General features: G+C 46.4%; 2 protein-coding genes across 2 annotated transcripts in view; both read right to left on the bottom strand.

Annotated features, from left to right (window-relative positions):
- The window catches only part of LOC119396451 (zinc metalloproteinase nas-37), a 13,414-nt gene extending 7,651 nt beyond the window's left edge, over positions 1–5,763 (bottom strand). The window contains exons 1-2 of the mRNA XM_037663667.2: positions 5,523–5,763; positions 1,804–1,895 (exon numbers count right to left, since the gene is read on the bottom strand). Of these exons, the coding sequence (XP_037519595.1) occupies positions 1,804–1,875 (72 nt within the window). The 5' untranslated portion in view covers positions 1,876–1,895; positions 5,523–5,763. The remainder of the gene's footprint in view (positions 1–1,803; positions 1,896–5,522) is intronic.
- Positions 5,764–13,900: 8,137 nt separating this feature from the next.
- Positions 13,901–57,979, bottom strand: LOC119396450 (lens fiber major intrinsic protein-like). The gene is given in 9 exon segments (XM_037663666.2): positions 13,901–15,820; positions 16,929–17,071; positions 18,044–18,130; positions 19,300–19,620; positions 25,451–25,571; positions 36,492–36,572; positions 37,059–37,180; positions 37,183–37,271; positions 57,472–57,979. Coding segments are annotated over 7 exon segments (1,263 nt in total). The 5' UTR covers positions 57,915–57,979; the 3' UTR covers positions 13,901–15,820; positions 16,929–17,071; position 18,044.
- Positions 57,980–72,089: the final 14,110 nt, after the last annotated feature.

Raw genomic sequence — 72,089 nt, 5'->3', positions numbered from 1 at the left:
CATTCGCGCGCAACTGGTCGTTCTTCGAACCGGACTTCTCCCGTGAGCTGTCGAAAGGAGAATTTCACCCCGACGCACACGAGGTTTGCGGACGTTCCTGACAGCGCACTCGAGATAACGATACAGCGAGCTGATGGCTGAGCACTAAAAGGTTCTGAGGAACTGTAAATAAAGGGCACCGTCTCTTTGACAGTTTCCTCGACGTGCATAGTCGTACGAGCCGTACGGTACGTGCTAAGTGTAAGATATGATAGGATTAGGGTTGAAAAACCATGCACAGGAAAACGTGCTGGAGTGTTCGGTGACGAGTTTATATATAGCCGAAGTTATTTTCGTGGATAGAAAGGACACTCTTAAAATAAAAAAGGGGGGGGGGGCGCTGGTAGACGCGCTATAGTTTCAAAAATAGCTTGTTCTTGTTATCTAAGCGGCACTGGTTTACTAGGCACTCATATTCCTTGTAATAAACAAGATGGCGAACGGGACAATATGGCCACAGTATGAAGGCACTATCACTGTGTTCAAGTAACCCATCTCTCGTTTGGGCTACACAGACACTACACAAAGCACGTTTTATATATATATATATATATATATATATATATATATATATATATATAATATATATATATATATATATATATATATAATATATATATATATATATCTATATATATATATATATATATATATATCCGATGAACTCTTTTGCTTCGCAAGAGTCACAAAATGGCAATGCTCAAGCACCACTTACTCAAACACAATACAACGTGATTGAATTCAGATTTGTTATTCAGCGCTCGCGATGCGCTTCTTGTCCTCGCCTTGACCGTGCTGTGTTTTAACTAAGTAGGAATAAATTCGCCCAAAGTGAAGTTTTACAAAAGCAGGAATTGACTACGACAACAACACAGCTGCTTTTTTTCATGCGCATCAATATGAAATTCATTACCGCATAAACTTCACTGACTCGCAGGGCGCGCCAAACAATATTTCGTTAAGAGATTGAGCGGCTCATCTTAGTTCTGTAATTTCTGGACATTGAACTCAGTTGTCAGGCTTGCTGCTGTCCGCCGCGGTGGAGCAGTGGTTACGGTGCTCAGCTGCGGACCCGAAGGTCGCGGGTTCGATCCCGGCCGCGGCGGTCGCATTTCGATGGAGGCGAAATGCTAGAGGCCCGTGTACTGTGTGATGTCAGTGCATGTTAAGGAACACCAGATGGTCAAAATTTCCGGAGCCCTTCACTACGGCGTCTCTCACAATCATATCATATTGGGTCGTAAAAACCCAGATATCATTATCAGGTTTGTTGCTACTCTTTGTGATTATTGCTTTTAAACTGGTTCACGCACTCGTCTATTTGTTGCTGTTTAGTATTAACTAAGGTATGTAATCTAGTTATTATTAGTCCATCTAATCTACTTCTCATGCTGTTATTTATATTACTATGTTGACACATACCGATAAGTCAATATGGCACGTCCGCCTATTTTAATGCTTGCTCTCTTTTTTTATGATAATCTAATTATGTATTTATTGGAGGTCTTCCTGTCAGTTCTGTCTGAACTCTGTGACCTCCTATCGTAATGCGCGTTTAGCATGTACTGTCACGTAATTACTTGATACATACTGAAATGAACTTGAATCTGTAGCAAACACCAAATTAATTCGAGTCAATTCCCGTAATTCGAACCGGCCAATAAACCACTGAAAAAGAAAGCACTATGGGTTCTCAGCGCACACGCACTCATGTGCGCATGAATCTGTAGAAGCAATTAACAGTTTCTAATATTAAGGACTTACATTGTTTTCGACAGGTGCACTCGATACAAGGCTGACAACCACGACAGAAGTGAACGCGATCAGGAACGCCATCTTCGAACGGTGAGGACTATCTTGAAAAAAGAACGAAGCACAAAACAGTTGATACGCGCACACCTGGAGAGTCGTTACACTTTTTTTTAAAGAGATAAAAATGCACATTCAACACAGAAGCACAGGCCGCGGCGCGTAGCTCAGCAGCGCTGCGTGTCCATTGTTGCGGCATAAATGCGGTGAACGCCAAAGTCAGGCTGGGAATGACATATCAACAGGGACACTCTAAGTGGGGTGATAAGGAGGTTCCTTCGTGTCGTAGTCGCAGGGCTTGCTGCTGTCGCATTGAGACGCACGTAACTTTTAACTGTCAAGACGTTTTCTATATCGGTTGTTGCACAATGCGCGAGGGAGGGAATAAGATATGGCACGACTTCGGGTTTTGTCGCCCAACACTGCTCTTTGCGTCGAGTTTCTCAAAGACCATTTATTGTTATTTTTTTTGTCGCTTTCGTAGTCAACCTATCATCACAAGTGAGTCATCCCAGAGGATTGCAATGTAGTATCAGTTATCACTTCTTTTTGTCGCTCAAAGCATCTTTTGAAAACTTTGTGTAATGATGGACAGTGACAATAGTATACGTGATGTGCATGCTACGCTGTTTATTTTTGGCAATGTACTGGACTACCTCTTTGAAGGCATGGTGACTAGCTGTAATGCCTGACACATTATTTATCGTGGCTGGAGATACATTGAGGGGGTTGGCTGGAGTGGCTTCAACTGACATCGTAGTTTCTAGGCATTGTAGACGCTTGCGCACATCGGCTCGGCTAGTAAATTTGCTGACAGCTACTAAATTTCTGGACAGATATACCGGACCTGTGCTGTCCTTTGGCCGGGTATTTTACGTCAATCAGCTCAATAGATGGAACGATGTTGTTGATTATTCGCGCTTATATAGTTTCTTGCCGAAAATATTATTTCAGCTAAATATCAGAACATTTCTTCAGAAGCCCATCTAGATGCTGTTTCTGTAGCAAAAACAGCATGCCCCGCACGGAGCTCGTGTCTTTACAAATGGACGAAGCTGACGTTACAGTTAAACAGCGACGCAGAGTATATACGCCTTAGTAGACGCCCTGCCTGACATCAAGGCCGCTCGTCTTTTAACGCAGAACTAACGTCATTGTCATGCCAGAGGCCGTAACGCCATCCATCGGACGTATCGGTGTAGAGTGTCTTCGTTCACCTTGCTTCGTCATTCGCATCCTAAAGAAGCGGTCATGTGGGTTTTCGGTCACTGCCTAGAGAACAAACGGCACTATTGTAATCGTGCTTTCATCAAACAAAGTGACAAATGGAAAGAGTGTTCCAGGCTGTTGCATGTCACTAGCTACTTATTGTGACACGCTAGATCCGATGACGACGCTACGCGGGCGACCGATTTCCTTTCAAGTGAGCAACAGCCGCCGCGATATCGCGTTCAGCTGCGCATGCGGACGTCGGCCGCTCAATTTCGTGTGGAAAGACAGATAACGTCTTTCGAGTTCTAGCGTTCCGCTTTCTGTCGCCCTACACGCATTTACGCTCACACGCGCAGACAACGCACTTTTGTAAACGGCATCTGTCGGGGCGACTAAAGGGGATCCAATTCGACGCTAGTTTACAGCTCACGTGCATTTGCTGGAACGAAATGTTTAGTTGTAGTTGTCAGAGCGGTGTATATAATTCATCAACTTTGACCGCGTGAGGTGTATTACTTGCGACAATTTACAAATAATATCGTTTTTCATCGCATAGTTGCAGAGTTGTAAACTGCATAGTTTCGTTTTTGAAATTCTCTAATTTATCGCAATTTTTATTTTTTATAAGAATGATGGTATAAGTATAGAAAATCGGCATTCTACGGTAATCGTTATTTAGCATCTTATTTAAAACGCGACAGACCTTGTCAAAATCGGCGCTGTGGTTGCCGATGAATACGATATCCTCGTTTCCACTCCGTAAAGTGGGCTCGCCGCCCGGGCTAATGTTCCCTCAGTACTGCATACCATTTACGCGGAGTACAAAGCTCAAGCAGGAAACTGCTGTACTTCCAGCAGGATGCAAACTTGTTCGTGCATTTTTGGCACTATTAAGGCGAAAGCCCTACATGCCTCATCAAACGCGACATTTGACCGTCGGCGTCTCGCGTCCTGCGGCGTCGGGGACGAAGTGATGAAAAAAATCATCATGTGATGACGTCACAATGTCGTCACAGATCACCAAAATTTGTGACGTCATCACGACGTTACAAATTTTGGAGTGACGTCACGTCACGTGACGCAATGTCACATGATGCCGCCATCTCATGACATCGTAGCTTGGTCAAAGGTGGGCCGATCACGGAGGCAGTGCAAAACCACGCTAGGTGCACCAAGCTTTCGGAGGGTGATGGGGCAGGATCAATGCATCGACCGAGAAGAAAAAGACGATTGCTTTCGCCCTCGAGTCGTCTTAGGTGAATGCATAAGGGACCCCGTGAGTTTTTTATTATTTTGCCTGAGAAGCTTTCGAAATTAAATAATAGAGCATCACTTACGCGAGGTTACTGACACTGATGTAACACTCGCACGGCAAAGACGATAGAGAAGAGAGAGACAGCGAAAATGTGGAATAATATACGTGTCATACTGGTATAGGGTAGCACTTTCGATGACACGCCCAATGTTATACCGGTGTTACACGGAACTAATGAAAACAAACAGACAATTAAGCGAAGGAAATCACACGGGAAATTATTCGTTGTTTGTTTGAACTGTAGTTCAATGATTTTGACCTAAATTGAAAGGAATTAAAGTGGACGAAATGTGTCATACGGTCACTTTTGATCGCGATCGGGCGTGATCAGCACCTAATTTCTACATCCTGGTTGGTTCCTTTCCGCAAGGTGCAGAATGGAACCAATCACTGTTGAGAATTTTGATCCCAATCGGGCTGTATTTTTATCCCAATCAGTAGTGCACCGTGTGACACCAGTATAAGGCAACGCGGAACAACCGTGTATTTTAATGCGCAACCTTACCATATGCAATTCCAGTTCGCCCAAGAGGTAGTGTGAGAAGAAAAGCATGCATATAAATGGGTTTCTTCACGCGATAATTCGAAATCTGCCGCTACGTGCGTATAAAGCCAGCGAGCGAAGCAACATGTTTTAAACAAGGGCTTGATTGAACTACCGATCTTCGGCAAACACGCCCAAACGAGACCTTCTCGCTGCCCGAGCTCTCAACACGGCTGACGAAAATAGATCCATGTTTACGATTTTGGCTGTTTGACAATAAATCGCGCATAGTTTCCCTCTCCACCAGTGCCTGTATCTTTTGATAGACTCCAGACATCTGTTAGAATTAATGTAGCCTACTGTTGCGTCTTCTAAGGCCAGCACCTCGGTTTGTCAAGAATAGAGTAACAGGGTTTGACAAGACTTTACAGTAACAACACTGATTCTTGGGTTAGTTGGTTTCAATGCATATCAATAGGAACAGCGGCGTGAACCATACGCAGAACTCGTGCAGAGCAAGAAAAGACCACGGGGCGGCCGTGCCTTCGTAGTCATTCTTCTCTATGTTGTGAGTGTGGTTTGCGCGAGGCCTTTAGAATACGCAAGAATAGAGCGAGCACAATGTTTCATGCCAAAGGAGAGGTTTGAGATTCACCGACTTACCTTTCGCGCCTTCTGTAGACGATCGTGCACACGAATCGAGAGTCTTGTCAAGTCGCACGCACGTTTGCCGCGCGTGTTCGTTGAGGAGGGCGTCACCGTTTTGAAAGGGCGCTCATTGATGTCGGCCACGCTGCCTCACTGGCTCTTGAACGGATGTATGCAACGCTTGCTGCTTCCTTTGCCGCACGAGGAAGTAGCGCTGTCTCGCCCGGATGCCGCTGTATTATATAGGCGTTTGCGTCTTATTGCACGCGGGTGACGCTAGCTTGGAGTTCGTTTACAGTTTCGAGCTGACGTCACGTTGGATCGTATCCAAGTCGCCTTCGATATCGTACGGCAGTTCGAAGGAGCCACACCGCCGCTTAACGCCTCGTCAGCGAGAAATGTTGTGTCTGGCACGCCAGTGCGCGAACCGGCTGGGTTTTCTTGCGAAGGGGGATACATAAGCAAACCCTGGCTTTGAACTACAGGCCAACTTTCCTTGCGTTTGGATACGGGTGTCTGTAATAGCAACTTCGGGTGAGGCGAACGAATGCATCAGCGGGATTCTGTAATGATACTACTTGCTGAACGCTGGCTGTCGTTCAAGTAAGGGACTCATTGCTGGCGCCGCTCTCGGAAGTATAGCTTGTTGTTAGTGGAGGTCACTGCGGTAGCATTCGATTGGTTTAAAACACACTGTTTTGCAAGAGCGCTCAGCGCAATTCTAAACACACAATGCTAAAGACTAAGGAGAAAAGTGATGACGCAGAAGGCACAGCGTACTATAAGGCCACCTTTCTGTGAGTATAGAGTTTCACTTCGTACGCTTCCCCCTTATATAGTCGTCCTAGAAAGTGTCGAAGGCCTGCCCCGTTATCTCTGAACATTGTGATGCCGATCACGAGGTGCCCGGTTCGATTACTTAACGCGTTGCTGCATTCAAACAGGCGCGGAGTGCAAAAACGCACGCGTGCACACACAAAACGCAAACAAGAAAGCGCACACAATTATACCTGGCATGCATACTCCGAAGTAGGCCTGGATTGAGGGCCCGCCCCTACCGCAAGCCAAGAACCTCGGACAACCAGGGGTTTCTCCAGATCAATTTTACTGCTAATAAATAAGTTTTCCACAGCCACCTTGCACCGAGGAACAAACGCCACCTATGCTGGAGGAACGCACTGGAGGCGAATGCCTTCCTCCATAAATAGCTCGACAGCAGGCTGTTGACTTTAGTAGAGCACAGTAAACGGAGATGCCTCTTCTAGTCCTAGATTTCAGTCTTCGGTAAAAGGAAAGTCTCTCTTCCTGCTTTTACCTCGCATAAAAAATAAGGGATGAAAGTGGAGGAGAGGTGGGACGGAAGAGGAGGCAGTACTCCCGCGCCACGAGAAGTAAATGTCGAGAGCGGAACTTTCGTCGCAAAGGAAAAAAAAATTAACTTGCATTCAATGTAAGAACCTTAATTTATCTTATATAAAGCAGATGTGGGAGTTATATATGGTTCAGTGCTCAGCGTGACGCATCGAGTGGTTCAGAGCGGTTGGTTTATGCTCGCTTGCCCGCAGCTTTTGAACGTCGACTACAGAGTAGGGCGAGGGCTAAGCGAGGTCGTAAATTCTGCCTTCTTTTAAGCAGGAAAGCCGGCTTAGGTCCACCGTATCAACCTCAGGATCCAGACAACCTCGTGGCTGAAGCCGCAGTCCCGTAGGATGTTCATAAATAGTCCGCACAAACGAAAGCTGGATAAGTATTTTAGAAACATTTCTTTTTTCCGCGCTGGCTGAAAAATTTAGGGCATCCAGCTCCTTCTACCCATTACAAATTAAAGAAGAAAGAATAAAATAGAGTGCCCGGTGAGTCAACAAGAAGTTACGAAATGTCAGATTTTCTTTTCTTTTAGAGCTGGGCTTAATGTGCTTTACTGCTCTCGATTTATCTTTAAACAAAAATTGCGCGAAGTTTGCCCTTGGCCGTGCAAATACTCGAGCTTATTTGGAAGGTGAGATGGTTCTATACTGATGTGTTATTATGGTTCCTTGCCGGAACCATTACGTATGATGTATGTACTACGAAACCAAGACGCAAGAAGATAAGTGGCATAGTTAACGAATTCGGCTCTCTGGTTTCCGAGTCCCCGTGAGCGATAGCATGTGATGACAACGGATTCGCTATGTAAAACAGTGTTTGGTATCTTCTTACTAGTGGACATTATATCGTGCTCCGATTCAAGTTCTTTAAGCATACATGGACTGAATGTCACTATGGCGTATATTAGGGGACCGGTACTTTTCCACTGCATGGGTATATAGATCCAGACTGCTTCAATTATAAAACTATAGCTGATGCTTCCGTATTAACAATCACACGTGACCAATCACACGTGACCAATCACACGCGTAACAATTGCACGTGTATCGACCGCATGCGTAACAATCACACGTGGAGACACAGGCACATGCATATACACGCGGGCTCATCGTGGTCCCTTCACTCACTCCAGGAACTCAATTCGTTCAACGTAAACATTGTGACACAGTGTTGGCAAATAATACACGGCGTCCCTTGCAAACATCTAGACGGTGTTCGGATAGTGTGGTCTTATGCGGGCGTACAAAAGACCGGTCTTGATTAATTTTGTTTGCACGACTTCGTCTCGCCAGCTATACACTTCCGTCGGCGCTGATTTACGCATCTCAGCAGAGAGGAGAGGGGTGGTTATGGGTGGCACCGCGAAAGGGGGCCTTACCGAAGGATCTCAAAGCAAACCGCCAACAACGTTTTTTTCCCGTAAAGCCGAGTTTCTTCGCGAAAGAGAAAGGAAGCTTTGCGAGCGTCGCATTCATTTTCGTCTTAACCCCTTCGCGCGAGGATGAGAAATGAGTGAGAACGAAAAAAAGGCGGTGGCAAGTCCGTATCTTCCGAGTCGTTTCAGATGTACGTGCAACCCGGTATGCAAATTAGGCGTATAGCTCACTTTCTCTCTCGCGAAAAAAAAAAGAAGAACGAGAGTGAGAGTCCGACGGCACCCATTGTGTGCGTCTCAGGTCGGCTTTAACCGGCTGTGCTCCCACCGCACCCTGTTTTCAGGATCCCCGCCTTGCCATCTTAAAGTTTTTTTTGTTTCTTTTTTTCGCGGGCTTTCCGACAGGAGATCACTTTGGCTCTTTGCTTCCGTTCGCCTTGCAGTTCCTGCTCTTTTGGGGCACGCTTATTCTCGTTCTTGGTTCTCGTTTTTCAACTATTACATTCCTGCGCCCACGACACTGCGTGGCCCAGCTCGACGGTGTTCCCTTTGTCACGTTTCGCGATGCCGCTTGGATAGGAAGAGCGAAATCGCGATTAGGATTCCTCCGGAGAAGCAAGACGCGTCGCTTAGGGCTTATCGGCCGGCCCCTTACAAATGGAAGCGCGGGCACAAATACGACGACGAGGAGGAATGTCAAAAGCGATAAGCCTCGCGGAGAAAACGATAAAAAAAAAGAAGGAAATCGAGGGGTTGGATACGGTGGGTGGTGTGCGAGTGGAACAACTATCTATTATTCGCCCGGCCAGTCGTGGGAGAGTCCGATGTTCCTGGGTGACCCCCCCCCCCCCCACTATTATACCAGATCTGCGATGCGATCCGTTCTTTCTTTCTTTCCTTCTCCTCTCCGGATTTTCTGTCTTCCGAGTCGCTTTCATTAAAGCGAGATGTAAGGAACAAAAAACGTAATGCGCTCATGCTATCCCCCTTTATCTCTCGATGGCGACGCTGGCCGTAACACCATCCCCTACATACTGCGCATATTCTTTCTTTCTTTCTTTCTTTCTTTCTTTCTTTCTTTCTTTCTTTCTTTCTTTCTTTCTTTCTTTCTTTCTTTCTTTCTTTCTTTCTTTCTTTCTTTCTTTCTTTCTTTCTTTCTTTCTTTCTTTCTTTCTTTCTTTCTTTCTTTCTTTCTTTCTTTCTGTTGCGCTGCGATGAACGATGAAGAGATTGTAATGCCAAAGAGGGAATAATCCAGGACCCGTCGCTGAATATTGGATTTTTTTTTGTTGCCACCCTTTTATCTGCCGCAGCAGTTGCCACACCCTGCGAAGGGCGCTAACCTCATACAGCGTGGGCCACACAGTCAACGCTGGTTCTTCTTCTTTTCTACACGCTTAATATAAATGCTCGCTGCTGCCACAAAGTCGAGGCTACTGCCTGCTTGTTCCCTACGTTTAATATGAACGCTCGCCGATTCTTTTCCATTCTTCCGCAGCAAATTTTTTTATTTCGCTTCGCGCAAGTTCCGGCAGTTACATGACTGACTCGGGAAGATATTGAATGGCGGCTATTCTCCCGAAGCGATAAGGGCTCCCGTTCAACCCTCGCCTGGTTTCGATAGCGTTCCGTTCAATCTCTGCGGCGAGCCCGACGAAATTTATGCGCAGAGCGCGCGCGCGCGTCTCGTTACAATTGAGAAGCGCAAATTTGCTTCGCCCGCATTTGCATCGTTCGAATTCCGCGCGCGAGCCCGAGGCGGGGAGATGTGTTGGTTTGATCGAGCGCTTGACGTGATTGCATCCCTTTGCGACTCGCATTATTATCGACTATCTATAAGCACGTGAAATTTACATAATTTGAAGCCAAGGACGAGACCAAATTTAAAGCAAGTGCAAGAGTTAGAACAAATTCTCGTGTATCTTACAGCAGTTAATTGCTTTTACAACGTACGTAACTGTATAATTATTGTACAGTTAGTCACGCTATATTTCTTGATAATCTGAATTCAGCGATCCATTCAAACGATAGTTATCTGCTGGCGGCGAGCCTTCCCAGAAAGGCAAAACAATATTTTGAAATTCCTGCCGAAACACCCCACGTCCAACGTCTCGTTAACACGATGCTGCGTTCACCAAAGCGATCGTGTGTAGCAAAATATTTCACCCGGAAGCGACGTAAAGGAACTTTAGGCAGCAAGAATGCTTAATTTACTAATAGCTCAGTGTGTGTGTTCTCTTCCTTGCTAATAGTGCGCAGAAATAGCAAAACTAAGTCGCGTCTCCAATTGAGGACGCCGTGTCGCAAAGGTATATACGCATGGGCGCAGCGCCGACGAGCTTTCGCTGTACGCTGAGTCGTGTGGTTTGGGGGGAGACGCGTATTCAGTTTGCAAGCAATCTCGGAGATTAATTAAGACCTGCATGAGCGAATATAGGTACGGGAGTAGAATTAGTTAAGATTCGTGCGCGCTGGCCGGAAAGGCAAGCTCCAATACAGGCAAGCTCTAATAGGATTCTCCATTGAGGCAATGAGCAATTAATTCGGGCTTCAAAAGGACGCGAATGTTGATCACGGCCTTGAACGAAGCACGACACTCCGAGGCGTTTCGAGAAATGTGCCCGGAAATGCTCCAATATTAAGGAAGTGCGACGTCTGCTCGCTACCTTCGTAATTACTTTTTTCTACGGTGGTAGGCGTCTTACGATCACTAGAGACGTTAATTAAGGTATTCATTATAAAAATTAAAATAATGAACATGTTTAATTAAATGAGATGGCAAACGCGTGAGGGGGAGACAAAAAATTAGGTGGGTAGATGAGATTAAGAAGTTTGTAGGTAGGTATAACGTGGCAGCAGAAAGCACAGGACCGGGTTGATTGGCGGAACATGGGAGAGGCCTTTGCCCTGCAGTGGGCGTAGACAGGCTGCTGCTGCTGCTGCTGCTGCTGCTGATGATGATGATGATGATGAATTGAAGGATACAGGCGGTCGCGACAAGCGGGAGGATTCAAGTCCTTCCTGCGAAGAGACAGTTGCCGATTTGCGATTTCCAAAAAGCGATGGCTCGTAATTCTTGCGGAGTTGCGAAATTCGGCCAAATTTTACCGGCGAAACCAAAACCGAAGGACGCATAGAGCGCATATTATCTGCCCTTGCAGACAACCTCTGATGCCGAAGTAACCGCGTACTTTGTAATGCCGAAGGAGCTGCCCACGTTGGCCACCGGCCGGGCGTCGTCGCACGCGCTCGCGCGCGCCGTATCTTTACAGGGATTAGTATAGACGGCTCATACCTTTGTACATGTTGTGTTCTCATCGCAAAGTTTGCGTTGGGCACATAGACGGCAAGAAGGTGGCTTCGCTCGATGCTGCAGCCACGTTTCCCTACGCCAGTGTTTTGTTGAGTTACGCCAGGTTGCGTGCTAAAAGAGCGAGCTGTTTCGACACCCAAAGAGCAGCCCTCTCAGCCGCACTATACGCCAGATGGGCAATCACCCTGACACCCTCTGGCAGAAAACAAAATTCTAGGGCATTGGCCTACCCGGACTTACTTCAACGCGAGCCGCAATGAGGGCTTTGCTGCGGTTTCTTAGCGAAACCGGAACAACATGTTGTGACAGTTCACTGACTACGTTGATGCGTTGTTTTTTAGACAGGGCCATTGGCATGACATTGTGTTGTCGTTACTGACGTTCTGCTCTTCTTTCATTGTTTCGCCCCCCTTTTCCCTTTCCTAAGTAGAGGGTAGCCAACCGGAGATTTCCCCTTGTTAACCTCCCTGATTTTTTTTAGCTTTCTCTCTCTCTTCCTGCGTCATAGCATTACCTCGCATAATATTCAAATTTGTTGCTATTGCATTCATTGCTTCACCCTTGCGGCAAAACTGTGACTTTCTTCCCCTCTGTTCTTACCTTTTCTATTCTTTCTACAATTACAGAGTAGTCAGCCGGATGGTTAACCTAACTGATCCGTCATCCTTTAATTTGTTATTTTCTCTTCATCACAGCATTATTATCAAGGCACCGTTAAGCTATGGCATTATGTGCGACTTTTTTGCAAAGCGAAGATTTTTGCAAAACCTTATTCTAAGCTCGATAGTCATCCGAACACTTTCGAGCCTGGCGCCAAGTGAAGCAAAAGTTCGTAGCAGAGACAAGCTGTCAGTAGATATAACGTCCTGTGTTATAACTCACTTGTGTTACGCAGCTGCTGTATTTCGTTTCGATTCCGTCTCACAACTGTTTCGAGAAGAACGTCAGACGATGAACGATGACTCCGACATTACGCTGTTTCCCATAGCTACAAAGATACACAAGTGTACCCCCCTACATTCTATCGAGCGCCGGCTCCAGAGGTACTTTTTTTTCCCGCAGCTTTCGAACCTAATTCTCGAAGTGAGAACAGCTTTACGGTGTCGTAAACTGCTCCCCACGATGACGCTGTTCGTGTTCTTTTTTTTTTTTTACAAACACGGGAAGTAGCAGTCGAGAAACTAAACAGATGCTTCCCTCATCCTCCTCCAGGCTCTCTCGTCTAACTTTGGGCGCACACTTATTGCCCAAAGAATCGATATCACATTTTCAAAGTCTCGCACTCTGGCGCAGTTGTACCTTATCTTTTCGACGGTAAATGTCGAGTCGCACAAAAAAACAACGAAAAAATCGGCGCGTTATATTTGTTTGTGGGGTAATTTGTTGACTTGGAGACGAACCGGAATGCGTCGGTCTGCAGAAGCTGCCTGCGCCTTTTTATTGCTGTAGAACTTGCTGTAGAACGACTCCTTCTTTTCAAACCCACAAAATTGTTCCTTCTGAATGTGGCTCCCATCTTCTTCTTTAGCTGCTCATATCTGTGGGATTCCTCGAGGCTCTCAAGGATATCGGACTAGAACGAATTTTTCGTCAAAAGAGAAGCTTTAACTTCGAGAAATCCGCGTGAATTTCCTTTGCAGTTTTGTGCTGCAAAACGATTGAATTTTATGTTTCCCTTTCAGTCTTCTCTTTTACAGTCGAACCATGCATGTATATAGCGTTCTGATTCCATGTTTTTGTCCTTATAACTTACGCGGTAACAAACAAAAAAAAAGGGACCATGAAAGGATACATACAGAGTGCGGTTGATCGTATTGAGAGTGGTACGGGAAAAACAGCTGGGCATATATCTCAGCTACATGCTTTGCCGCAATACTGAGTCCGTGTATAGATCCCGAAAGTTTTAGCAAGATCAGGATTTCTAGCAACTGTTCAAGAGCCAAGTAGTAGCCTACACCACTGCGTACGTCTCCTTTTATCATGTCCGGTAATTAAATATAAAAACGAAAACGTAATTCGTAGTTCTAGTTTGCAAAACATTGACGTTTACTGAAAGTCATAAAGATTGTGTGTGTTTCTTTACTTACGTGTACTTTTCCTAGCCTCTATGGTCCGGTAATACCTGTGCTGAAACGCCCGTATCCCTTAAGTCATAGCAGGTATCGAAGAGCATAAGTTGTGAGTGTGGGCGTGCTTCAATTGATTTTGTTCGGCGCATAGGCGTGCCGAATGTTGCATTGTATGGCTTTCGTTCAGGCCATTCGTAGTGACCTATTACTCTAGAATAATTAAACGAAGGGGCGCCGAACAATGTGTTTTTAGACAAAACCAGCCGTTCGGAACTAGAGTCTATTTATTGTTGAAAAAAAGAAAGAAGTTGTTCTTCAGCGTCAGCAGCGCTGCGGTTTTCTACTGTTTTATTCGTGCATTGAGTAGTATCTCCACGAATTAACAGATATAAAAAAAAAGAGAAAGCAACAACTCCTAACACACCTCTTTATACAGTGCCAGGCTGAAATATGTCACAAGCTGTGGTAGTAGCAGTGAATTCGTTTATAAGATTTAGCGAGGTACGTGAAAATAACATATAACAATAATTAAAAGAAGAAGGAATGAGAGTCACAAAGATCAGACTGCTGGGCATCTTCAACCAGATCGCAACGCAAAACAGCGCTGCTGCTATAGGTATAGTACAGCAGTTTGATGATGATAAAAACCAAGGTTGAATGCTGCAGGTGGTTATGAACGCCTAAAGCACAGGTGAGTCCGTAGGCAAGTCTCTGTATTGCACTGAATTGAGGTTCACGGTGGTGAGTATAGGACTTGGAGTCGTTTCGCTGCAGTTCGTGCAGTCCCACAAAAGTTTCATGCGTAGTCTGGATTACGGTCGGGGCACGGCGGGCGTTGAGCTTAAAGTTCACGGGGTGGGGTCACCAGAGATCAGTGAGCATCGTTTGCAGTTCGTCGTTTGGAATGCATACAGTGTGTGTCACCAAAAAACAAAAACAAAAAAAACGACGACTTCGAAGTTTGATGAGCGGGAGTTGAGGAACACTCACCGGTGAACGCTGTAAAATATAAAATTGCACTTCCCAACACATCTCTATCTGCCCTTAACGTGACCACATTGGCCGCAAAACACCAAATGATATGTACGTCCGTGGCCTCTCTGCACTTACATCTTGCAGATAGAAATTAGTTCCAAATAAAATGTAATTGTAACGCTTGTAAAGAAAAAGAAAATAAAAGGAATGCTCGCCCGTTCAGGTGGGATTTAAAACTTCAGATATTACATGATTTCTGTTTGATAATATGGGCACATTGCTTTCGCGATTGCATGATGTAGTGAACTCATATTCGACAACGATATAAAGATGTAGTGGCGGACGCACAGCTGTCTAACCACGAAAAATCGTGCGGACGTACCAACCAATCAAGTTCACTCATTTCAATTACGCCAGATGACAGGGAGTTGAAATGTCTTTCTGTGGTGGAGTTTTTCGAGAACTGCTCTTTAGTGTCACGGGCCAGGCGCTCTTTGGCCGTACGCGGCCTTAGCGCCAATAAAATGTGTTAATCAATCAGAATGTGCTCTGAAGAGCTTTGGAACACATTGCCGTGTGGTTTTGTGGATCAATATTGAATACCGAATTTTTCGGCCGTCACCGAGCTTGACCGGAGATGACGTCACATCGCTAGTCAGTCTTCCAACTCGGAACAAGCTTACGAACGCAGCGTTAACGTTGCAAGTCACGTGAGCAGACTGTGTCTTTGAATCTGCCTTCGCGCTCAGTCACGTGATACATTGTTCTTGATACCAACACGCCGGTGAAACGAAACGGTATGCAGCACAGCGATGTCAAAGGCGAGGCGTAGAGTCACTTTTCACTGAGCTTCTATGCACTGCAGTCACGATAATCTTCCATCTATACACAATGTCGAACACTGCACACAATTCTTCGAGGAACCGAGGAACCGGAAACGATGCGATGAGCGCTGAGGACGTCAACTTCTGGGTCTTCTCGCAAATGACAACAGTGAAGAGCTTGGGCTTTGCGTCGGTAGCGTGCGCTCACGTGATCCATATGGCGATCCCTTCATCGGTCTATAGCACACCAATACCAACTTTTCTAAACTTCTCCTTGGAACCACATAGTGTTTCGAGTGAAGAACAACTCCCTTGGCTGACGAAGGCCTTTGATGAGGCCAGTTCTCTCGGTGATGGCCTCGCCCCACGCCGCAGCCGTTTGGAAATACCTGTAATCAGAGAGATTGCGCCAAGACCAATCATAAAAGCCCTTACGCTCTGCGTTTTCGTGTGAATGAATGATAGATAGATAGATAGATAGATAGATAGATAGATAGATAGATAGATAGATAGATAGATAGATAGATAGATAGATAGATAGATAGATAGATAGATAGATAGATAGATAGATAGATAGATAGATAGATAGATAGATAGATAGATAGATAGATAGATAGATAGATAGATAGATAGATGACAGAAGTATTCGCAGAGGAGGTACTGACTGACTGCACATAGTGTAGCATCCTTGAAGCGTTCGTTACAATTTCTATGGTTAGAGATCAGAAGACAGTGCGTCCTTAACGAAGTGCCTTCACTGTTTTACTTCATACTGTTCGTTCGCCCCCAATCTGCTAATTTCGCGATTTATTCCAGACAAGTTAAAACGAACGATTTCAATTAACGAGGACGCTAAAAGGAATGCAGTGAAGTACGGTGAAATGGGCGAAGTAACTAAACGTTATCGTGAAAAAAAAATCGTGAGTAGGAGATCGAAATACACAGCCGAGGATATGCACAGGGCATGCAGTGTATTTTCTATGCGTACGGTAAATTTCGCGGCAGCGGGAAGCTGTTCCCTGTTCGTGTACAGTACGAATGGTTTTGAGTTGTGTAAGATAAAGCTTCATTTTAGTCACTGACTAATAAAAAATGGGGAACTAATTTTTGAAATGATATTTTGCACGGGCACGATTTAGTCGTCATATAGCATAACAAGATTCTGACAGTTAATTTGTCGGCAGCGCATATCTTAGCAGTGTTTGTTTACTCGTTCCATTAACGTGTTTCACAATGTTTAAACGTCTTAATAAAAAGAACAGTGAAGCAATATATAATGCCTATTTTATGACTTCTTAACTTCTAAGGCACCACTGAAATGTTGTCGATTAAGTTTGTATACCTGGGATCAGAGCATCGTCATTTAAAATGTTTAGACAACACTTGAAAGTAACTCCTGGCAGCGTGTCAGTACGATGCGCAGCTAGGTGTGCATGCACCCGTTAATAAGAATGGGCAGGACACCGTGAGTGTATAAATGTTCAAAACGAGCCTTACCCCGACGAAAAAAAAGCAAATGATTCGTTGTCCATGAGGGAAAAGTAGCGGATCGTGCATTTCCTATACATCATCGTCGGCTTCTTCCTTGGAACAACCGGCACCTTACCCGCTCCAATAAGTCGTGCGCATTGGCGCTGTACCTGAAATAAGAAAGAAAAGTAACACACATTCGTTAAGGTCTCTTTCTACAGCAAGCACGTTTACCGGAAAGCTTCAGCAATTGCACGTCATGGTGTAACAATTATACTTTTTTTTTTATTGAAATGATGAATAGGAGAGGTGTGTGCCTTTACGGCGACACCGGCTACTCCTTCCCGCTTAGCCCTGCTTAGCTTGCCACTGATGCCATTACGCGGATTTTCGTTCTTGATTGCATTGAAAAGATGAGGTGTAAACGGCACAACCTTTTAAATGGAGAACGAGATCCTGTGCCTACCTTCCTGTCCTATCAAGCGTTTACGCGGTATTCACTTAGCTGGAATGAACTAGCCCAGCAACAGATTTTGTTTAGGATTGTTTAGGTGTTTATGATAACATATTTAAGGATTGTGGAAGCATGTACTTCAGGCAACGTGTTCTTGTAGAACACTCGAAATTTTCAGCGATATTTTAGGGCTTACATCCTATTGTACTAGAAAAAAATATCAATAATGATTAGCGTCACATTGTGCAGTTTATTGTTTCAAAAACGGTGAAGCCGTTAGTATTCGTTTTGCACAATTTTGCACAGTACAGCCTGAAAAAAAAATCTTTATGCAGGCGTCCTAACAAAAAATAAAGAAATTACGTCTTTGTTTTAGCCATTTTATTGATAATGCTAATCATGTTCACCAGAAGGACATAATATATCAATATGGGTCTTTTCCGCTGACCCGAATCCGAGCTGCGATGAATATCTAAATCGATAATGTCTTGACACCCGGTATGCTGTTCTTCAAGCCATTGACACTTCTCACTTACAAGCGTTTGCCCGCTAAAGTGTAGCCGTAGCTACCAACTCGCGTAATTTCAAAAACCTAGACGTCAAAACAGTGTACATGTACGGAGGGAGGCGTGAGTCGAACACGAAATGCGAAACAAAAAGGAGGAAGGTGCTGGTCATGGGTGCTCACATTATATATACAGCTTGGAGTCTTGGAGGTCAAGATCCTTGTCCGTACTCCAGGCGCGCCGGAAGTGACCAGAAGGCATCTCCAGGTCTGCAGAAAAAGGGCAGAATAGGGCAACTCTGACGATGACAAAAAAAATCACAGTTTCGCCACAAGGGCGGAGCAATGAATGCGACAGCATCACATTGTAATGTTATACGAAGTAAGGCTAGCAGTTGGCTCTTTTGGATCCGATCTCGCTTAACTCTACAAAACAATGGTGTAAGGGAATACGGCCGCTCCAGGGATAGAAGCGGTTTTCGTGCAGTCCGTCGTCTCAACGCGAAGCGACGAGAGCACAGCACGTAGAAGAGTGTACCAGCCGTTTGCTGATGTCTGCCGAGATAGCGCCAGCGCTCGCGACCACGCTCTTATGATCAAAGTTCGCAGTTGCTGCTCGAGCGACAAGTGGTGGTTCATGACCCCTTTAATCAATGCAAGCTAAAGTGCTGCGACTTCTGAATCGCTTCACGTCACGCCCTCTCTTAGTCGTTTGCAAAACAAAATTTGGAAACCACTTAGAGGCTCGATTTGTTTTCCAGGGCAGAATATTGGGATTCCGGCAGAATTTAGAATTTTCAGCAACCACATTACACTAATACAAACCAACAATCTTTATGTTCATGTCGGCTCTAACTTTCTGCTCTTGTGGGAACTCGATCTAGTCGTCAGCCTCCTTCGTTTTGGAGAGCGCCCTTTTCGCGAACGCGTGCTGATTGGCGACAACACAAGGCGATTTCGTATGCAAAGCTCTGGGTACCCTATCTTGAAACCTCCGTATACGTTATGTAGTAACTCGTACGTGCGACGCCTCAGAAGACCTGCAACATGTTTTGTGTGACTGCACGGTGACACGGATCAGAGAGACAGTCTCTGAAGACGGCATTGCACCTCCAACGGGACTCTAGCTTAGAACTGCGGCATATTCTCGGCCTATGGCAAAGCATCGCCTGTGCGTTACGCGCCACGAAAGCGTTGTTGACGTTCTTGCGGGCCACGAGCCACAACGAAACTTTGTATATAGCGTAATCTATGTATGTGTGTGGCTGTATGTGTTGTTGTGTGTTTATCCGTGTATATATCATAATCGATCACCCAGCACCTGGAGTAGCATATCAGGCGAATAGCCAGGCTAACATCTCCAGCTTTTCATTAAAACATTTCTCTGTATCTCGTACATGCAATAGCATTTTGTGCATATGGCGCAGCAGCGCACCTACCATAGATCTGCGCCGTGCAGTTTGCAGCTGCCAGCGTGCTCGCGTAGGCCGCCTCAGTGGAAGACGGAAAGGCCAGCGAAGGCGTGGGCGAATAGGTGTTCGCAGAAGGCCGACCGAAGCAACCGGCATCGTACTGCTGCACCTGCTGCTGCTGCTGCTGCTGCTGCTGTTGCTGCTGCTGCTGGCGGACGGCCTTCGCTGCTCGGGCGTGTCGCGCCGTGCTCCCAGAGGCGACCCCTCCGTTTAGGCTCTGCGACACGGTCGCGTACTTTGCGTTCTTCGATCCGGACGAGTCCTCGTAGTCGTCCTCCAGTCGGTATTCTGCGGGAGAATGAGTAAGAGGAAGAAGATAAGCACGACAAGAACAAACAGGAAGCGATGCGGATACGGATACGATCAACTTTATTCACAAAAGTCCCGAGAGAAAGATAGGCCGCCCTAAGGCAGCATGTCGGGCCTGTCCCAAGTGGGGACGGGTAGGCCAAGACTAACCGTCGCATCGTGGGCCGTCTGGACGGCCCGGAACCCGCCTCTGACATTTTCCTGTGCTGCCGTCTGCCACTTTTGGTAAGGTTTTGGTAGAGGCTGGGACAACCGGTATTGCCAGAAGCAAAGCCTCCGAGATGGAGAGGTTTGGCGACTTTTCCGCTAGGGGAAGGGCGCATGCGCCGTGGCATCGCGAAAGAGGCGGATTGCGGGAGTAGGTCCGAGCTCCGTAGGTCGGAGCTCGGACAGTTTTCTTCACCGATAGAAAGGCATGAATAAAAGATAGGAAGCAGGGGGACGGCGGAGTGTACGATTTGCTACGCCGAGTGTTTTTAGGGACAAAGGTAGAGGGGTGTTGAATGGATGGGGGTTGAGAGATGGGAATTGTTGGGGTAATTGAAGTTAGGAAAGATATGAAAAGATGCAAGCGTCCAGGTGTCCATGCAGTATAAAAGGCCAAGTCAGATTAGGCTCGTCGATCTACAGGTGTTCGCCAAAAAAACAGACAAATGAACGAAGAATGCTAGAATATTGCTCGTTTAACTTAACTCTCTATAATACCGACAAAGCCCTCATTAATTTAAGCTCCAGTCTCACATCAGGCTGCCTTATTCACTCAAGCGCTCAGTTTTTTCGTGAGTTTTATTTTTAGCATTTGTGTTTAAAATACAGCTGTAGCCCAAGACGATGCTTTGAAAGCCACGACGACGGAAATTTCAGTACCAGTGACACAGATATCCGGAACAGCGGTTCGGCCCCTGTAAGAGGGACTCCACCTACAGTAACCAGCAACCAAGCAGGCTTACTTTCATTAAGTTGTTTTGCTCTCTTATTTTATACTTGTTATCCGTGTCGTACTATAACGCTAACTACTAGACCAACTTATCAAAGGATGGATATCTTAAATGGTTAAAAGTGAACATGAGAAACATCAGTCATTAGCTAATGTTTCGATAACGAGTCTTGCCTTGGCCAGGATAACGACGATGGAAGTTCTCATTATAGAAACGATGTCAAATGATGAAGCTTCCGTTGTTAACCTACCGTTAATAACCAAGCCTCGATCATTCAGCAATCTCTTTGTCTGGGTTTTACCGTGATGTACAAAATTACAGCATAAAATCGGAAATCCGTCTGCTGTAATCAGGGGATGGTGTACCTTGAAAAAAAAAAATCCGAAGAACAGCTCCTGTTTAGTCTGTTCCGGATTCTCAGGCCGTTTTGCGCTTTTTTTTTGAAAGACAGTAATTTTACAGGCGAGCTAAATTACCCGACGGATATTAGGTCATTAAGAATGGCAGCCTGCTGAAGTCATACGTGCCAGTGCTGTGCAGCAGAAGAAGTCGCAGCGCGAGACAAGGCACAGAAGAAAATGAGACGACGTTGTTAGACCTCATTTTCCGGCGTAAAATTTAGTAATGTTAGGCATCACTATAACTGCCATAAATGACTTACTGAACGCATAGCTTGGTTCTACCAAGGATCAGAACGGCCACTGGCGCGAAACGGGCGCCTTTAATCACGCGAAAAGTCGAATTATCTAATTGTCTATGCGAACAAGAAAAATTCTTCTAATGCAGTTTGTTTATGCTGTGCGTAGAAACTAAAGAACATTTATTGCTTCTAGACATAACTTAGCAATGTGCATGTTTGGGCTAGTTGGTAATCCATTGATGCTACTATAGCGCGAACTTCTAGACATTTATAAGCCCCATATCAACATTTCGCAATGCGTACTGGGTTAACGTTTTTTTGCCGCACGTCTAAAGTGTCCTGATATGCAAAACACAAGGAATTGCTTTGAATACATGTCCACGAGCATGACTAAAGAAAACGTACTGGCGTTATTACCTCGCGTTAATGCGAGTCACAGGTCAGAGTTCAGCGTGCACATTACTGGGACAAGCGAAACGAGCACAAATGGTGAGCTTCGCTGGCCGAACTGCAACGAAACGACTGCGCGAAGCTCGGAAACGTGGCTACGAACAGTTTCATCTCGGTCGCGAACACCGAGTAGGCCTTCACTGGCTTGCATCGATGATACTGCGCGTAGGCCGTGAAGAACACTTGGCCGCGGTTTAGGCTCCAGGAACTGTCCACAGGTTCGCTCAAGCCGGGACCTCGGGCCACCTGACTACAGGTGTCGATGGCGAGCCATAGACTGGTGCCGAACAGCGGCACCAGTCTGTTGCTGCCGTACTTAACGCAGGAGCGATACGCTTTAATGGAAGCCTCTATGGCGCTGCTCCAGTTTCCCTCCAGCACCATATCCCAGACGGCTTGCGCCAAGACGATGCCCACCGACGACATGGTCACCAGGGCGTCCGCGGCGTCCTCCAGCGACGCCATGGTGTAGACGGCCACCGGAACCGTCAGCGTCTTCGCGTCGAACGAGACGTTCAGCCTTCCGATGCGCTCTATGACGTCCGGACTGACGTTCAGCACGTCGCGGAGGTGCCTTCGGAGGCGAAACGCGTACTCGTTCGCGCTGAGGTAGTCTTGCGCGAAGTTTGTGCCACTGAGCGCAGGTAGTCCGGCGTCCTTGGGGACGACGTCGGAAGGGAACAACAGACGCATGCTGTTTAGTGTTTGGCTTATCTTGTCTACGTCCGGGCTTTCTATGTCTTTCTGCAGTCTCTGGATGACGGCTCCCACGATGCTTTCGTATGCGGAGCGTATTGCGGCGTTTTGCAGCTGCGTGGAATAGTACTCGATTTTGTCGAGAATCCAGAGAGGACGCAGTGCCCTAGCCTGCGTCTCGCAAAGCGAGGCAGACTCGTTGCCGCCGGTCCCAACGGAAGTGGTCTTCTCGACCAAGTGCGCCGAGGCAGCGACCAGTATCAAGGCTACACTGCGCTGATAATTCTCGGGTTTCAGCATGTCGGCGGTGTGTTTCTCCAGAAAGGTAAGCGGGAGGCTGACTACCCTCGATATTCGGTCGTATCTGGTGAAATACCCCAGAAATTCTCTCCACTCGGAGGCGCTGACACTGCCTTTGGTAATCTTTGCCAGGGAGTCGACGGTGGTGTTATCGGTACCCACCAGATTCCGTCTCGACTCCTCTAAGCGGCCGAAGTAGTCGCGCACCTCTGTGACGGAGATGTTGACTCGGACCGTCTTCTTGATGACTTCGAGGGCGCCATCTGTCAGCTTCGCGAAGTGCTCCTCCTTGTCCGACACGCGTAGCGTCTTGAACGATGGTAGTGAGATGTTCAACACGGTAAACGGGCTTGCACCGTCAGCCTGCAGCAAGGCAAACTCGAGCAGCGAAGGCAGATCATACCTCAGGGAAAGCTCGAGCATCAAGCCGATGATGTTGATCGCAGCCGCTGAATCTAAGTCTAAGTTGAGCTGGTCCAAGATGGCCTCGGCCGAGTTCGCACCTCGTAGTGCCGTGTCAGAAACCCATTCCAGGCAGCTCTTGTAGTAATTGGACACGGCTCTGCCGGCTTCCGTGGCGGGATAGCCGTATATGGGGTCCGTGCCGACGTTCACCATCCAGGTGTAGAGGTTGCCACGGCTGCTCATGTATCCGTAGCAGGCGTACTCGAAGAAGCGTTCGCACGCGTCCAGCGTCTGGTTGCCGAGACTGGCGATGCGCCCCAAGAACTGGGGGCAACAAAAGAGGCGCTTGCTCACCGAGCGCTGCGGTGCGCTCACGAAGTAGAGCAGGACGGCTGCTGCGGCTACACCGGCAACCACGGCACCGGCGGCGCAGCCCACGATGGACGACGACCGCGACTGCAAGGTTCGGAGGGTTGACCGTGTCCTTGGGTCCGCTTCCTCGGCCATGACGGGTTGTCTTCTTGGTGCAGTTGCGTACACGTCAGCGCCTGTCGAAGTTCTTCTTCTTCTGAATCTACGCAGCGCCAGAAGTGCGAGCCCACGCGCAACGCTGCGTATATCTAGCACATCATCATATTGATGATGACGATGATGCTCCTGGGATGATTGGCACCTACCCACTCAGGGGGATCGGCCAAGAGTATGATGCTGCAGCATGTCGATTTCTGCTAGCGACCCCTACTGGAATTAGCAGACCACGGGAAAGTTTGGGGAGTATGTAAGAAGACTATAAAGGAGCGCGATATGGGACGAGTAAGGGAACACATTTATAATCTGCTTATGATGTGCCAGCGAGCCCCAGTGAACAGCGCTGTATCTGTGTTGTTTTTCGTGTTGCTACGTGAATGGGCTTACATGAACTCTCCCGAGGTGATCTTTTATGTCATTTTTTTTCTTTTCGTTGCTCTGACTTTTCCGCATCCTATTATCTGTGAAAATGAACAGCCGGCGCTATACAAAAGCGCTAACATCTCCTAAACACCATATAACATAAAAAAACAGTGCTATTGAGACGAAAAAATGTTCAGGAGCCCTTACCCTATCGGGAAAATGGAGGCAAGCGAAGCTTGGGGTCTGCGCGGCTGATGTATACTTTTCTTTCTTTCTTTCTTTCTTTCTTTCTTTCTTTCTTTCTTTCTTTCTTTCTTTCTTTCTTTCTTTCTTTCTTTCTTTCTTTCTTCTTTCTTCTTTCTTTCTTTCTTTCTTTCTTTCTTCTTTCTTTCTTTCTTTCTTCTCTTTCTTTCTTTCTTTCTTCTTTCTTTCTTTCTTTCTTTCTTTCTTTCTTTCTTTCTTTCTTTCTTTCTTTTGCCCCGCCACGGTGGTCTAGTGGTTATGGCGCTCGACTGCTGACCCGAAGGTCGCGGGATCGAATCCCGGCCGCGGCGGCTGCATTTTCGATGGAGGCGAAAATGTTTGAGGCCCGTGTACTTAGATTTAGGTGCACGTTAAAGAACCCCAGGTGGTCGAAATTTCCGGAGCCCTCCACTACGGCGTCTCTCATAATCATATGGTGGTTTTGGGACGTTAAACCCCAGATATTATTATTATTATTATTCTTTCTTTCTTTCTTTCTCATTGCGCAATACTCCCCCCTAACTGTTTCCTTCCTCCATGCCGCGAATCGGTCCTTCATCCACCTGCTTAGCAGCGTAGCACTTCAGTTGCTGCAGGCAGCAACGACGGTCATGCGTTCACATAAAGAGCCCCGCCACGGTGGTGTAGTGGTTATGGCGTTCGACCGCTGACCCGACCGCGGCGGCTGGATTTTCGATGGAGGCGAAAATGTTTGAGGCCCGTGCACTTAGATTTAGGTGCACGTTAAAGAACCCCAGGTGGCCGAAATTTCCGGAGCCCTCCGCTACGGCGTGCCTCATAATCATATCGTGGTTTTGGGACGTTAAACCCCAGATAACATTATTATTATTATTATTATTATTATTATTATTATTATTATTATTATTATTATTATATTATTATTATTATTATTATTATTATTATTATTATTATTATTTTCATCATCATCATCATCCAGGCAACAGTGAAATGCGGAAATGTGAATTGACAATTCACCCCGATAAAAGATAAGATAGCCGTATCACAAATGGCTGATCTCCGGCAAGCCCACGATCGAGAGAGCATCAGTCATTGGAAAACGGCGCATACAAATACGCTTTCGACCTGCGCAACTTCGAGGGCACCATTTCTTTGCGCTCGCCGGCGCCGGGGTCTTCGCGGACGACGCCGCGGAAATATGGGATTTATAAAAACTTCTCTTAATAACAGCTGGAACCCTAGGAACCACATCACCGCGCGTCCTCACCTTTGTCAGGATCCTCGACGCTCCGTCTCCCCACTTCCCGACTCGATCTTCTCGTGTCGAAGATGTACTCATAGATGAGACCGGCCAGCAGGCCTCCTGCCACGGGTCCGAACCAGTACACCTGCGTACGGGAGCGAAGCCCACGCAACGCGTCAATGAGTTTCACTTGTTTGAAAGTTAAAGGTTTTTCATTCACGCTACTTGTCACGTGGCATAAGAACACATCGCGACTTAATTCCTGCGACGAACACTTCCGAGGTAATGAACTCTCAATACGTTGTGCCTGAGATATTGAGGAAGTCAAAAGTTCAATGTTGCAGTTTTCGCTGATAAACGACTTTAATGAAGCTCCGTGACTGAAGGATGAGGAGTGGAATGGCGCGTCTGCGTACGTTAATTGCTCCTTTTTGTTTTTTGTCTCACACTTTTGGTTTCCTTACCCAAACACGTTCCTGACATGCAGGGTTACTTACCTGATGCGTCTGCAGCCCAAAAAAAATTTAACGCCGCTAGAGTTAAACCACGTTATCTTATGTAGACCACAGGCAAGCTCATCGGTATTACTAAGCTGAAAACAGACCAGAAGGGTCACTTGGTGCCTTAGAGACCCACTTTAGGAGCCAAAGTAAAACAAAACGCCAGGGTATCAGTACAATAATTACAACTACGTACAGGTTCACCAGAACAAGATGTATCAGAGGCGAAGGTATTTCAATTGATTCCGCCGAAGTGAGTCGGCGAAGCCAGCATGTATGAGTACAAAAAGAAAGTAAGAAGGAAAAAGAATGAGGTGTCTGATCCCATTTATCTTTCAGTCACTCGCTGTGCGTCTTTGCGTGTTCCGTGGCGCAAACATCGTATAAGACCGCGCGTGTGTATGTGTGTGTGCGGCCTGCAAGGGAGGCGTGGAAGACGCAAGGGTTAGCGAGAACTATAACGGCAGCATCAGCAGCAGCGACCCACTCTGGTGGCACAGGAAATACATGACAGGAGGCTGCCACAGGACGAGAAAGCAAGAGAGCCTTCTCATGTTGCCTAGGCTTTGTCGAGGAAAGAAGCAAGAAAGCGAAAGCCACGAGGGCTCTACCAAGGGCCACGAAGAAGGGTAACTAAGAAGAGAGCAAAGTAAATGAGGAGCGGCGGGCGCCAAGTTAGAAGACGGTGGTATACGAGGACGAGATTAGGCTCACGGGCCAGGATGGGAGTGTTGTTCCGAGGGCAGAAACCCGCTCGCCCCTCCCGGTATCCGCGACTCCTGCGCGTAACCTTGTCTTTTCGCTTCCCCCTCTCTTTGTCTTGTTCTTTTGTTTCCGCCTGCTTTATTTCTTCCGATGACGTTCTTTTGCCATCGGTGCCGCCGCTCTGCATCGTCCGTAACGGTGGCAGCCGTGGCCGCGTTGCTTCCTGTCTCGAAGCGACACCAGGCAGCTAGCTCCTCCGCGGACGATGAAATATCGCACCCCGGAGGGTCTGCTTCTCCCCAACGCTTGCGTGCGGTGTGGAGAAGAAACAGCTCGCGACAGCCGACGCTGCTGCTCGGCGAGGAATCGATCTTAGTTCGCGGCACCGGGTCGGGCCTCCCTTTTTGCCCGGCAGTTAATGCAGAGCAAAAGCGCGCCTTCCGCTGCTGCTGCCACTGCCAAGGACGCGGCAGTGTGCGTGTGTGGCGTTCCTCTTGTGTACATTTTGGTACATGTCTCTTTCTTGTCTCTCTGGGTTCTAGGCACGACTTGTTTGTGTACGATGAGAGCGCAGGAAAAAACAAAAAGAAGTGTGGTGTGTGAGTATATATATGTGTGTGCGTGGGTATGTATGTGCTTGTGTGTCTTTTCGTATCTGCGAGCCTATGTTTGTGTAAGAGAGGGAGAGTGTACGTCTTGTTTATATCCTCTGGTACGAACGTACGACAAAGTGAGCGAGTGTGTGTGTGTGTGTGTGTGTGTGTGTGTGTGTGTGTGTGTGTGTGTGTGTGTGTGTGTGTGTGTGTGTGTGTGTGTGTGTGTGTGTGTGTGTGTGTGTGTGTGTATACGTGTGTGTCAAAAGGAGTACGGAGCCCTCAGGTGACAGAATCGGGCCGAGAGGAACGAATTGGCTGCCGCTAAGAGCTGCCTGCGTGGCACATTTGCCGAGAAGCGCAACGTCTAGGCCCCACCGTAGCTGGATGTCGGTATAGGTGAGCTGCGACGGCGGCGGCGCACTCTCGCTAATGCAGCTCCGTAATGTTCGACTGCTGCGATCACAAAAAAAAAAACCCTTTCTTGCCTTGTTTTCCTGTCTGTTTCACGCAAGATATCCGATGTCGCTTTCTGGCAGTGACGCTGAAGCACACACGTGGATGAAAGGACGCAGTCGTCGAGGTAATAACAGATGCCTTTTACATCCGAAAACGGCGTAATTGGCCTTGTTCCTTCAGATATAGCCTGGGACTAGCCTGGTTGTTGCACATTCTTAATTGTTTGCTCTTCAGCTGTTACTTTCATCAAAATTTCTATTGATCATGTTCCAGAAAATACTACAGTAATATTGCCTTGGAATAAGCAGAGCAGGACCTGAAAACATTTAATTCAGTTTTTCTTCACAGAAATCTCAAACAATCGAAACGGAAAAGCGGGCGTCAGGGGCGTAGCCAGAATGTTTTTTTTTTCGGAGGGGGGGGGGGTTAGGGGTGGTTCAACATACCTTTATGCATGCTCGTGCGTTTGTACGTGTGCGTGTACATATCCACGTGTAAATTTGAAAAATATTCGGGGGGTTTTCCCCTCGGCTACGCCAGTGGCGGAGGTAGAATCGTTAGCGATGTGTCTTATTTATTCTTCATTCTGTCCCCGTCTGTGTGCGCTGTAACCTTGCTAAGCCTCAGACGACTCATGAGAAGGGTGCCTCGGCAAAAGCCTCCGTATGATGCAAAAAGTCGCATTAGCATCTGCGCTTCGTGGATCAAAGCGCGCGAGCGGCACGTTCACTTCGTCTTTGCGGCGTTCGCATGACTCGAGAAAGAAAGAAAGCGGCGTTCGCGCGACATACGCAAACGATAAAATATCCAAACCGGGTCGTTTTGCCTTCGAGTCGTCTTTGGCGAATGCATAAATGACCATATGAGTGCGTTTACTTTTGTTTTGAACCTTTGTCAGCCAGTTGTCCTACTGTGCTAACCACGCAGACGTCCGCCACACAAGGTCCACTCTTTAGTTTGGAGAAGACGCTTTAGAAAAATACTTGCGTCACCAATATGAAAAAAAAAGCCATAAAAAAGGGGTCTCGTTTTTTTCGTCTTTTAACAGATTAACGAAAGAGCGAGGGCCGCGTGACGAAATGCTGCCCTTTTTACGGTGTACGTATTAAAAGACGCGCTTTGTTAAACCGCACAGAAAGAGAAGAAACGACGTCAGAATAAGAAAGCTGGACTTTCGTAATAATAGAATCGGTGGTCGCTCCGAAGGACCCTGCAATTATTGGCCCGAGTGTCCATTGTACCCATTGTCAACGCTTGCTCATCACTAATCGATTGTTTCGCTCCATTGTCACAAAAAGAGAGGCGCCATTATGGAGCCCGGGGGGCTTCAGTTATTTATGTAGGACGTCATCGGACCGACAAGCGGTTAGTTTCTTTGTTGGCCTCTTTTTCTCTCTTCCAGTTTGCAAGGTCACGACACATTCGTGAATGTTAATAAACTTGGCACTGGTAGACGAAACATTGTGCCCGCGTTCCCATATAATCGTCTTTGTGAAAATGAACCGAGACAATGCACTCCACTCATTCAGTCGCGACCTCTTACTTTTGTTACGCTTAACGCGCTTTTTCACAACTGCCGTAGGCGTGCGCATGGGGGAGGGGGGGGGGGCGCAGGAGGCGGCCGTCTACCCTAGTCACCTAAGAAGAGGGTGGCGCAAAGTCTGCCCCATACATTGACTTATTAGGGAGGGGGGGGGGCGCCGCGATGAACCTCCGCCCCCCTTGAAGGGGAACGTTGCGCACGCCTATGTCAAGTGCTGTTTTTTGTTATAGAGAACATTACGTTATGTTTGGTATGAACAACTGTCCGCAGCACTTAAGGCTGATTCGTACTTGCAACTATCACCATTCGCGCGACCACTTGCGACTGGCGATCAAAGAGCGACTCAAAGCGTCTGATGTTCACACCTGCGTGAGACCTGTACCCGTCGCCACACCGAATTCGCGTCTGCTCGCACTGCCATTGCCCCGTAAACTAAGCCGACGTCCTGTTCCTGCGCATCTCATTGGTTCAGAGTTTAGCGACTGCAGTTGCGCGACTGAAAAATCGAGCAGCGAGTGATAGCTCTAGGTCCCTGTCTTTATATGTTTAATATGCTACACTGCCCAGGTGCAGCAATATATGACACCCAAAATATCACAACGACGGTAAATCGTGCTGTCTCTGTGTGTTCGTCCATCGTCTTTTCCGCTGTTATTTTATGATTACGACCCAAAATATAAAAAGCTGATATATGGGCATATAAAAATTTGCCAGATATGGCCATATATGACATTATATAGGGATCCCATATATGGGTATATTAAAAATTGGGCAGATATGGACTTATATGGCCATATAAGGCCATATATGGCCTTATATGGCCATATAAGTCCATATCTGCCCAATTTTTAATATACCCATATATGGCTTTTTTTATATAGGTCCATATATGGGATTTTTGTAAGGGATCGCTTTGCGATCAAAGGCGCCATCTGCGATCAGTCGCTTTGCGACTAACTTGGTCGCGTGACCGGTGCCAGTCGCAGGTGTGAACGAGCCTTCAAAAAAAAAAAAAACAATGACCAGTATAGCGTCTCCTTAACTTCTTAAAATGATTACTAGGGCATACTGTACATACGGCGATACCTGCTTGCTTTTTAGAAGTCGCCCGTGAAACAAACTTTTTTTTATCAAAGCGTTAATGTTTCGTTAGCTGGTGTCTTTTGCAAGCATAGGAGCCAACGGCTGTATTATATTGGGCGTGTGTTTGTTTAGGTCAGGGACGACGCTATGTAAGAACACAAAAATTCGAAAATTTAAACTCGTTTCTGTATTATGCATAGTTTGCTAGCTCTAATGAATTGTTGTAAACAAGCGAGCAAGAAGGCTATCAAGGGAGGCAGAAAATAAAATAAAAAAATAAATAAGAAATAGATAAAGAGACCGGCTAGTAAAAAAAAAACAACACTCGACGCGTTAGCAACGCCGCCGCTTCTTTGGTTATGTTAACGTCCCCCGGTTTTCAATATAACAAGAGGAACCAGTTTTCTTGCAATATCTTAAAGTCCCGTGCTCGGCACTGGAGTCGTTTTCCACGTGAGAATTGTTTCTATCAGTGGTCCCCCTTACCATTTTTCATTACGACTTCGGTATATCGGGGCTTTTTGAGAAAACGTTTCTCCAGCTATAACTTTTACTATCCAATATGGTAACGTTAATGCAAATAGAACATTGGAGGGCACCTGAATAAATCAGCCCAGTTCCCACTAGTGTACGAGCCCGCGAAGAGCACCCTCTCTCCATTATCGTGAATCGAGAGAACTTCGTAATTCCTCGAGGCGGTCGGTAAAATAAAAGGTTTTCTGAACTTCCTTTTTCTGTCGCGCGTATTTCGAAAGCGACGGCAATTGCCGTTGTCGACAAGGGTTAACGACTTGTAGCGGCGACGCGGAATGGCCCAGTCATCAAGCGCGTAGTGTAGGGTCAGTAATGACAGGAAAGAACGCGACTCGAGATAACTTTTTTGTTGTTTCACGGATGTTGCGGTTATCGCGGACGCCTTCGATATTGTCGCGCCGATTGCGGAAACGATTTTTTTTTTGTTTTTGAAGCATACCGCTGTGACCATTCCTACTTTGTCGAACACAACTGGGCCTGATGCTGCTTTTAATGATGTTGCTCGTTATATCTGCTAAAGCGAACGCCGACTAAACAGGGCATCGCGTCCATAGCACCTCACAGCAGAATCGAAGCAATGAAACAAACATTTTTTTTTTGTAGTTTCATCTGATAACCACCTCAACGCATGCATTAAAAGACCACAGGCACAAAGATTTTTTGAACAGCCATCACATCGCCGACTAAGGTGTAATGAAATTAATCGGGCGTTTCCCGAAATTGATTTATTGAAATTACAAAATTCATTAGCCATTTAACTCTGTGGAGCTCGATGACTAGCGAAGCTGCGTAGCACACGAATTTATTTATTTAATTTATTTACTTATACATTGTTACTTATTTACAAATTTATTATTTATTTGGTTATTTTCTGCTAATTAATTTATTTATTCATTCATTTACTCTTTTTGTTTATTTTTAGTGGACCAGTCGTGAGTAGGCCTGGGGGTCTGCCCAATTCGAATGAGGTCGTGGTCGCGAATCCCACAGTCTGTGGGATTGGCGACGACGACTTCATGCAAAAGCACATAAGCAAGACATCTTCCATTTTATGAACTGTTTTTCTCTTATTACAAAAATAATATCTGGGGTTTTACGTCCCAAAACCACGATATGATTATGAGAGACGCCGTAGTGGAGGGCTCCGGAAATTTCGACCATCTGGTGTTCTTTAACGTGCACCTAAATCTAAGTACACGGGCCTCTACCGTTTCGCCTCCATCGAAATGCGACCGCCGCGGCCGGGATCGAACCCGCGACCTTCGGGTCAGCAGCCGAGCACCGTAACCGCTATACCACCGCGGCGGACTTTTATTACAAAAAGCTTGCCTCGCTTGCGATAGTCAACGTACGCTAGACGTTTGAAATATAGCATGAGTCTGAAGTCATGATCACCCGAAGTGAACCCCTGGACCTATCTTTTTCTTTTGTCTGAACAGGAAAAAAAAAAATATGTCGTCCAGAAAAGGTTAGGGAAGGCGGGAGGCAAGAATCACCCGGTCTCCACTGATAACAGTGCACACGCTGCCACCACGAAATACTTGTAGCGTTAAAACGGAAACTTTCAATGACGCTGGCCGTATCCGGTATTTTGAGCTCGTGTTCCTGCATGAACATGGTGTTTCAGGTTGACGGCTGATCCATCTTTATGCTCGAGCAGCGATAAAAAAAAAAGAAAAGAAAACCAGATACTCAAGTACAGAGTTCTGTTACATCTACAACAAAAGAGTGCGCTGATGTTTTTTTTTATTTCTTTTACAAAAGCCAACGTTAATAAAAAAATAAATGAATGCCCAACTTTTTGATATCATGATACTCTAGTGGCTCTTAGAAGAAGATAAAACGGACAAGACTGGTGGTTAGTCCAGAGGCTAATGACAGTACTTTCTGAGCGGCAAAAGTTTAGAGCGTGAACAATTTCCTACGCGTCGTTGTTCAAACTCTTTTTGCTCGGTTGGCAGAGAAAAAAAAACGATGGGATAAAATACACGAACTGGCGTAGAAACGGGATAGAAGTGCTCTTGCGGGCATTACCGCCGGGGCACCATACTTCCAAACGGGCAGTCAATCTTTCCAGGGGCGGGCGTCAGGAAGAATCATGGAAGCGTCCACTGCGAAGCCGGCGACCCTAACGATGTCACATTCCAGGTGGGGAAGAACAAGCTTCACTCATGAAATGCTCATAAAACGTCGTATGCACTGCCCTCTGTTTTACGTGCAGTTCTTTCTTGCTGTGATAGATCGCCCATGTCGAAAATAAAATAGCGCCGCTGCTTTATTCTAATTCGCACGAGATATTTTTTTCCTGCTTTTCACGCGATGAGAAAGAAACAGAATGCGCCCACTAAGGCGTGTGCCTTATGTAATGGGTAACGTGCTTTAAACCAGGAGCAATTATGCGCGAGAAACTTCTTCGAAGTTGCGATGCACCCACTACGCGGTCTTAAGGGAATACGCGCACTAATGTGTGCGCCTTTTGTAATGGGTGGCTGTCTTTAAACCACGAAATCGTTATGATATTGGCATGGTGTGACGCCCTATGGGGCAATGTACACTTGTACCACGCAATACTACTGCGATATTACATCTCGTACTGTGACACCTGTATACAGGACGCGTATTTTTGGGAAGCATGAAAGTTACTTTCAGTGCAGCTCCAAGCAGAGGCGTGGCTGTGTGGTAGAACACCTGCTTGCCACGCAGACGGCCGGGGTTCGATTCTCATTCGGACCCAACATTTTTATTATTTATTTTGATTGCAGCTTTTTCGATTTTTCGGTCACGGACATGATGATGATTTTTCGCTCACAACCAACGGCCCCGACGCCGACAGCGCAATTCAACCATTGTATCTTACGTGTAGAATATTTTGGTCTTTCCATTATTTCTGCTGGCGCGCAAGATAGCGAAAGTTGTAAGGAAGGTTGATTGGAGATAATTGTCGCACCGTGATACGGTGAGCTTTAGCAGCGGACGTCACATGCTGTCTCAAGCACGAAGTTAGAAATAATGCTGACGTGAAATTTTCGCGTTTGCACGTCTCGATTTCAAGTAGAACTCCTCGACTACCGAGCTCCATGTTAAGAGAAAGAAAAAATGTACTGGCAAGCCTTCACAGCGCCTTAAAAAAAATTTGTGGCAGCTTTTCTAACCAAACCAGTTTTGATTACGTTTCAAGGTAGGTGTTTGCGTCACAGCGCAGGTGGTCACGCGGGAGCAAAACGTGGTGACGTTTCGGCACTGGTCTGGTTCGCTTGGTGTCCTGCGTGCTGCTTCTTTGCAATCCGGATGTCTCGTTTGAAGTGCCTGGATAACTGGCGCTGGCATTCGGCTCAGGGTCACTTGAAGGCCGCTGACAACGGGAGCTTAAAGCATTTCATGTTTAAAATATCTCGTGTCCTCTCAAGCGGGGCTCGAGGTGCGTGATCTGCTCATTCGCTTCGTCTTTGAGGTGTTTGATCGTCTGATTCTGACGTGACGTTTCAGTCTTTAATGTATCCCCACTAAGGCTTACGCCTTCGAAACTTCTTGGCGATAGTACTTCGTCAATTGGGAGTTGCCACTTTTTGTTCGGGCTTTCCTCCATTCTTATGGAAAATAAACTGAAATTAAAATTGAAATAGTCTGAAGAGACCCTCGGAATTTTTCGTTTTAACACTGTAATGTGGCAAGAGGAAAGCTTGCATCCATATTTAGGTGCTTTATGAGCAGATATATTGTGAGCGTTATATAAATAGTGTACATTGTGTATGCTCATATTGGATTATATGCTGTTTAAATAAATTTTGTGTAGGTTATACTACGGCTCATATCTAACCTATAAGGGCAATATGCTCTAAAGAACGACGTTCTGAAGCGTATGCGGGGGTGGGGACCTTTATCAGGCACATACGCCTTTAGACCTCACCTCCCTCTTGTCAATAAAATAAATACATTAAATTGAATTGATGAGGAGTTGCCGTCATCTTGACAGGGCGACATAATTTGCTTATTTTCTTTACATTTAACAAGACCAAACACATTCACTTGAATTTTCATTCTTTTTCACAAGATTTATTGCGATTTTTTCTCAGTGAACAGCTGACGATACGATAAGCTTGGTGAAAGAAACAAGAGAAATAGGGGAGTAAACGTTTGAGCAAAAACTTCAAATAAATATTTGGCTTCTTCAACTGTAGCTTAGATTTTCTTTCTTTTTCTTTCGTTTTCAGCGTACCGTAAACAGCTAAAAAAAGCGAAAGCAGAGAAAGCTTAATAAGCGCCTCCTTGAAGTTAGCTATGGGGCTAAAGAAGACAAAACCAAGAAATGCTCAAGCCATAAGAGAAAGGCAAACATAGACAATGAAAAGAAGTAATACAGCAGTGCGCGAGCGAATAGTGTTAGGAAACTGGTGATGCCGTTTGTAATTTTTTTTGTTTGCTCTCGCTTGTCCAACTGCCCCGCGCTGTTGCTCGCGTTCGTGCGTGCAAATACGAGATAAAACAAAACGCACCAATAAGAAGAGCAAGCGTGAAGTTCTAATCTCGCTGCTACTCGTTATGGCCTTTCTTTCTTTCCTTCGGGAGTGTCTTCCGCTGTTGTCTCTAAAAACAAAGCAGTCCCGGTCTTTCTTATTGGCATCGATCGCCACTAGCTGGCCGGTCATCACGAAGCTCCGTTGCGTTAGAGAAGTACCAATTCTGGTGGCGCTGTGTCTGCGGGTTGCGCTGTACTGCTGAGTACAAAGTCGTGGGGGCAATTCTAGCTCTTGGGCGGAATGCGACGTGATTGGATGCTTAGATTTAGGCGCAAGTTGATGACTCCTAGGATTCAAAAGCAATTCAGATCTATATAAAGTAAGGCGTAGTTCAGGCATATCGAAGACATGAAACTTAGAGACATGAAGACCAAACAATAACAACTTTTGAGTGAGTAGTTCGGTAAACATCTCTGCTGTGTTTCCGGCGTGCTCATACAACGATGGTGCGGTGTCTACTTGCGTGACTAATCCCGTCATAGGCCTGGGTAAGCGATACCTTGACACGAATAGATGTTCCGATGCTACTTGTCACTTGATAAACATACGAACATATCGTAAGTGGTTCGTGAATCGCAAGACAAAGTCAATAAAGCATAAAACGGCATTACGATAAGTCTTCAAAGTCCGAAATGTCACCACAGTGAAATGCAGCGTAGGACGTCCCAAATATTACACGAATGAGGTAAACAGACATGTGGTATCAGTTTGGTAGTAATTACCAAAAATTTGGCGCCTTTGCTTTTCTTTATTCTTGTTCGGAAAAATCACAGACACACCCGAAGAACGTACAAAGTCACGAGAGAGATTAATGTATGAACTCTCATACATATTCACATTGAAAATACACGTAATGTCATTTCCTCTATGCAGAAATGCGCATTCAGGTCTTCTAGCATTTATCTGCAGTATGTGTGACCTTCAAAACTGAAAACTGTTTCAGAGAGAAAAACACGCGCCTATGAAGCGTAGATATTACCTCTTCGCCTTTAGAGTCTTCCAATTTTGTTACGCAGTCACAGGCTTCAAGGTAACATTTGTTCAACAGTAACACACAGTAACACACAGAAAAACACGTGCCGTCTAAAGCATCAAGAAGTGCACTGCTTAACGTAAGATAAACTGACTTACCCAATGATTTTTCCACTTGTTCATGACAAAGGCAGGCCCGAGAGAACGAGCCGGGTTCAGCGAAGCTCCCGAAGCTGGTAGCTAAAAGCAGTGAAGCAGAAAACCATTCATATAGGCACAGCACCGCAAAGCCACAGTGTATTGCGCATCCTTGCGATACTGTCTTGATGAACATAAACAGCAACGCCGCACGTGATTAGAGCTTAAGCCAAATGAAAGAACATACTAGAGTGAGTTATGCAGGTTATGTAACGAGGGAATTGGTGACGAATGACAATAGACAGAGCTAATTGTCTATACTAAAGGACGTATGTACAACGTATTCGGTTGGTAGTGGGACCGCGACAGCATACAATGCGCGGGGCGATGTTATCTATTTGGATTTTATACGGAACATGACGGCGACGGCGATGGCAAAAACTCGCCGACGGTACCCATATAAGTGCTATCACAATAAAACATTAACAGGACAGCAATTCCCCTTCGTCGCGTAACACACGTGCAGTGAACCTGTTGTGGCAGGTATGAGTGAACAGTCAAGCGGTGAGAGAATGAACTGTAGTATACCCCGGCCAATGTGCAGGTGAGATAGGCGAACCCGACGACCAGTGCGTCCGCGCCTCCCGTAGACAGGTGGCACCGGTGGGGGTCTCGTGTGGCGAACACCGTGGAGGCGAGGAGGAAACTAGCACGAACTCGACGCCAAACGCCTGCCAGGCGCCCAGTGCCTCGTGGGGACGACTGCTTCCCAGAGAACTCCGGTGACCCGGAAGCGTGACACTGCGGCGGAAGAGAAGGCGAACGGAAGAAGTAAGCGTGTGAAAAAATGCGCAGAAAGTAGAGACTCAGGGCCAGCAAATGAAACTTCTGAGTTGAGTAACTAATGTATCTCTGTATACTTGAATATCTAAACGCGAAAGGGACAAGACTAGGGCAAGAAACGGACTGAACGAGCTCTTACTCACAACTAATGTTTCAGTGGCACGAGCAACGAGTGACACTCTTGCTTCTATTCCAAGCACTTCCGGTCCAGCACTTACTTCCGGTTTCCCGAATGTTCAGGGAATGTATTTAAAAAATAAAACTGGTGCGAAATCAATGGTTCTGGGTTCGAGCTAAACGTTATTGGATACTGTATGATATCGGAGCATAAGCTCACTTAAGATAAGGGCCAAGGGAACGTTAGGATAAATAAGGAAAATAATTGAATGATTTCATTGAAAAAGCACTTTTGTTGTGAGCAATTGGGATCTTCGGGGCCCCTGGCGGAGCAGATCTCAACCACGCGCTTCCCTCTGCGTGGCCTCTGAGATCCGCTTCGGCCTTGCAACGAAGCACGAAGTTAACCCAAGGAGTACGATAGAGCACACGAATGTCGATGTGCAAGTGGGTCTACCAGGCACCTAAGCAGGCCCGTAGCCAGGGGGGGGGGGGCTACACCCCCCCCGATATTTTGGCGAAGCAGGTGTTTTTACCAAAAATAAATAATACAAATAGGTGTTTTTCTCAAAAGAGTGAAGGTTTTCAGCAAGTGCCCCCCCCCTCCCCACCCCCGAAAAAAATTCCTGACTACGGGCCTGCACCTAAGTCAAGGATTAAGGTCGCCTCCAATTTCTCATTGAAGCGAACGAAACACGTAGAGGTGGCTGCAATATACGCATGCCTACATTTTTATATGCTTATTCGTTCTTACCGATATTTTAGGCCATGTCATGCTTGTCTACATACGTATATTGCAATGCTTATATATGTTTCGTTCGCTTCAATAAAATTTGTGAGTAAACGGTCATCCTGCCTCTTCACGCTCAAATTTTAAGGTATACTACCATATGAACTCGCCCAACTTTCCATGCTTTTAAAATGCACCTGTGCTGCAACACGAAGCTCAAAACAACTATTATATTGCTACACACATGGGCAACTCTATGTGGCGAATGAAACAAAAGCAACCGAGGCAACACGGGCACAAGCACGAGCGCTCCTACAAATAGTTCCACTCTACGTACGTTCGCGTTTTAACAGCCAAGCTGCTTAAGCCGGCCTTAAAAACTTTGGTGTGTACAAAAAACTATCATCATCATGAACGGGTATGTGCCGCAGAAATTGGGCAACTCCCACTACTTACCGCTTGTCCACTAAAAATGAAGAAGGCAAAAGACGGGTGGCAAACGCCAATTAAGATTTCTAGACAGGCGTAACCAGTGAGAAAAGCTTGAATAAACCATCGGGATTAACCCTGTCAAAGAAACCGTGGCCGCTTGTGTCAGCTTCGCTGAAGCATCTGCACGGAGTGATTCAGCGGTACGCACAACGAGAGAATACTAAGGAACGGAAAAAGCAACGGCGGCTACGAGAAGACCCCGAAGCGATGGAAGCCATACGCGAACGACGACGTGCCCGTAGCCTTCTATGGGAGGTGCGGACACTCGGTTTCAGCGGAGTTTCTGTCTCTGGAGTTTGGACATCCGTGTCGTGTCTGTGACTGTCTGTGGTGTAACTCAAACCTCTCTGCGCTGAGAAGAAACCTAGAAACAACCTATCATCACCTAGCTAAAGCCTAGCAACAACCTAGAAGCAACCTAGAGACAACCTAGAAGCAACTAGATTTGACTTCAGAAACGTCCGGCTTCCCTGTTTAAAGCCTTGCGCGACTTTAGGCAAGCTTCGCGATTTTTTTTTGTGTCCTATTTACTACAGCCGAATGGGACAAAATGTTCCAGGGATTGTTAAATTTCCCCCAGTCTCTTTGTACGCGTTTTGTCAAATGCGAAACTGCCACGAGTACAAGCTAGCATGATTCAGTGTCTGCGTCGGGTCTACTTGCTGCTGATCCACTCGGCGCAGCGATACACGTGCGGGAGTTGCGGTCCCGTGCATCGTAGAGTTTCCAACAGCATTTACTAGAGGGAACAGTGGTGCTGCGATCGTTCCGCCACCATGGATGGGTATGATGGGTAGCGCATGGATTTGCCTAGTCTTCGTGCTTGAAGCTTCCAACGCACTTGTGGATCTGTTTATTGTTGTGTTTTGACTTTTGTTTTGTATAAAAAATGGCTGGTTGTGAGCCTCGTGAGCTGATTTGAATTGGTCAGCCAAAGAGGGGCAAGTTGGTGAAGTGGGACTGCTGAACTTTTGCGGAACTTCGTCTTGCGGCAAAAGCGGGTGCAGGCAACACGAAGCCACACGGAGCTGAAAGAACGAAGCTTAGGCAGATGCATGTACTATCCATCATTCCCATGCTAGCTGAAGTACCATGCGTTGCAGCAGCTCCCGTAGACACTAGCGCCAGATATCCCCCTGGTGTACCATTATGAAACTCTATGCCATATACCGGGTGTTCAAAGTCGAGCTTTATGGTTTTGTTAAAATTCAGCACTGGGAATAACGTGCAAAGCACCTTTGCAGATACGTTATGTATCCAGGGGGACCCAAAGTGAGACAATAATTATCACTGTCAGCCGCTCAATTAACTAAGGTTGAACAATTAACTTTTTAATGAATGCAGCAAGCGGGCATCTTTGTATTGAAAAGTTGGAGGCAGTCGCGTTTACACGCAGTTCCACTTGGAAGAATCCTTATAGCATGTCTGTGCCCCTAGATATCGCGCTGCAAAGTTTAATTGCGGTATGCATGATTACGCATGCAAGACGGTGAGGATCGGCGCAATGCTCCTCCCTGATGTGACGAGCAATCATTTCTTGCTATTGCCAGCCGGTAGCAAAAGGGTAACCGTTATCATCTTTGCCTATGCCTTCGACCATTTGTCAGAAAAGGCCGCACAGCAACTGCCGCGGCACATCAGGGAGGAGCTTTGCGCCAGTGCTCACTGTATTGCATGCGTAATCATGCAAAGGGCAAATAAACTTTGTAGCGGGATACCTCGGGACACAGACATGCTAGAACAATTCTTCCAAGTGGAACAGTGTGGAAACACTGACAGCCTCCAACTTTTCAATACAAAGATGCCCGCTTGCTGCACTCATTGAAAAGTTCATTATCCAATATTAGTTAATTGGGCGGCTGACAGCTATAATTATTGTGTCACTTTGTGTCCCCCCGGATTAAAACTTATCTGCAAAAGTGGTTTTCACGCACATCCCAGTACTGAATTTTAAGAAAACCATGAAGCCTAATTTTGAACACCCTGTATATTTCCATTCATTACTATAGCGAAAGTTATTCACAAGTATTGGGAAACATATACGAGCTATTGCTCGTTGTAAGTTCTCCGTGGATACCGAAAGCATTTGTGCCGGCTTTGCTAGCCCCCGTACTGCAGAACCGTTATGACTGGTACACATATGAAGCGCGTGATATCATCATGTTTTTTGCGGTCATGAAATCATCTCCCGAGAGACAAGGGTCCGCATATCTTCCAGATAACATTGCTGGGACGCCTCAGGCCAGAGTACAAGTAAAGAAAAAGATAAAGAAAAAAATAATGAAATGAGCGCTGAACATTGCTATTCAGCTATATGAGAGACAAACGTGAATAATTCATGAGCGTTAGAAGCGGTGGTGCATACTTATTCGGTGTAGTTTAAACCTGAAGTCAGTCTTCAGCCAGCGTTATCCTATACTTAGAATATAATGAAATTATGTACTTAATGCAAATAAAGCAGCGCATCATTACAAGAAGCCGAAGCAGGCTTAGTACTGACACGCTTCATACTAAAGCACTTTCGCATGAAAAGAAAGCATACATTATGCTGAAAGCCGACTTAGCGCTCAAATTATTCTGAGCAAGGTTTCGCAGGGCCCTTTGTTTGCTGTTTGGCACATTCTTTTGTTGACCTTAAGTAGTTTGTTTCTTTTTTTGTAGCTTGTTCTCACGTATTGATTAGTTTTTTTTTTATACACCCTGCCATGATTTGCTTGCCCTAACAAGTTCTGCTAGTTTATTCTAGTTAGAGTCCCCTAATTCCCTAATTTTGTACTGCAAGATCCCTAATTAGCGTGACGAGAAAGTCATTGCTTAATGTAATGCTGTAGCCCTCCAGCGCACTTACACTGGTGCATCACAATGGATTAAGTATAGTAATGGGGCCCAAGAAGAAAGACGGGGATCACGTGACTGAATTTTTAAGAATGCTAAAATATAAATTTCTTTCTGGCGATGTACCGATAACTACTGCGCGTTATGGGACTTTAGGGTGTCAAGCTGCTTTAATTAGTTATTCTGGTTTATTATTCGAGCTGCACTTCTCCGTCTAGCTGCGCGCACCGTCAATGCCATTTGTACAACACGTGGACCTCGTAGTCACGCATAATTACCAACTTCTCTCAAAGGCAGCACTGCCGAGTTAAATTATTCGTACGGAACGAAGTTTCGATCTTAGACGTATAGGATAATTAGAATTCCAGCCTTTCTTGCTTTCATGTCAGGCCCATATGTTCCTGAAAGCGACCGTTTTGTTCGTGGTTAATTTTTATTTTACTTTTGGCCGTCGGTGTAACAAGTTTTGCGTATACCAGGGCAAAGAGCGCTGAAATTTAGTTCTAGCTTCTATTAAAGTCTTTCTATCATTTTTTTTTCTGGTGGGCATGTTTTCAGTAAAGAAGGTCGACGTCATTACAGCCGCGGAAGCGGTAACTGCACCCGATTCGGCCTCACGGGCTTTAGGATCACGACGCTGACTTTATTGCGACTCTGTTGGTAATGGTTCCTGCGATTTTCGAGAATCACAGTTACGGTTAATGTTTAATCTCGTTAGCAAATGAAGTTAATGTTAACCTAGGTTGTAACTGAAGCTGATTTTATCCGCTGAAATAACTTGGTTTAATACTAAGCTGTTATAATTGCAAAGAAAAGGCACCTGCTTGTCCTCTCTGTAAATACTCGGATACTTTTCATGAGTGCGTACACGCATGGAGTGCTGCATTTATCTGCGCACCTTTCGCGACTAGCTTTAATTTCATCGTCTCCTATATGACAAAAATAGGAAGAATAATTGCATGGATCCATGTTTTTTTTTGGCAATTTATTCGGTATATGAGTTCATGTTAATGTGATCATTACAGTCATCGTGGTTGTCTGCCAGGCGACGACGATTACCTTTATACTTATGCAGAGAAGTCGCAGTGCTGGCCTGTTTAGAACCGGCTGTCTCAACGTCACAAGAACGCTGACAAGGCGATAACTTAAACGCAAATGAAAGCAAGCAGGAAACATCAACAACCACAACACATTCGCGCAGAAGCTGTAGGCGCAGGAATATTTGGGGGGGGGGGCACCACCATCGGAGCTACGGTCCTCTTCTCCGCGAAGTCCCACCACATGTCACTATCACAGTCATTATCAGCAGCATTATTATCTTAATCATCATTCTCCGTCACTATTATCTTCCTTATTTTCTTTGTCATTGATAGCATCGTTACGATTGACAACAGCAGCTAAAGAACGAGAAGCGATAGAGGTGAGCGAATTAAGGATAGTGCGTGTGGAGATGGAAAACAGAAGTGCCGCGGAGTAAAAGAACAGACAGAAGAAAAAGAAACTACCGATCAATTTCCACTTAATTCATGCGGTCGCCACCGAGCGAGCTTCTAATTTCAGCCCATGTGAGTGATGCGACGTGCCGGGAATAACACCGAAGCCAGCGGCGCTGCAGCAGCACGTTTACTCACATTACGCCGTCGGGGCTCGCTATTAGATACTTTCGAAATCGATCGCCGATCGAAAAAAAAAAAAAACCGTAGAAACAACAACAATAATTTGGCTGGGAGCTAGGACTCGGTATACGAGCGCTTTGAAAACTTTTCCTCGCCCGAAGAGTAAGTACATCTTCTGCGTTAACTCACTTCATGGCACCCCAAAGTCGATAGCGCCGCGAAGCGGCGCGTATCGGGTGCCTTGCCCAACAGAAGCTAGACGTGGCCACTGAAACGGAAACCTTGCCGAAAGCGCCGCGCGTTCCTTTTACATCGGCATTGTTTTGAAGTCGGTTAAAACCTATCGAACAAGGAGCGCGGTAACTGCTTCGGGTGGGTGTCTGGAACGCCGTAATTAAATTAAATGAAGCGCCGCTTGCCCACGTTCGGCAGCTTGTGGACGGCCGTTCGGCAGTTCAATCTCCCTTCCTCCTCCTCTCTCTCTTTCTCTCCAACGCGTTTTTCCTCGCCTGAAAATTAACGAAGAATGCCTCAACGTGGACGGGAAGGAATGAGGCTGGAATTTCCGTAATTAGAGGCCCCTTCTCACCACCGACACGCACGTACCGGCACATCAAAGTACACACACACACACACTGAAGCATACACACACACTGAAGCACACACACACCGAAGCGCACATACACTGAAGTACACCCACCGAAGCTTACACACACTGAAGAAAACACACACCGACACACACACACGCGCACGCACGCGAACATCTTGGAGGCTGTACGCGACTATATAGCAAGCGAGCGCGCAGCAATGAGATGAACATTCTTGTCGAGACCGAGCCAAGTATGGTTTCGATTAAGGGCCGGTACCTATATTACATGTTAGTAGAAACGACCCAATATTCACGATACCTCGTCTGTATAGCGCTGCAGTGGAGCTTCTCGTGTGCTTCGTTGTTCTTTCTCGAAAATGAAAGGAAAATGATAAAGAAACCTTGATGAGTTATCTTCCGGCGCTGCGTGGATTTGAACGAAACTTAACTCGTCGCATAGCCATGGGCGTGCCAGGCAAGGAAGGCGTGCTCGAGAGTGCTGCGAATATATATTTGACAGAATGTTGAAGCACTGAAATTGACGAGCTTTTTTTTTCCGCGCTCGTGTGGGACATGTGTAGTGTTAGTTCTTGAGAGTGCTGCATGAGTCTGTACTGAATGATAAAACTTATTGAATATTGTAGTGTTACACCTCCTTACGGAAACCTTTGAGGCTGTACTCAGAGATTATCCAGCATCGCTAGATAGATAGCACCATAACCACTAGCCTACCGTGGCGGGTAACTGTTCGTTATCATATATGTACAATAAAAAACAAAAACAAAAAAAGAACAATGAGTTTATCTTATATCAGGCGTACCATATTAAGACATGTTTTCTTTTTTTTTGCCTAAAATACATTACGAAAAGTTCATAAGTTCTCGAGTTCAGCTCTGCAGACGACTGTTGACGCCGAACAACAACAATGCACTAATCCACAGACGCAGAGGTATTGAAAGAATATTGAAGTTTATTTGCTTCTATTACAGCAACGGGAGCCCGAGCAAAAGGCTACATAGAACTCTTCGGTGGTTAACAGGAGCGGTCGGAGCTGTTCGAAAAGTCATCTCCTCGCACCATGTACAGGAGTTAATGACACAGCTGGCGCGTGTCTTAATGGCAATATACTACGAGTAGCAGTAAGTCGGAGTGCTCCTATGTTCTACTGGAAAGCGCTATGAGTGTTTTATTGAACGGGCCTTTCTATACGTTTCTCGCGCCACATAACGATTTCCTTGTCTCCTACCTTTCCTTATCAACTCAAATCAAATGTCTATTTCTACCGTGTGCAATTTTACAGATGGAGGACAACGGAAAAAAAAAAGGCTGCCGATAGGTGGCTTGACCAGTCCGCAGCCCAACGTAATGTATGGCGTGTGGGCAACAGCAGTGAAAAACAGTCAGTAAACAAACGAAAACATATTATTAGTGCAGCATAAAAGTAGCACACAACAGCCTAAAAAAAGAAACATAGAAAAATACAACGCCAGGACAAATAAAATTAGCTGCGAGAGTCGCGTTTCCATGTCCTGAGGAGCGGAATAGCGGAATCTCCGGCCGCCGTCACATGCGGGAGTATCACGTGACCTCAGCAGAGATGTCTCGTGTGACGTCATTGGTATAGCGGCACGTCGCTGTGGACTCTCGTTCGGGCCGTAGCGATGCTGACAAAATAGTGATAACCGCGAAGGGGCACAGCGTAGGTTACCGCCCTACCAGTGACCCGGGCCAACCGCTTACATTGGCAAAATAACGATACCTAAAGGGGCCCTGCAATACTTTTCCAAGTAACAATTGAATGGCTCTATTAAATTGCCTCACGAATCGACCGCCGCAAGAAATTCATTAAGTACGAGCGGAGTTACAGAGGTTTGTCGCACGCTGTAATTGCTTTCTCTTTTCTCTCGTCCCGATGAGCGCGCTAGAAGCTAAGCAGGGAGGTATGGCACGGGGGAAAGAAGTTACGTCACGCGCGCGTCATGACCTTGAGCACTTTTTCTGTTTTTATTGCGATAGCAATTATATGGAAAGCCTCTCGACGGGTTTTTGCCGTCGCCGTCATGTCCTTCCCGTATGAAGTCCAAATTGATAAGATGCCCCCGCGCATTGTATGTTCTACCGCGGGTAAAAGAGCGCGAGCGGGGGCGACGAACGCGGCCGAAGCAGAGATCAAACGAGCCGGCTCATTTCCGTCGTTCGGAGGGTGCATGCGATAACACCACCCCGCTCTGGAGGCCTGCCGTCAGAACAGACAGGAAACGCCCCACACGTCTTTAACGACCATGAAAAGACAGGAGGTGGGGGTGGGGGGGGGGGTTGTCGCAAGAGCAGCCACTTTGAACTTTGAATCTAAGGGCGCGGTCGCGATCGCTGGCGCGCGCGCTATCTTGAAAGCCATCACAGTGGGCGGTTCGTATACCCTTCTACGTGCTGCGCTCTCAACGCGAAGTGACTATGCGGAGAGCATCTCTCCCTGGAGCGGCCGTATTCTCTTACACCAGCGTTTTGTAGTTACGCGAGATCGGATACAAAACAGTTAGCTGTCAGCCTCACTTCGTGTAACACTACAATTTGTTGCTATCGCATTCATTGCTTCGTCCTTGCAGTGAAACTGTGACTTTTTTTCTTCTAACGCGCGGCTTACTTTCAGTGTGATCGTGAGCGCGTGCGCGGGCACGTGGCGGCCTCCCGCGGCAACCACAGTAACTATGCAGCTAACGATACTCAAATCAGCCAATGGTCACGAAATTGGGTGTATGGCGCGGTCATTTGTGTATATGGCATCATTTGTAGAAAGGAGAGGGAACGATTTCTAGCTGACTTTGGGAATTAATTTTAAGTTCCAGGCCGCGTGCAGCGCTATAATGTTTGGCTAGCGTGTTCTCAGGAGCCTCGACTACCGATCGGCGGCATTTTCTGACCATGTTGAAAAAGTATTGCAGGGCCCCTTTAAGCAACGCCAGGCAGAACCATCCCCTTTCATTCCAGTTTTACGGCAGTGGTAGGGTGGTATGACTTCACACGTGACGTTTCCGGTCACCATCACATGTGGTGTGACGGCGACCGTAAATTCCGCTATTGCGCTCTTTAGGATTTGGTAAGAGACGTGCAAGAGCGCCTGAAAATTGTTAGTCAACTGTTCTTGGATAACGATGGCCTCCGAACTGTGACTGTGACGTCATCTACAAAGACCGATGCTCTCAGTGAACACCCGGCTTTACGAAAAAAAAGCGAACCTTGCACTAAGCCGCGCAAGGCTTGAAACAGCGAAACTGGACGGTTCTGAAGACTAATCTGGTTGCTTCTAAGTTGTTTCTATGCTAGGTGATGCAGGTTATTTCTAGGTCGCTTCTAGGTCGTTGCTAGGCTTCAGCTAGGTGATGCTAGGTTGTTGCTCCGTTGATCAGCGCAGAGAGGTTCGAGTTAAACCACAGACAGTCACAGACACGACACGGATGTCCAGACTCCAGAGACAGAAACTCGCGCTGAAACCAAGCGTTCGCAGCTCTCATAGATCTACATGCACGTCGCCGTTCAGGTAGGCCTTCCATCGCTTCGGGGTCTGTTTGCAGCCGCCGTTGCTTTTGCCGTTCCGTAGCATTCTCTCGTTGTACTGTACGTACTCAGGGTGTTCGGCTCGCCACTGTCGCTTCGCAGCCATTTGTTGGGCTGACTGTTGCCTTCTTCATTTTTAATAAACCAGTGGTGAGTAGTGGTATTTACCCAATTTCCGTGGTACATACCCATTTATGATGATGGTAGTTTTCAGATAGGCCGCGCAGTGGCACATACCCGTTTGATGACGATAGTTATCTTCTTTATTTTAAGTGAACCAGTGGTGAGTAATGGTATTTACCCAATTTATGTTGCGCATACCCGTTTATGATGATGATAGTTTCGTGATACGAGATACAAGGAAAGATTTGCTAAATAGCTTCGCCGTTAGATGAAAGAGACACTGTGGTCCGGTAAAAGTCACATGGTCCCTTATGCATTTGCCTAAGACGACTCCAAGGTGAAAGCCACCTTCTTTTTCTTCTAAGTCAATTGTATTGACCCCCCCCTCCCCCGATGGCTTTCCGCACCCAACGTGGTTTTGCACGGCCTCCAGGATTGGAGACATCGGAAGCTTTCTGCACGTCCCGTGGTTTTGCGGTGCCTCCGGGATCGGTCCACCTTTGACCAAGCGACGATGCCACATGATCACGTCATCATTGTGAGGTCACGTGATGTGAGATCATAGTGACGTCACGACGACGTCGCAAATTTCGGCAACCTCTGATGTCTTCACATGATGACGACGTTTCTGCATCACTCGTGTTGATGTAGACGCCGCCGACGGCCACCGTTCGCGTTCGATGAAGCATCCAGCGCTTTCGCCTTGAAATATAAAGAGCCCTCCACTACGGCGTCTCTCATAGCTTGAATCGTTTTGGGACGTTAAACCCCATAAACAAACCAACCTTTTGTACACGCGCAGACTCGCGCGCCAGGGGCATGGCCATAAACTTGCCGCAAGTGCGCCGAGAGTCGTAGACTTGTCTATGCCGAAGGGAAAGACAATAAGCGAGGAACATTACGAAAAAAAAAGGACAAGAAACGTAAGTAGGAACATCATGTGAAGTACACAAAACATCCTTATGTGCCAGTGTATACACTCGAAGTGTCCAGTGCAGGGAAGGTTAGAGATGAGAAATGACCATGCGCGGCAATATCGAAACTGCCACGGGAAGGGAAGGAGGAATCCAATTTCGACGCGAAGAGGCTTTTGCTGCCCGAAAGAAAGTGGACTGATTTTTCTCGCCCCCTCCCACGCGGCACATTGCTTTTCTATACTCTCTCGAAAAGACTCTCACAAAAAGTAATCTTCCTCGAATTGATGTTCTTTAATCTTCTTGTGGGAGAGAAGATTACTGTAGCAGCAATGGAGGGACGAACCGCGCCTTGAGTCTCTCGTATAAGTGGGTATAGCTTCAGATTCGAGTACACACGGGAAATTCGAACGAAAAGAAAAAAAAAAATACGTCGTACAAACTCCGAGGTTGCAACGGACAGCGTATAAACAAACTTTCTATCGACTCAATATAATAGCTCATTCCACAGCTTTGCTGCATCGAATGAATGTGATAAAGAGAGCGGGGTGCACACGTAACAATTATATTACGAACAAAAGAAAAAAGAAATTTTTTGACCGGTTAATGTATATTTAAAGCAAACAAATGGCTGCAATTTGAGGTTAAATGAGACACATGTTCGCGGCGTAAGAAATTTCTCACGAGAAGTAGTTGCTAACGCGCGCACTAAAGGACCACGGTAAAGTTTTTCATCCATCCATTGGATTCAACTGGATAATAAGGACCTTCGAAATCTTGAAGTACATACGTAATATAAAAGAGAATGTTGTGAGGGAATATACAACACTTTATAAACATCCTGATTAATAGTTCGTACATCCCCTTCTGACAAAAAAATGTCAGCATCCTCGTCAAATAGCGGCGTACGACTAATGGCTCGGTTTAGAGAATTGATCGCCTCGTGAAAGTGGTCAGAACAGGCCTTACAGAAATAGCGCAGGCCTCGAAGGTCTTTCAAATTTTCCGGCGCGATGAATTGACCACCGTACTAGTTGAGTAAACATGGGCTCGTGGCCATATTTTTAAGTTGTAACTCTAGCATGAATTTAGTACATTCTCTGTGACCAGTGACTTCAATTCTATTAATCTCAACCACCGTTTCGATGAAAGGCAAATGCTGCAGCCGCCATAAGCGGTATCGCTTACGCAGGCTGAACTATCTGTATCCGTAGGAGCTGCATATGAGTTAAATGAGTGCTAGTAGCATTCGTCTCCAAAGTTCAGCACAAAAAGTGGACGAGGGAGAGCGACAAAGCCCTCGCTCGTATCACGTTGCCTTCTTTCCATCCTCGCTCATCTCTCTACTGAATTTACAGCACAACAAACATTTAAGCGCAAGCCATAATATTCATACGGAGACGCCTGTAATGTCAGTGTGATGCCCCCCCCCCCCCCCCCCGCACACCTTCCCCCTTGCAAGCTGTGACGTAATCATTAAGGAGTGCGATCATCGCGAGCGGCCGGTGACGCGCAATCAGCCGCCTTTTTCAACCGTAGCGAGGCGGGAGCGCCAATGGTTAGCGTAACCGTTGCGCCCTTTCCACTTTGTTTCCGACAGCGGCCGCCGCTAATCGCCCCACGTCGGATTCGAGGATATTTGACATGCGCTCGCGTGGGGGGTAGCGGTGATCATGTGGCCTCGCAGTGTGGCGAGAGTGAGGCTCGGTAGGAAAGGGAGGGCTGCGTGTGCTGCGAGAGGCGAGGGTGGATGATGTGGAGGGGTGAACCTTGGAGAAACGCAGTGACTATTCTGTGGTCCAGACCGCAGGATAAACTGCAGCTTTATTCTATGGACCAGACCACGAAATAAAGTTCAGCGTTATTTTGTGGACCATACAATATAAAGTTGTGCCACTGGTAGCGCGCTGTGTGCCGTGCAGAATGTACCGTATATTGTCACCCCAAGCAGCCCACCGCTGTGTGCCGTGCAGCGCTGTGTGCCGTGCAGAATGTACCGTACGTGTCATCCCAAGTAGCCCACCTCTCTTGACGATGGTTTCCGTGCAACACACCACAAAATATAGTCCGAATCTATTATGTGGACCTGACCACAGGATAAGCTGCAGCTTTGTTCTGTGGACTAGACCACGAAATAAAGTGCAGCTTTATTTTGCAGCTGGAATTTATCCTGTGGTCTGGACTACAGAATAGGCACTGCGGGAAACGCTCCAAGATGGGGTGACGGTGAGGCGCAGTGGAGTGTGAAATAGCGTGTCAGTGGCAGTGTTCAGGAGTTTGTGCTGTCACGATGGCGAACATTTCTCGTTCTCCGATGAAGAAGCCGCCCGACGTGAGCGTGACCGAGAGCTGACGCGAGAACGGGCATGTCGTCGCCGAGCCAACCGCGATGTTCGCGCAAGAGAGAGCGCCAACGAACGGAATGCTTGAAAAACAGAAGTACGATATAGCCTGCTGAAGGACGGGCATAAGCTTCGCTGTTTCGGTAGTGTTCGCAAAGTGGAGCTGGCTGAATATTTTTTAATAATGTCGCACGAGCGTCGACCACAGGATACGGTAGTTTCCAATATCGTCGAGAAGCAACGAGACCAGCGATACGACAGTCAGCCTCACACCGGCTTTCTGAACACACGATCGACAGATCAAGCTGATAGTGCGTATGAATCTCTAAGCGAACAGCGTAAAAGACGGCGCTCGCGAACAAGTGCGCTCTCTGCGCTTGCGCATCACGTAGGAAATCTCGTATACTTCTCGCATAGTACATTAGGCGCTACCATGTCCAGGGATCGACACTCGCGCGATATTGTTAAAAATTTGCAAACTGCAATGGTTAATCTGAAGGGTGTACCTGCAGATTAACGCGAGGACGCTTTGCGTTATTCTGGTGCCTCGGGAGACCATCACGAGTGGCTATTCCTGAAGAGCAAAGGCATCTGCACTACACCGAGAAGTTGAAGAGTCTTCACTTTAAAAACTGTGGAACGGACAACAACACGGACAACGCCTTCTGTAGCTTTGTGTCTCTACGCTCACGGTTGCGAAGAGGCGCTCACATTTTTGGCTTCTAGGTAAGACGTGAATGCTTGTTTAAAGGGCGCGTTAAGAATGATGCTCGGGTTGGCAAACTTGAATTTGATAGCAGAAAATGCTAGTAGTTCTTTTAAGATGAACCTATACAGGCTAAGATTAAACTCCGAGTGTTTTACGTGCCGAAAGCGCAATACGATTGCGAGGCATGCCGCGATAATTTTGACCCCACAGTGTTCTTTAATATGCACCTAAATCGAAGTGTGTGTGTGTGTGTGTGTGTGTGTGTGTGTGTGTGTGTGTGTGTGTGTGTGTGTGTGTGTGTGTGTGTGTGTGTGTGTGTGTGTGTGTGTGTGTCATTTCCACTCCGCCCAGATCGAGGACGTGGATTCGATTCCAGTCTACAGCAGCCGCGTTTGAATGGTTAAAGAAATGAAATAAGAACAACAAAAACACCGCGACTACTTCGATTTAAGTGCACAGTAAAAAATACCCAAATGGTCAAAAGTAATCGCAGTCCCTTACTGCGGGGTCGCCGGTGTGCTTCATAATCATATCGTTGTTTTTTAGCACGTGGAATCCTTGCATTTGCCGTAATACTACGTTTTTGCATTTCGCCCCCCCCCCCCCCCGCCCACTCCCCTTTTAACGCGCTGTTTAATATTATATGACAAAGTGACACAAATGTTCAACTAGCCCGATTTCTTGCTTTTCTACAGCAGAGCAGTCAACGTATGGTATCAAGTGTATCTTTTTGTTCCGTGCGTGTCATGTGCACCGTATAAGACCAACCAAACAACCGCATATGCACCTTCCAAAGCAGGCGCCCCTAGCTAAATTATTGTTCTCGCGACTCCGAACGGCGCAAATGCGGCGACCGTGGGTCCGAATTGGAATTTCGCAAGGAACGGCGCAGTGTACGGGAGGCCAAGAGCGTGTTCAGTCGCGCACTTGACGCGAATGCGCTAAACGCGCAGCATCGAAAACGCCAAGCACCCAGAACGAAAGCAATAAAACACGATAGACAAAAGGGGGCAGACGGCAGCCACACTGTGGGCGGCGTTTTATACGCAGCATGCAACACGAAAGCCACGGAGCTCCGCAACAGCCCACCAAACAAAGCGGAATGTCGCGCTCTCGGCATCCTCTTTTTGTACGCTTGGCTCGACTTCTTTTTTGGCTGTTGTCGGCTAGAGTTGCGTACGCCGCGCGAGTGAACAAACGGTGCTAGGCGTGGAAACCACCGAGGCGCTTCTGATGAACGAGCTGCTCTTTTCGACGTTATGTGGCCGCCGCGGGCTAGAAGAGAGAGACCCCCTTTTGAAGATCGTTGAAGCAGAAATTTTTCTGCAGAAACGCCTTTGATAAACAGCTCACTTAAGGGGTGTGCGGGTCGCCGCACGCATTCTTGCTTTATTTTTTATCTTTCGTGTATTTTCTTTTTTGTGTTACTTTTGTTCATTTTTTGTCCCATGGGCCCATATTTATAAGACGAGAGATAGAACGAGTTTTTGGTGATCTGCCACAATAACGCGGTTATAGAAAAAATGAATAAAATAAGATTCGTGTAAATTGTATCCGCCAGAGGGGGAAGGAGGGCGGGGGATGACGTATACTCCGTCAAAATCTAGGTCGTGCTCGAGTACCGTAATAGTGTTTTTTTTGTGTGTCGATTTCATTTTTTTCTTTTAGCACCGCGACTCGCTTTTGGTCACTCACATTGCGTTCCGAGAGGGATATCGTTTGTCATTATTGGCTCCGGAGCTTGGGCTTCCTAACACTGAAAGACGACTTCACTAACGACTTGCGGTGGCGCTGAAAAAGAAAAATACAGGCTTCCTGAAGAGATACTTGACAGAGTGCGAACTTCGCACATTCCGGCCCAGAGAAAAAAAATCATGTGGCTTCGCTGTGCAGTCGCTGTAGAAACTTTGCGTCGGGTCTTTATTCTTGGTTCACGATAACACAGATAAATGAAACCTATGGTTGAACGTCAGCGGCGACAAATTCATGTTTGTGTACTGAAAGCATGTGTTAGTGATGTACGGTAAGAGTATAGCCTGCCATAAAACTGACGTCGAGAGAGGATGCCTTCGAATTTACTGCGAAGTCTACCTACTTATTCCTGATTTCGCGCAGCTTAAAGCGAGTGTGTGGCAAAGTGTACCAACGTTATTCTCGCTGAAAGAGCCCTGAAAACTGCGGCAGTTGACGACACTCCACACTTTCATGACTATAGGAAGAGCAGTCTCTGTAACTGCTACGTAACATGTGATAGAAAAAAAAAAATCTGTGCGCAAGGCTATTTTTGTTGAATTTGGCACTCGCGCAGAACTGAAGTTTGGTGTTCAGGAATAGTGCTCCTCATTTTAAGACACTTCCAGTGCCGTTCTAGCCGCAGATTTAGTTCGTGTTTTGTTAGATTTAGTTCAAGTATTTAGTTATAGTTTACTGCACGTTAAAGAAACACAGGTGGTCGAAATTTCCGGAACCCTCCGCTACGGCGTCCCACATAATCATGTCGTCGTTTTGGGACATAAAACCCGTACAGTTATTATTTAGTTTCGTGAAGATGCCGTAATATTGTGAGATAATGTCAACTGATCAGCCAACGAAATAAAACACTGCTAGAAACATAAATAGAAAGAAAGAAGCAAAACAACGATTTCGCTGTGTCTTCCTTTGGGTGCGGAGACAGTATTCCCAGCTTCTACCGAACATTGAGTGCATAAACAAGCCCCGTAGCCAGGGGGGGGGGGGGGGGGGGGTATAGGGGCACGCCCCGCCCCCCTCGAAATTTTGGTGAAGTAGGTGTTTTTACCAAAAGTAAATATTAAAAGTAGGCGTTTTTCTCAAATAGTCAATGTTCTCAGCAAATGACCGCCCCCCCCCCCTCAAAAAAAAAAATTCCTGGCTACGGGCCTGGCACAAGCGGTCTCATTTAAGAGGAACTGGCAATAACTGGGCCAGTAATATGTAGCATCGGGTAAGAGCAGTCTGTGGCTCCGCTTTCAATGTTTAACTGCGTGATGGCAATGTGCAGGTGGTTGCGCAAAAGTGGACACCCGGTGATGCGGAGTGTCGAGACCGCGATCTGACACTTTGTGCCACTTTTGGAGTTTGGTGCTCTTTTTGTTGATTCTATATGTGAGGTTGAGCGAGGAAAAAAAATAGAGATTACACCATTTAGTGCCCACTAGATCAACTACAAGAGCGGATCTGAAGTATCCACAAGAACGTTCTAATGCAACGTTAAGGGCGGCGGCAAGTTGTTGGCCTTAGTGTCTTTGTAATCATGTGGTCACGCAACAGTTTCTCAATCTAAATATTTTAGTTGACTCTACCAAAATGCCGCTCTTGGTCATGTCCTATAGAAAATATGATACCGACAATAACCCACTGGTCGACTCCGTGCGTTGCTAGGAAAGATTAGATGAGCTGTGAAGATATAAATCGATATAACGGACGATGGTGCACGTTGGTTCGTGGATGAGAGGCTATCTAACCCCCCGGGGCTGCATTTCTTACATGAGTAGGACATCAAATCTGCACTATTAACACAAATACGTTGAGAATAAAGCCAACGCAACGTCAAAACCCAAAGCAATCCATCGTAGATAATAAATGAATTTCCGCAGTGTGGAGCATTTCTACGCACAGTTGACCGACAATGACGCAAACATAGCATATGAGCTTTAAAGTATGATCGTAAACCAATGAGCGTTAAAGGTTTTCAACAATAAAACGTTAAACGGACCGTAAATCAAGATTAAAAAAAAAAAAGACAGGGTGGTTGCCATGCTCGAGAGTATCAGATGTCGACGCATAAAAACGTTTTTCTTTTGTTTCCTATGACGTCTCTTGACCCCCAAATAACACCCCGCACAGCAAGAGATAACGAAAGTGACCGTATAGTACAATGACTGAATAATGAATCGGCAGCACGGGCAAGATATCTATCAGACGATTCGCCGAAAGGGTTTTGCGCTGATTATCAGGGAATTGGGATCAATGGATGGCCGTTGGGGGACATCAGTGCCCTGCATTAAACCTAATGAGTCCTTGATGGTGCTACGGGATGCTTTCGGGTGAATGTGTCATCAGTCGCAGCATAGGGTGGATATCGGTAGAATTATACATAAGCCTTATAATTTCAGTGCCATAGTGAGTCCCGTTCATGATGAGATAGGAGTTCCAGTAGTGCCTCCAGGTTGTGCACGTATTGCAACATTTTAGGTTACGTTCCGCAGCTGTCGATGCATCCCTGTATGCCAACTGGACTCCGCCGAAGAGAGGCCACACTGCTTTATTGCTTATGGCTGGGGGTGGCATTTACGAAATCCTATTCCTTTCGGATTGGAATGGCCGACAACGCTCTTTGCGATGCCTGTCGTTGCGAGGAGACGCTACACCACATCCTGTGCGACTGTCCGGTATATGATGTTCAGAGACAGTCACTGGCATTCGTTCTAGCCCACCTTGACAGTGAACAAATGTCTGTTGAAACAATTCTTGCATGTCGTTAACACAAGACATCGCAGCTGAAAGCGACGACGGCACTGCTGAGGGTTTTAAGAGAGACGAACTTGGACAAGCGGCTGTGACAGAAATGTCGCGTACCACGCAAGAGTGACCGACTGATTCTGTGTGTGCTGTGTCATGTGCTATCTTTCCATCTTTCTCTCTCTCTTTCCTCTCCATCTTTAAATATCTCCCCCACCCTGTTCCCATGTGTAGGGTAGCAAACCTGTTTTCCTAAACTGGTTAACCTCCCTGCCTTTCCTTCTATACTATTTCTTCTCTCTCTCTCTCTTAGGTTACGTTCCGTGCAAAGTTTTGAAGAATTATTCCTTAACGTTCCTTGATGTCCGCACTTGTGCCCCTGGTGGTACGTGTGTATGCTCCACTATACATGACATACAAAATGTAGTGCGCATTGATCACATCTTTATTGAACCTGGTCAAGACCGTATAACTCAATGAAGTGTTCCAATACGTTGATTTCGGTATGAAGCTATAACAAGCGGCATTAAATACTTTAGAAGTGTGCTATTTCTTAAAACAAGTGGTTGTTATACCCACGTAAGCAGTTCTTGTATACCGGATGGCACAAACAAGCTACAAATATGACTAGGAAAAGAGTAAGGAGAGTTTATATTTGATCTGCGCCTTTGTATGCTACTGCTGGTTACTTAAACCATACAACTACCCGTTGAAAGATGCACACTCGTTTTTAAGAACACGATTCAGTTTCATTTATACAGCTGATTAGCTGGGTAATACAGTAGCCAATCGAAAATAAGTAGCTGTTACAAAAGCACGGCTACAAAAGCTACGCCAGAAGCACTACGTGAGAAGCACTACGTTTGTCACAGAAGCACTACGTGATGAACTAAGAACTACATACAGAACCCATCTCAAATTACTGCCATACGATAACGTGATTACTTTGATTATATCATACTGTCTTCGGGATCAGCTCACTTTGCTATCACTAGCCGTAGGATCCACGCAGCGGGCCGACCCTGGCCATAGGGCCTGGCTTATAATCCTGGCTTGACGGTATCTTATTGGTGAGAGCAACCAGCAGGCATACCAAACCGAGAGCTATATTCGACGCATTTCTTTGCGCCCGCGGGCGCCTGTTTTTTTTTCTTCGGTCACACCTATAACGTCAACGACACTTGTGAGGTAATACAAGCTTTCCTTGAAAACTCGAGGTACCTTTTGCATCCGCCTCAGTCAACTCGAAGGCGAAAGCCATCTTTTTTTTTCTTCTAAGTCGATGTACTGAACATCAAACGCCCCCCTCCGAAAGCTTTCTGCAACTAACGTGGTGTTGCAATGCCTCCAGGATCGGAGGCATTGTAAGCTTCCTGCTCCTCACCTTGTTTTGCACTGCCTCCGTGATCGGCCCACATTTGACCAAGCAATGATGTCATGTGATGACATCACCATGTGACGTTATAGTGATGTAACAAATTTTGGCCGACCTGTGACGCATATGATGACTTCCTCACGTGATAATTTTTTTTTGCATCACTCGTGTTGAAGCTGCCGATGTGGGACGCCGACGCGAAACGCCGGTTAATTTTCGCGTTTGACGAGATATCTAATGCCTTCCTCTTAATAGACGCACACGCACGCATGCACCACTCACCCGTAGAGCAGGGCGGCTCCGGCGATGCCTCCTCCGCACTGGGCCGTCACGTAGAGCAGGGCACGAAGCGAGCTCACTTTGCGCGTCGCGAACGCCGCGAGCGTCACGGCCGGGTTCATGTGGGCGCCGGAGACGCGCGCGTAGCACTGCACCACCGCCGCCGCAGCGGCTCCAGTCGCGAGCGAGATGGCCAGCACCGAAGGTTCGGCGTATCCGGGCCACGACACGTGCGCGCCGCACACGAGGAACACGTAGAAGAAGGTGGCCAGGCACTCGCCCACCACGGCGCGCCACAGGTCCAGCGTCCTGATCTCTGCGCGAAGCGAGAAACGACTGCCGCCGCCGCGTTGGCGTCCTCGATGACGCCCGCTGGCTGGGGACGGCGAGTCCAGCCTGTCCAGCATCTGCAGTAGCAGGGACTCGAGGCTGGCTGCGGTCAGCATGGCTGGACTCTCCGGCTCCTATCTCTTTTCCCACTAGCCTTGTACGTCACGCCTTCTGTGCTGGCTGGTCGTACTCTGTAGGAAGAGGAAGCCCACAGGGTACCTTATGCGTTCACCTAAGTTGACTCGAAGGCAAAAGCCTTCGTGTTTTTTTTTTCTTGTCATTCGAGTGCATTGCCCCCCCCCCCCCCCTTCGCTTCCGAAAGTTTTTTGCACTTAGCATGTTTTTGCACTAGGGATCGGAGGCGTTGCAAGCTTTCTACACCTCACGTGCCTCCGGGATCGGTCCACCTCTGACCAAGCGGCGTTGTCATGTGATGACATCACGCGGTGACGTCACGGTATGGGACATCACCATGCCATGACGCCACAGATACCAAATTTCGTGACGTCATGGGGATGTCCCACCACGTGACGTCAGCGTCACCGATGACGTAATAGGGTGACGCCATCACATGATGACTTTTTTGCATCACTCGTGTTGACGCCTACGGTCACTTTTCGTGTTTGATGAGGCATCTAAGGCTTTCGCCTTAAAAGAGAATAAAGGACTTGGAACGATTATATTGATGATTACGTAAATACTTCTATTTGGTAGCCTCCATTTTAGGCGTTAAGCAAATACTGGGCTAAAGCGACGAGGGCTTGCTGACAGGTGAGTTCTTGGCTGGCATTCAAGATAGGCCACGGTGGTGGTGGAGGGAGGACGTAGATTTGGGGCCCGAATGCTGAGCACTTGGTAAAGTAATGATCTATAACGAGACAAAATCTCGACTCGTGAGGGTATGCTAGGAGCCGGTACACTGTAACGATCACTTGTGGATCGAAGACCGTTTTCATATAGCAGTTTGGTTTGCGCTCAACATTGTCAGCAGCTGAAGAAGACTAGTTTGTTCATTTGTGCAGGTACAGGAGCACATAGCCTAGATAAGATAAAAGAAGGTTTGTCATAGGCGTTCGTACTGTGCGTGCTGTCTTTCTTCCTGGGTCATTTGAGTTATGCGCTTCCTATACCCGCAAAGAATGAACGAACAGCGTCCATGGGGGGATAAGTGATACTAAAGGAGCTAATATGCTTTATTTGTTCTTTTCCTGTTCGTTTCTCTTGTATCGTGTACTATTTGTACATCCGTCTGCGCTGATTTCTATATTAAATGCCCGGTCTTCGTCGTTTTCTACGAACCGCCTTATGTCCCTGCTTTAAACTGGCCGTTCTGTCCTAATTGCACAAACTGCTTTTCGTTGCAGAGGCAGGCGTAACCTTAATCACTGGTCGTCCCTGTAGTATTTTATTGTTCCCTGTAACTTTTCTAAGTGATGAAAGCGTCTCTTCGGAATTCTAGGTGTACCATACACAGACTGTGTCCTATGTCGGAAGTGTTGTGTTCGTGTGTCTGCAGCGAATACATTTTACGTCATGTGCTTTCGAACGCAATAATATCTGGGCTTTAACGTCCCAAAACAACGATATCATTATGAGAGACGCCGTAGTGGAGGGCTCCGGAAAGTTCGACCACCCGGGATTCTTTAACGTGCACCTACATCTAAGTACACAGGCCTCAAATATTTTCACCTCCGTCGAAAATGCAGCCACCGCGGTCGGGATTCGATCCCACGACCTTCGGGTCAGCAGTCGAGCGCCATAACCACTAGACCACCATGGCGGGGCTGCTTTAGAACGTGCCTCGGTTTAACTAACATCCATGAAAAGATACTCAAGGCTTTTATACGTTCGGAAGTGACCAACCTGACCAAAACTACGGTGGCTGACCGAAAACATATTTCATAAGCCACTCCCACAGAATCGCCGAAAAGCTGATTGACGTGTTTCTACTTTTCAATTTCATTCCATCGCAGTGCCCTCTGGTTGAAACCACGTGAAATGAAAATAAGGAATTACTTTAAATAAATCAGTAACTAAGTGAGCAACGAGGCGTGAGGCACCTGCACAGTGATTATAGCTTTTTTTTTTCAGACACAGAACACTGTTGCTTACACGAACTATATACCTTCCTTTGCCTGTATTATCAGTTTCATTATTTAAAAATGTGGACAATTATTCAGTAATTTCTGAAGGGCTTGAAGTGACATGTTCTTTCGAGAAAAAAATAAGGTAAACGTCAATGTAGGCCTTCAAACATATTTTCAACGCATCCATAGTAAGCAAGGAAATTGCTTAAATAAATCGCCGCAGTGAACTAGGCAGCTTCCTACATATTCGTGTTAACAAAAGTCAGGCCCCAGTCTGTGCAGCTGTGCTGCTTTCGAAGGGCCTCAGAGCGAGCGAGGCGTCAAGACTCGCGCGTAAAAATGTGAACCGGCGTACAAACAAACCAGATAAGTGAGTTAGCGCGGGTCACGGCGGCAGCCCGGGCGAAAGGATTTCAAAACACTCAGGAGGACGTGATAAACATTGAAGATGTCCGGTTTTCAAGTCACGGCACGTACTTTTTGCAAACACGAGATACCCGTGCTGTTGAGTCCCTTAGATTTCAGTGGAGTTCTTAGCGAGCTAGGTTATGGTGGTTGTAACTATAGGAGGGTATATATAGCCTGGTGTCTGAAGTTTTGCAGTTTGTCTGCCTGGGAGTGCCTCGCTTAATCTAACGAGGTCGTGTAACCAGACGTTTAACTTCTGGTTCGTGCAAGTCCCAGGCACATTGCTATTAATTCGTGCAGGAACATTTCGAGTTCCTACTAATTTATTCTGCAGAAGTATACGCATAGAAGCGGCACAAGTAAAAAAAAACAAACAAAAAAAAGCGGCAAGGAATAGAAGCTCTCTGTACCGAGATGAACAGCAGTTTATAGGAGGTTGCATTTAAGCTATTGGGTTGTCCGGACTTCTGTTTGTTTAGGATTAATATTTTAGGCACATGTTTGACAAATCGCGTACATTTTTACCAGGTCCTGGATAAAATTATAGCCATAGCCTGGAAATCAGAGAAAAAATTATGTAGCTTTTTGGATTTAGACGGTACTTGGTTAACAATGTATAACATCACCCAATGTTTGTGGCATTATATATCAATAAGTGACGCACATAATTTCATTTATTATATGCTAGAATATTTCGCAGATAGGTGACTCGGTGTAGGAGCGCTATAATCAATACAATTTTATAGTTACACCTGCGCGTAACAGGTACATATGTATAGTTAAGTACTGTTTTGAACATACATGTATTGTTAAATGAACATACACGTATACCATCTAGCAAGCACCGTCCCACGTAGTACTTAGCCAGGTGTTAATTTGATTACTGGGGACAACGGGGAGATGCATATGGGTAGCAAGACTCGATTGCCATAATATCAACAGCGTTTTTTTTTGTGTGTGTGTCTCCCATCCACTGCGGTCATTTAGCAGTCGTAAATTTGTGCTAGCGCTGCCCTTTGGTTTGCGCGTTTTTTAATGATACCGAGAAATCGCACTCTGATGCGATTGAAAAAAAAAACAATATGTTCGGCCGTGCTTGTGATTTTCAGGGTACCTCAAAGAAATTTATGCAGGCGGTCAACGTTAATCGATACCTGTTCATTGCGACCAACCGCGTAACCGTATGCGAAGCTCCGATTCGCCAAAGTTTCTACACGTGTATTTTTAATCAGTTCTGTCACCACTCGCGCCTCCAAATGAACTTTAATTCACGAAATTAGTCCCGCGGCAATATACACGATGTATAAATTTTCGTCATAGAAAAAGGTTACACGCATCGTGTGATGGAAGCACGAATAGTGAAGGTCTATACGGGCTAATGAGAAAGCAAGATTTTTAGCGTAGCGTTTACTGTAATTTTGTTTTCGTGCGGATCAGACATCAGTCGCAGACACTCACCTTCGACGTGCTACATCCTCAACCCGACGCACTACCCGCGGCGAACTTTCACACCGATCGCGTGGGAGCTACTTCCCCTCCGCCTTGTCGTCGAAGTCAGCTTCGGGCGTTGGCGGCGGCAGCGACGGTGTTGGTGCCGGGGTGCTGGGGCTCACGCCTTCGACCGGGCGGAGCGCGCGTGGCTGGCGTTGCGGGGGCGGTCGACATTCGGCGCTGCGCTGGAGCGCGGTTCGGCACCGTCGGTGCCGTAGTCGACGAGTACGCGATACCGCCTGGCGCGTTCTGCGCTCCCGCCGGTCGCTCGACGCGGGGGGAGGGAGCAGGAACTCGGGAGAGGAGGAAGAAAGGAGCGTCACGTGCTCTGACGTCACTTCGGGAGTTTGGGGAAAAAGGGTGGCGGGGTGTTTCCTCTGCCAGTTCGCCTTCTTTTTTGGGGAGGTCTATCCCCTTTGTGTTCTCCACCTCCCCCGCTTCCTTGGAGCTGCTTTTACAAAGTGCGTCTCGCGAGTCCCCGAGTCGTTCTTTAATGTGAGAGCGAGCTTGTACTATTTATGGATCGGGTTTGTTTGGATTGCGACCGCGTTTCGACTCAACAAGTAGCCAGTTGCTGACGTGCGGGCTGCGATGTTTGAAGCTTCATTCACAACTGGCAACACGTGCTCGTTTTAGTTGCTTACCCGCTGCAGTATTTTTCGCGGTGTAGCCGGAAACCATGCGCGTTACGGTAGCTTTTATTTCTAAATAGGTCGGAAAAGCATCAAAAGGGTGCTAGGCATTCCTATGACGGCTAGCACAGAACGCCTTTCTCAAGTGGGCGTGCACAATACGCTGGATGAAATCATCGAAGCACAAGAATCAGCCCAGCTTGCTCGACTATCCTGCTCTTTGGCAGGGAGAAGAATCTTAGCCATTCTGGGCCTCAATCCAGTGCTGGCAGAGGAGAGAAGCCATCCAATCATCGAGGAGCAAAGAGAAAATATTCTTGTCGCCCCGATCCCTCGTAATATGCATCCGCAGCACAATGAGGGAAGGCGTAGAGCAAGAGCGATTGCCATCCTGAAGAAGATAAAGGATGATCCTCAATCGGTCTGCTTCGTAGATGCGGCACAATATGGTCGCTCATCTCACTATGCCGTGGTCACAATAGATAACAGAGGTGAAATAATCTCGTCGGCCTCCCTGACTGGGACCACTTCTTCTAAAGCGGAGCAGGTTGCTATTGCTTTGGCACTCTTGGATGATAAGAGGACGCAAATATACTCGGATTATAGATCGGCAGTCAGGGCGTTTGCCTCGGGCTCCATAGCGAAAGAGGCACATGACGTTCTTAAGAACCGGACCATAACTATGCACACAATCATTTGGTTCCCGGCACACCTAGGTCAAACTTTGGACTCGCTCACCAACCTCAACGACATCGCCCACTCCCAAGCGCGCGTACTAACTCTCCGCGCGGGAGGAGAAGCCTTGTCACAGAGCAGGGTTCAAGAGTTCCGAGACACTTTATTCACATTTAATGAATTCACGAAGCATTTTTATCTGGAAAGAAGAGTATTTCCTCCACCACACAAAAAGCTCACGAGACCACAGGCGATGACCCTTAGGATGCTACAAACTAATTCTTATCCGAATCTTGCTTTCATGCACTGTCTATTCCCAAGTGACTTCAGCTCGCAATGTCCTGGCTGCGGTGGAACGTGCGATTTAGAGCACATGCTTTGGCGGTGCCCCTCGTTACGTGGGGATAAGGACCTCACAGAGCAGAAATGGAGCTCGGCCCTCAAGAGCTCGGAATATCAGCATCAACTTTGGGCTGTCCAGAGAGCCTGCGATGCGGCGGTTAGGCTAGGTCTAACTGTCCCCACGTGGGAGCGGCCCGCGGTGTCACCCTAAGGGGTGGCACTTCTCCGGATCTTTAAATAAAGTTCTTCGTACCGTACCGTAGGTGCGACAAGTTTCTGCAAAAATATGAGTTTTTATATATTTATTTTTACGGAGCGGTATGAAACAATTTGCCTGCAGCTACTTTAAGCAATTGCTTGCTCGTGAAGGTCATAGAGACGTATAGACAAAATAGTACGGTATGTACCTCCGTGTTGGCAATGTAGAGATCGTGAACTTTTATACTGATTCCTGTCAGTCCTCGCACTACATAAGCATGCGGCCCGCATTTCTGTGTCTGCGTTTGATGCAGCTGCGAACTACCTTGCTATGCCAAATATAGTTATCCTGAAGAACGCTTGACATACAGATGAAAATGCTTCGTGGCGCCCTATGTTCCTAATTTTCTCCTTTTTTTAAGTCGTCGCAGGGCTAAATTTCTGTCGAGGTTGAAATAAACTGAATTTGTAGGTCATTTCAATAGCATCAGGAGATGATGTCGCTGATAAACCATTCGTTCGTTGGACCTTGTTATCTTATATCAACATTCGTTTCATTTTAATAATCAGTCTCCTGTTTTCTCCCCCTAAGCAGTGTTCTGGCCTTTGTTATAAGTTGTGACGCGTTAGTAAGGGACTCCGGTTTATACGCAATGAACGAGATGGATAGAAACCGAGGTGCTTAATTTTTGCTAGTCACTGCCATCTATATCATGCGGCTGGTGTGTGCGCATTCTCTCGGTAGAGTCCGCCTCGGCGGGATAGCGGTTACAGTGCTCATCTGCTGAAGCGAAAGTCGCGGGTTCGATCCCGGCCGCGGCGGTCGCATTTCGATGGAGGCGAAAATGCTAGAGGCCCGTGTACTGAGCGATGTCAGTGCACGTTAAAGAGCACCGGATGGTCGAAATTTGCGGAGCCCTTCAGTAAGGTGTGCCTCATAACACCATTGTTCTTTTGGCACGTAAAACCTCAGATATTGTTCTTATAACTATTGGTAGGCGACAGCATTACGAGTGACATAATATAGGACGCGCCAGAAAAGTCGGCAGGTAGCATACTAGGCTTCATGTTATCATCGAGTCATAACTGCAGCATCAGTATTGCGCACGTTACACCACAAAGAGCCTATAGTTCACGCCTCCCGCGTGTTATTCAGTTTGCCGGACTCTTTCAATGTTGGGAACAGAAAAACAGAAAAAGTGAGCGAAACGATTTTCTGTTAAACGTATTTTTCAAACCGTTTCCAAGTTGTCTGCGTAAGTAAGTGTGTAATAATTATTCCGTCAAAACCTTTTCAAAGTGGTCACGTGTCCTCCATTAAGGGCCCATATTTTTTTTCTTAAGCTTCGTTCCTGTTTTACTACCTACTGAAAAGGTTCGGCTTCGCCTCATAAAAGGTATATACAAGGTGAAGACAGCTTTACGCGTACCCATAAAAAATAATTACACGTGAAACGGAGTACGACGAAGAATCGGACGAAAAAATAACGACTCAAAAAAATAACGACTATCAGAAACAGGAATCGTTGCAAGAAATGGGAAGCACGTTCCGGTTAATGCGTTCGGAATAAATTGCCTCCACCGGAGGCATTAAAATTTAGAGCCAGGAGCCAAGGGAAAGTAAAGCGCAGGAAATCTTTATCAAACACAGTGTTCTCACTGCCAACACTGCGATTTCTTATGGCATACACGTGTCGACGCCTCCTTCCGAGTGCTGTGGAGACGCAGAACACACACATATAAAACGATGGCGAACAAAAACGCGAGCCTGAAGCTCGCTTTCGCCACATTACTCGAAACAAAATTGCCAAGCAAAGATGAAAATACGAATCGCACTCTGACTACTTAGACACGCGCAACGTATACTTCAACGGGTCTCATAAAGGTTTCATAAAGGTTCACTCAGGTGAAATCCCGAGAAAAGAAAGGCAAGCGAAACGAAGTCTATCTCATAGAAAGAGCGGGACACGCCTCGAATTCCGGGCTGGGTGTGAGTAACGTAGTTTGTCGTATTCTTGTCCCTGCAACGAAGGCAGGCGAGTTTCCAAAGATACCGGCAACGAAAGGACTCAGCGCGATAAAGTTATTTAAAAAAAAGTCTAGACAAAGAAATAAGGAGGAACACGAGGAATTGATCACGGGACAAAAACGAACAAAACGCCGCAAGTCTTTTGTACTCGTCCCGAATCCTACAGAGAGCGCGGCAGTCGCTTAGTAGCGCAGTTATTTCTGAGGACGTTCTTTTTTCTCCCCCTTAGTTTTGTTCGGCTTTCTTTTCGAAGGCATACACTACTGCTGCGTCGTTCTTTACTTGGCAGTCGCCGATCACGTAGGCCGTGTATTTTCTCACAGACGGACGGTATAATACGTGACCGGAAGTTTCAATGGCGCTATCGCAGGGAACGAGAAGTAAAAGGGGGGTGGCCAACCCGTTCCTGGCTTGATAGTATCGTGGCATTGAGTTTTTTTTCCCTATTCTTTCGCGATGCGCGGCTCATAGTGACTGGGTTGCATCCGGGACCTCTGGGGAAATCCTTCGTCCCCACTTTTTCTCTCATTTTAGCCAAATTTACTCTACAGATAAAGAAAAGAATCCGTCGGGCCTTTCGCGCGCACACAAAGCTCCGAGAATGGAATGCTTGGAACGGAGGGAAAATTAAGAATAAGGGAAGGCGGTGCTCGTAGAAAAAAAAAGCTGCAGGAAAAACTTACTATCGCTAAGCAGCAGTGTTTCACGAGAAAGCTTTTTTACCCTATCTTTTAATTCTCTAGAAAAGTATTCTCGGACGAGTTAAGGTTAGATTAGTATATCACATTGTAGCGGGAGGTGCTATTCGTTCTTCGAGCGTGTTGATGGTTAGGGTTAATAAAACATAAACAAAATGTTATTGGCTTAAAATACGACGACAGCCTTTGGTTTAGCTAATGCTTACGAATTCAAAGCTTCGGATAGAGGTCTTGAAATGTGCATAGAAAAGGGGTTTGAACAGGCAGATCGAGTTTGAAAGAAAAGTACGGAAGAAAAAAAAAGAACTTGCTTAGTTCTATTCGTGGTACCTCATCGAGTGCTCTCGCAGAGCTTTTTTTGCGATGTCACGCTGTTACGCGCACGCACGCATGCACACACGCACACACACACACACGCACACGCACACAAACACAAACACACACACACACACACACACACACACACACACACACACACACACACACACACACACACACACACACACACACACACACACACACACACACACACACACACACACACACACACACACACACACACACACACACACACACACACACACACACACACACACACACACACACACACACACACACACACCACACACACACACACACACACACACACACACACACGCGCGCGCGCGTTTTTTTTTACACCTAGCCAAGGAATGCCGATGCAATAACAGATAATTTCTTCATGAGAGCAGCATTTCGGGCTAGTTGGTGATCCATGACGTTTAGCAATTTTTTTGACGTCATAATTCCTTCATTCGCAGGTAGAATGCTACTACTTACCACAAAATTCTTCCGTACGAAATGAAGGTATCGCCTGCGTGAAGCAATCTGTGACAGTTAGAATTACCTGCTTAATACATGAGGGCTTGCAAACCTATTGGGAGTTTATTGATTGAAAGGATAATAGGGCTCTTTCCGCTGCTCATTCGTAGCTTCCTTGTATATCAAAACCTAATAAAGGGTTCTTTACCGGTCTTTCTTTTTCGGTAATGATAATTGAAGAATTTAGTTCGTGCTTTTAGAAAAAAAAAAGCAAATGCACCACAGAAAACCTTAATTTGTTTTTCTATACTTTAATTAATGCCAGCATAGTATCGGAGGGTAAGGAAAGCCTATACATCGAAATCTCGCTGTTCCTGCAAAACAATTCTACGTTTCCTTTAACGCTTTATCTCACCGGGTAATCTGCATTTACCGCATGTAAAAGTAGATTAAAATTTTCTTGTATCGATGTTATTATTCCATAAACTGACCTTGAATGTCGCTCCTAGTGTTTGCGAGCACAGCACGGGACGTGCTCCTCGGCAGATACAAAGTCACATGACTTCGAGAAAGCTACCTGCTACCCACTAATGCTTGGTTGTGTAGGCCGCTTATCTAATTTCTAAGTTTTTTGTCTACGATACTCCCCGCCCCCTCTTCTTCCTTTCATATGATCAGAGCATAGAAAGGGGGGCGCCCCCCTCCCCCCTTCTCCCAAAGTTTTGGTGTAGTAGGTGTTTTTACCAAAAATAAATAATGAAATAGTTGTTTTTCTCAAATAGTCAAGGTTTTCAGGAAGTGCCCCCCCCCCCCCCCCGAATAAAATTCCTGGCTACGGTCCTGGCTTACGTCAAAGCCTACTGATAGTTTGAACGGTAGTTTCCGATGTGATCATACTACGCGGAAGTTCAGCATTTCTAAATGTGATATTAATGCACGCCTGATTTCCGGTAATCGAAATACGGCCGATTTTTTCAGAAAATTACGTAGTCAGAGGAAGGAAAACTTTGAATATGTAGTCTTGTTTCCACCCGTTTAGAGACACGCTTCACTGCGGCGTTTTTAGTTCGAGTGGCGCGTCGTATCAGGAAATCGTACTTAAGGACTTGCCCAAATGTATGCGAGGTTCTTGAACTGGCGATAACTTTGTAATGCGTTCTCGCGAACCACTTATTTGTTTTGCGAAGTAAAAGATAAAACGATAAACTTACCTTCAGTTCTGTCGGAACCTCTCTCGTTGTTAGAAACACGCAGAAGAATACTATTTTGTACCATAAGAGGCCCAATATAACGTGCAAACGCACAAATAAATGCGACGTATTCTCACAGGCTACAAAAAATGTCCTTTTCACGCAGACTAGAAACAGAGAGTAGACATTCCGAGCGTGTTATAGCAATTGTTTTTTAATTTGTTGAATCATGCTCCAATACCAGCCTCAAAAGAAGTCTTACGTCGCTTGGGTTATTCTTCACACTACTTGGAACTCTAAAATAAAAAAAAAAGAAATGTCCACGGAAGAAAGAAAAACTGAATGTCACCCTTTATTCGAAGACAGACTATTTTTGTGTGCTCTACGAAGAGTAGCGATGAAATAAAGAAGTTCAGGGTGAGACGTCGTTGTATGGCGTACACAGAATGCAAGCTCAAATCCGTCTTCTCTTCATACTGAAATTTGTGCATGAAAAAAAAAAAAGCTACGAAAGGAACAAGACTGAATCGAGTTCGTCTCTTCACGTCTAGCATCTCGATCGACAAGAGACGATGGCTCAACACTGAGCTTTGGAGCGTCGCACTTCGTCTATAATCAGGACGCTGTTTGTCGAGTACCGATTGATTATTTTTCTTCGTCTAGTGTTCTCGGTTCTGTTCGCGCAGGAGCTTCCCATAGTCCTTATCAAAAGCAGCTATACAGACGAAGAAAGAAAGAACATTCACATGAAGGAAAGGGAAAAGAAAGGAATCTAAGAAGTACGACAGTAAAAAAAAGGGCCAATCTTCTTTCACTGTCACGTGACACCATTGAAGCTTCTGGTCACGTATGATACGATCCGTCTGTGAGGAAATACAGGTCTCTTGTGCCCCCCCCCCCCTCCCCCATACCCTCCCACACACACAAGAAAAGAAACCAAGGCATCAGATGAACATGACCTAGTCAGCTTTAGAATTAGAAGAAAAAAGAAAGTATAGATTTGAATAGAGAAATAGAAAGAGATAGAGAGGGAAAGCTTAAGTGAAATTTAGGGATGTTAAGAAAATTATCTTGTTTGCTACCCTGCACTGGGAAAAGGGTAGATGTGGACAGAAAGGTAAGAGAAGCATAGAAGTAAGGGTAATCTAAGTGACCGGGTATTTAGTACCTCTGTAAAACGCAAAAGAATACTATTTTGTGCTATAAGAGATCAACTAAGAGAGAAACATACGGCCAAAGTGTGGCGTCTTCTTTCTATATTCAAAGGCATATGTCAGCATTGAAATCTTTTTTTGCAGTAAGTAGCTGTTTTATGCCCGATAGTATTCAGTGCTGTATCATGACGATCGTAAATGAAAATCCTTGAACAGGGGGTGTTGCTGTAGCCGACGTTTCGGCAAGTGGTCTTTTCTTCTACAAGGCAGCAACTGCCTTGAAGAAAATACCACTTGTCGAAACATCGGCTACAGCGACAACCCCCTGTACAAGGATTTTTCATCTCTGGAAGCCTCCATATTCTCTTGAACCTCTGCCTTCTACGTAAGGAAATGTAACTCAATTAAAATACGCGCCTTTACGAACTGCAGCTTTTGCCTATCACGGAAATACTTGGCAGTAGACGTTTATGGTATAATTTTTTGACGGCGTGTCGACTTGCTGGGCATTAAAACGAAAAAAAAAAATCCCGACGCGCTACTTTCACGGTTGGTCCGTTTATATTTGTCTAATGATTAGACTTCGCACCGCGGCCTTACAGCCTCCTGGTTACGCGTGTTTACCTGGCGAGTAATTACAATTAGTAGCTTTCATTAACAACCACCAATAGCTTGAAGTAGGAAGGCTGGACTAAGATGTGATAGAGACCTCGTACCTTTGCTGTGTCTCCATTAAGAGAGTCTGGGATTGAGCTTGTTGATAAGGTTTCATTACTGGAAACAGCGCGCAAAACGACGCCACGAGGACAGGCAGGACCAATCGCTGACCTCCAGCAAAGCGTTTGTTTTTTGCGAACACGAATAGTAACGCCTTCCTTAGGTGAGGAGGGAAGGGTGTTATGAAGCGCGCGCATACATCCTACCCTATCTAGAACAGTAAAGTGCTTAACTGCGGGGATAGTTAATCTCTTTCTCGGTTAATGCAACAGGTGGTGAAGTGATGCAAGCAGGCTTACGCTATGCATGACAAAGCCTTACATTGTGTTCGGGTATTGCTGTAGCTTCCACCAGTCATACACGTCTGGCGTAAGCGAGGACTGAAACCGCGCCTTGTGTAAACGACCGCCCGCGTGAACATGCCAGCAACCTTGGAGCGAAGACCGCCAGGAATTTCGCTTCACACTGGGCACAACGTGGCGTTCCACAAGTTTTCATATCGAGGTTAACGAAATTTCATTTCGGTCGATAAACCAGCCCCACGTTATGGCACTTCGGCGCAATCGATACGCGTATGTCAGGTGGTGTGAACGTCGAGACGACAGGATGAACGCTGTCGCGAGTGTGACGAAACAGGTACTCGTTTTACCTCAGTCGAAAGAGAGAGCTATAGTGTTCACTGTTACACGACCACATGACGCGAAAAGCCTCCGTTATGCCGCGACCGGGCCTCTGTCGCCCCCCCCCCCCCCGTATACTATTCGGGCAAGATGCAGACACACAAGTGGCGTAACGCAATTAAGCCTCGATGTCATCGCGGTTGGGCGCGCACCGTTTACAGAGGAGGGCGTAATTTTATTTACCCCTTCCCCACTAAGTCACAGTGTGCAGAGCGCGGTGTTCCTTCTTGCGGTTACCAACTGTTTCGCAGGGTAGAATGAAAGCAACGGTGGCTGCTTCTGTTTGCCGTTCTGATTTTTCGGTCCTCCTCGCGAGATGGTGGTAGCGTAATTTTTCTTGCGCGCTCGCCTGAGCTCGGCCCGGGCGGATCCTCCCTTTTCCGAGTACCGTGGCTTTAGAGCTGCGAGAGCTCGTCTTAGCCGCTAAGTTCCTGAAGTAATTTGCTATCGCGTCACTCCTGCGACTAAAGTTTGTGCTGCTTGCCACACAGAGTGAGACCCTTTAAATTAGTAAACTTTTACTATTTTTTTACGAAGAACACATTATTAGAGTAAAATGAAAAGAATACTTCGTGCATGTTGCATCAGCTTTGTGGCATGTTACTCACTGCCCTCTTTATCTATTTTAACTTTGATTAACTTGGAGTACGATAGACTTGGTTCCCCGTTTCAAATAGTTAGCAGGGAGTTCTTGCGTTGCCTGCAAATAAAATAGCGCTATCTTTTCATAGATTTTATTTTTTCGTTCGTTCTTCCAACATTGCTCTGTACTGCACTTTTTTTTTACCCTTACGCCTTTTGCAATATGATGGATGTTATAAATGCGCAATGAAACTTTCGCATCCTCCAGCAAGGCAACTATTTTTTTTTGTGCGTTACCTATTCTGCACCAGACAAGGTTTACTGTACTATTCTGAGGTTCATGCTTACTGCTCATTACAACAAGAAGGTGGCGGATGAAATAAATGAACCTGAATTGTCTATATCTGCACTTATTCACATAAAACGATTATAGCTCTCTTATACAAGGATAACTCACTCGGCTACTAGCTTGCATACTGATGTAGGAGTGTACTTTTATAAGTAGCCTTCCTAGATATTTGATGTGTGTTTATGCTAATTGATCCATGAAAAGCATAAAGTAGTTCCTCAGTGGCCGTGGCGTGGAGGTGCTGGTCTTGAGGCAGCG

The sequence above is a fragment of the Rhipicephalus sanguineus genome, chromosome 6, assembly GCF_013339695.2.
Source record: "Rhipicephalus sanguineus isolate Rsan-2018 chromosome 6, BIME_Rsan_1.4, whole genome shotgun sequence".
In the NCBI taxonomy this organism is placed as follows: domain Eukaryota; kingdom Metazoa; phylum Arthropoda; class Arachnida; order Ixodida; family Ixodidae; genus Rhipicephalus; species Rhipicephalus sanguineus.
The sequence above is the reverse complement of the archived record's forward strand: the minus strand, read 5'-3'. Positions and strand labels throughout refer to the sequence as shown.